The 72089-nt window shown below is 44.8% G+C and overlaps 1 protein-coding gene across 1 annotated transcript; it reads left to right on the forward strand.

Annotated features, from left to right (window-relative positions):
- The first annotated feature begins 2535 nt into the window (after positions 1 to 2535).
- On the forward strand, positions 2536 to 42069 carry shisa9a (shisa family member 9a). The gene is made up of 4 exons (XM_071905190.2): positions 2536 to 3050; positions 3932 to 4038; positions 34511 to 34666; positions 41168 to 42069. The coding sequence occupies exons 1-4, from the start codon at positions 2536 to 2538 to the stop codon at positions 42067 to 42069; spliced, it is 1680 nt and encodes a 559-aa protein (XP_071761291.1).
- The last annotated feature ends 30020 nt before the right edge of the window (positions 42070 to 72089 follow it).

Below are 72089 nucleotides of genomic sequence, written 5' to 3' on the forward strand. Positions count from 1 at the left end.
CCAAACTGGACGCCAGAGAATCCCAGGGGTCAGTGAAGGGGTTCCAGGAAATCCCCCAAAAAATGAATAATAGTTAAATTTCACTATTATTTCATTCACTAGACGTTAGCACAATCAGAGAATGTACATATAAGAACGACTATTCTGATCAGAAGTTTCACCTTCCCCACCCACATCACAGACAGACCACAAATTCCCTCTCAGATGGGTGTTCCTGGGATAAACCTTTATCAAATGGCCATCTGTGGTCTAAATCTTATCCACTTGTGGGTCCTTGAAAAGGTTTGGGAGTCCCTGTGATGGCCTACACTTCTTGGTTCACATAAATTAATGCAATAAAGGGCAGATGCATGATATCAGGACCTTGGACAGAGACAGGGGCTTTTCAGGACCATGGACAGGGCTATTAGAGATTTCAATGGTCCAGCCAGCCACTTTTTAGTTGATTGGAGAAACTATTAAGCTATTACTGTGTTGCTTTGGAATCAGCTGAAATGAATAGTATAGTCTATAGGCTGCCCTAATGTGATTTCCATTATTTTAATTAGGCTAAATTGTTAGTTGTGCTTATTGTACAGGCATGCACATTTAAAGACAGACTAAAAAATGTCTTATATGATGATTCAGGTCCCATGTGTTTTGTCTTCAAGTGTTTTTTTTTTTATCCTGGTCTGCTTTTTAACCACAAAGTCAATCATCCCAGGTTTTTGTTTTGAATTTGTTTTTCACAAGCAGGTTGTTGAAACTCAAACCGACATCCTTTCAATATGACATGTTTGTGTCTTCTCCTCTTTCCCTCCTCCTTTCCTCTTGCTGCTTAAGTGCCCCTCTCAGGTTCAGAAAGCTTTTCCTGAGGGAGGCACAGTCATCTGGCACAAAAACACATGAGGAAGGACAGTTCAGATGACTGCCTTGAAGGGATTGTAAAACCTGAAAAGGATTTTAATTGTTTTTCCTGCATAAGGGACGCCCTTAGAGGATATATTCACACATTATATGCTGTATGGGCACTGAGAGACCAATTTGACTGAAACTGCCATCCAGCTTGATGTTTTTCTAAACGACTGTCAATTTTGAGCTTTTTTTTTTAAAAGTGTCACTTGCAGGTGAAAAATCATCCTAAAAAATGTCATCCCATTATTACAAAAAACCGCAGTGCTTTCAATTCAGCTCAATTCAATTATTTGATTCAATTTTAAGTTTATTCCCTGGAGCATATGTTTGACAAGTAATGCAGCAGGAAATAATCACAATAATTGAAGAGTTTCATTCTAAAATGAGATATCCACCATTTTTTTTTTTTAAATGGCACCTACTCTTACAAAGTGATTGTTGGCATGAAAGTAAAGCCCTATATGAGTTACATTTAGCCTAAATGTATAAGCCATCTAAAGATCTTACAGAACAGCTGTCTCTCTGAGGATACAATCATCTCTTTTTTTTTAGAAGTTCGCTAATAAATTTCAGGTAGCAACATTTTCCCAAATGGATAGTGTTTGGAAATGAAACCCTTCACTTTTACAGCTTTAAATACATTTAAAACTCCTGATGGGCTGTCACCATTGTATCAGGGACAATGTCAGTCAGTTAGAGAATGAAAAATATCTCCTATCTCATGATTTGGTCTTGTGTAACATTTGGACTAAGGATTGGGCCTTTATTAGACTAATGCTTGAAAATCTTTACTAGTCCCCAGAAACGAATCAAATCTGGTGGCAGGGCGCATGTCCCCTGACCCGACAGACATTTTTGGTGAAAGGCCCTTTTTTCAAAATTTCTCCCTTTGGGTTTGAAAGGCTGTGCACGCCACTGCCTATGGCAACACAATAAGGTACTTGTGATTTCAGGATTTGTAAAACAAAGGCAACCTACGCCTGAAAATACATAAAGTACGATTTAAAAAAAAAAAAAAAAAAAAAAAGCTCCCACGCTTTTCCTCGACGGCAAAACAGAAATGTGATGTGCGTTTTCAGGGGCTTTATCATCATATTTCACAATACAGGCTCTCTCTCTCTCACTGTCCTCAGCCTTCGCAGTCTCATTCCCTCCCCCTGTTTTCCTCCTCCTATCCTCCTCTCCTTTTGCGCACCAGGCTCTCCCACCCTCGGCTCTTCTATTCGCTCACTGGCGCTCTCATCCTCGGTGCGGCTTAGTTGTGTCTCTGCCTACTCCTGTGCGTAAGAGCGCACCGATGGATATGTAAAGTGATGCACTCCCGACAACGCGGAATCTGAGCCTGCAAATGCCAATCTGAGAGGACCTATTGATGCCGTAGCAGGGGGAGTGCGTAATTGCGCGGAGGACAGTTAATTCGATTGAGTCAACAGTTTATTACACGAAGAATTCACTAAATGTTTTTTTCTGTACGTTTTTGGATGAGGACATATTAGTAAAGATGCTCATCAGCGCGGATGGCGGTGCGTTGTCGTTTGGATGTATGTTTCTGGACTTTTCACCATATCAAGACCGCGCGCCTTTCTTCCTCTCTCCAAGTCTTTTCGTTTTCGCGTGAAGTTGAACGGAGGAGAGAGCACAATGAGAGGGAAATACTTTCTCCTTGGCTACTTGTTGGTCAAAGTTATGGCTCTCGTGTGCAAGGCTGACGGGGAGCCCGGACTGCTCGGAGGATTCGTCATGATCGCCACCTCCAACGGCTCCAGAGAGGAGGAGAGCGTGTCGGACGAGACCCCGCACACGGAGGACAAATGCCGGGGTTACTACGACGTGATGGGCCAGTGGGACCCGCCGTTCATCTGCAAAACGGGCAATTATCTGTACTGCTGCGGCACCTGTGGCTTCCGCTTCTGCTGCTCTTACAAGCATTCGCGGCTGGATCAGAGCACCTGTAAAAATTATGACACCCCGGTGTGGATGAAGACCGGGCAGACTCCCTTCAAGAAAATGAACAAGATGCACGACAGCACCAAAGACAAGACGAACTTAATCGTCTACATCATATGTGGAGTAGTGGCCATCATGGCCCTTGTGGGGATTTTCACCAAGCTAGGGCTGGAAAAGGCGCACCGGCCCCAGAGAGAGAACATGTCCAGGTAAGTCAGTCAGTCAGTCAGTCAGTCTCAGTCTCTCTCTCTCTCTCTCTCTCTCTCTCTCTCTCTCTCCCCCTCTCTCTCCTGATCCTCCTCCTCCTCCTCTCTGCCCGTTCCTCTCCTCTCAGTGCGCTTGTTTACAACAGACTTGCAGTAGTAGCCTACGCACGCAGTGATCTGGAGCGCGCAAGGTGCTGTTCTTTTGTTCATCTGTCCCCGTGCACGTCAGAAGTGTATAGTGGGGAAACATAAACTGAGGCTCGCAGGAGAACAGAAAATCATAAAACCCACAACTTGTTTCAAACACATTAAACATGTTTCAAACCCACATCCTCGAGCAACTTATGTCATCCTCTCGGGTCATGAGAGCGGCGCTTTATGTGCAGAGTGGATGCTGCATGGTCTCTCCACTCCACTGTCTATACAGCAGGCTGCTTATCCTTTGAGGTATAGCATAACATTACGTGGGCTACACTTCACTCATCAGGCGGGGGCGGCTTCTTTCACTAAACTGAGTGAGGCAGCATTGCGCTTTATTGCCCCTCCGTCTGTTTGGAGATCATCATATATTGGAAATGCGTGGATTGTCATAGAATATACATCTTCATAGTGGGTTTTTTTGCTCCGTAATGCAATAGGCCAGAATATATCTGCGATGATGGCAGCAAAAAAACGAGACACCTGAAACCAAATCCTCCCATTCATCAGGGAATCCAAATATTTCCAGTTAGCTGGACCAGACACAGTTTAATGAAAAGATGCTGTGCAGCGGCGCAGCCCAACTGAATAATTAAATCAACCATGTTATGCACAATTCCTCATGTCTGCACCCCCCCCACCACCACCACCTCTCTCTCAGTCTCCCTCTCTCTCCTCTCCGGCAGGGCCGTCGCCAGCGTGCTGCAGGGCGGGTGTCCAGGTGAGCAGTATCGGGGGGAGGAGGCCCTCGGGATGCATTCGCAGCACTATGTTTCCAGGGCCACAAACCTGCGTGAGTTGTTCTGGGAGTTTTGGACAGCTCATTACTGCGTGTTGTGAATTGTGCGTGTAACTTAACAGCAGTGTATGGGAGTGTGGGTGTGGTGTGTGTCAGCAAAAAGCTGCTTATTTAAAAGCTGTTTGAATGTGTCCAGGTTGGTGAAAGAGGCTCTGGTGAAGCCATTTGGAGTGATGCTGATCATGAAGGCTTGGCGGCTCAGTTAAAAGCCAATTACACCATGAGGATGTAAAGTTTGGTTAGGAGTGAGAAGGAAGGGGATCAAGTCAGTCATCAAAACTGGCCTAAACTGATCTAAACCGAGCGAATACAGCTACTGGTTGCTGGCAGCTACGCAGCGAAGAAATAAGAGAAAAACCCATGAGCCGTCTTCTCTTCAAAGATATGGGCCTCGGAAGAACATGCCGTTCCCTGCAGGGTTTTCTCTGTTTTGATTCAAATGGCAGAATTGGGTTTTATTTTATCTCACGCCGGCCAGATATCCGTCCATTTCATAACGTCGAAGCGTTGGGAAAGAGGAGATCTGCCTTCTGCTTTTGATGAGCTTTTAAAATCCAGCGGTTATTCACTGCTTTATTTTGGTCCGTGCCCACATGATATAATGAGAGAGAGACAGAGGGAGAGAGGGGAGTGAGTATGTGTGTGTGTGTGTGTGTGTGGAGGGAGGGGGGGGGGGGTGTAGAGTACAGAGCTATGAAAGCCATCTATTTCTGCTGTGTCCCGTGGGCTGCTACAGTACCACAGTTCTGGTAAGCTTGGTGTTTTAACACAGAAGATCAAACACTCTCAGACACACACACACACACTCACTCCAACACATACAGACAAGAACATACCAACACACATGCACTGATGCATTGGGGAGGGTAGATGGTGGGGGGGGACTGAACATCTCAAGCAGTACAAAGCGTTCAGATTCCACCAAGGTTGCATCACCTCCCTCTTTTATGGCTTGTTTTACCCCCTACCCCCCCCACCCCCCCTCCAAAAAATGGCATGATAACACAAAGCAAACAGCAGATCTAAGCTCCACTAGAAAAGATGTATTTTGAGAGGCTGACTGAGTGTAGCTGACACTCGTCTTGTCAGAAGAATGTTTCTCCCTCATCTCCTGCGTTACTATCAAGCTATACATGAATGGCAGCCTGTACGATTCCATCTGACTGCAGCTGAAATCCCGCCACATCAAAAAGATTGCATTTTGTCTCTTTGGTGCGCTGCAAAAAAAAAAAAAAAAAAAAAATAGCCATCTGAAGAAGTCATTTGATCTGGTATTGAGTTTTACAGTCCTATGTGTAGGGGGAAAAAAAGTGAAGAAAATTGCCAGTGAGATGAGATCAATTCCGTTATTTCCTGCCTCAAGAATTTTCTTGAATCAAGTGAAATGATCTCAGTAAAATTCGTGAAACGTAAGAAAAAATGCAGTGAAATTATCTGACATCACTGGCAAGATTGTTTTCATTGTTTTCAGTCAGATTTTAAGACTGAACACAAGATGAAATGGCTTGCTGAGATGAATGTGTTGCAGTGGGGGGTTGAATAACTGCCTCTAATTGTGAGAGAGAGAGGAAAGCATGTAGTGGTGGATGCTACAATAGCTTCCCATACTGACTAAGGACAAGGTGACATAACCCCATTCAGCATGAAGCACTACGCCCACAGACGCCATCGCCACCGTCATGAGAGTGGATCTCATGGAAAAGCGAGTGAAAAAGGTCTCATTTATTAAAAAAAACGGTCTTGTTTAGCTTCAGAGGGGGTCCCAGTCTCAAAAGTGCTGCCAGGGAAAGAGATAAATATCACTTTTAGTAGGTGTTGGGGTCCGCTGTCTGTCTTTTTTTTTCCTCTCGTTCCTCACTGTGGAGGAGACAAGATAGCGGGGAGGCCTCTCACCTGAGCGGCCAGGAGGACACCGCTATGAAATAGCGATTATTATTTGCGATGTGGAACCCCCGCTCCCCCCCTCGAACCCTCTAATCCCCGGGCTTGTGGGTAATCATGTGGAATGTTATTAACCCCGGTGATCTGGCGGGATCCTCCCCAGACAGCCACCTGATTGGTTCGCGCGTCCCTCCACCCAGCCGAGGGAGACGATTTATCACAGGGACGTTTGGGTGGGGAAGGGAGGGGAGAGGAATTAGATATGGATTTGCTGGATGTGGACATGTTATTCTTGTTTTAAGTGATTAATGAAAGATAAATAGAGTGAAAAGGGCAAGATGATTTTTCATGGAGGGGAGCTGCTGTGTATGCAAAGGACGGACGAGGAAGGGGGAGGAGAGGAAGAGTGGGATTGCGATGTAAAGACGCGCGCTCAGGTGAAAGGGGCCGCTGCACACACACCCACACGGAGAGTTTGATCAGGTGTACAGCTGGACAATCTATTCTTAGTGCAAACCACATATTGATTATAGCTTATGGCCAGATTGCCCTGTTACTCGCATCAATGAATCTGGTGTGACAGGTCTCTCCTGGCTTATATAGGAGGAGAAAATTCCTCTGGGCCTCGTGCGACCGTCAGTCACAGAGCGCTATTTGTCTGTAAAGCAATCACTGATAACCACTGCTGCTATATCATTTATATGCTTCTCCCCTCAAGCACTTTATTCAATGCATTTGTCAACAGAGGCATAGCAGAACAGCAAGCGAAGCCCGTATTCCCAGTGTGTGGGCTGCCGTGTGTTGATAACCCTTAATCGTTATCACATGTACTGCACATGGAAAACAAGTGAGACGCACAATATCAATTAGAAATATAAAAGGCCTGAGATCTGTGCCGGTTCTGTCGGGGCCCCATGGGATATCCAGTGGGGGGCCCCTACGCCCCGCTGCATATTAAAAATGGACACTTTAGTCCTCGGTGCTATGTGAACCCGAACCAGCCGGCCCACCTATCCCCAACAAGGCCGGCTGGCAGACTTTCATGTCATCTCAAAACCCGGAGACTTTGTTTGAATTCTTAAAGCGCTGAAAATCCTGTGTCTCTTCGCTTTCAGCATCAAAGAGCACAAAGACACAAAGAAGGGAGGAATGGAGAGAGAGAGAGAGAGAGAGAGAGAGAGAGAGGGAGAAATTGAGAGAGGGAAAGAGAAAGAGAGGGATCAGTGCAATGTCAGGAGTCAAAAGATCTCTGTGGCAACGCCCAGACCTTTTTCAACGGTCCGAAGGACAGGGCTTTGACTTTTGACACAAGTTAAATTAAAGCACTACTCAAGCGCGATGCAAAGTCAAAGCTATGCTCTCGTCTTGGATGGATCGCCAAGAAAAGTCAACATCTGGAGGCATTTTCACTCAGTTAAGGGTGTTTCAGCGTCACTTTCTCACTAGGAACCAGAGGTCGTGAGAGTTTCTTAAGTCTAATTGACAAAACAGCAGCTAATCTTGGTGTTACTGCGCTTGCCGCATAATCTACTCATGCTCAAGTTACTCATGAAATTTTATTGGCGAATAGCTGTTATCCTTGGGAATTATTACAAGGAACACTTCCTCCAGACCAATATTGTACTTCTCAATTCTTTGTGTAATTGTGTCATTTTGCGTATTGCGCTGAAGAGCTTTAGGTGGGGAGCAGTATTAGTTTGCAGGCTTAATTACCTCCTGAGCAGTTATAATCTTTTCCTAAACATCCAGAGATGGGTAGGATGAAATTTTAATAGGTAATTGCTTCTGAGATTGCACCGGCATGAGAAAAGGCCTTGTCTGCAGAATACTGCTTCTCCGCCTTGTGTCTGTGCGTGTGTGTGTGTGTGTGTACTGGCTTGTGTGCATGCAGTGTGTAAATTTGCGTGTGTGCATACATGTACATGTAATGCACGCCTGTCAGTCGTCCCAGAGGAGCTGTGCATGTCCTTCGTTAAAACTAGGTGACTGTGTGACCTTGTCTTGTGAGCTGTCATCGGAGCCTCGGTGCGTCACGTCTGATTGCAGAGTGTCAGGGCAGATGGAGGAGCAGGAGCGGGCCGACCTGCACACCCAGGCACAGACCGCAGAAACAAGCAGAGACGGGCTGCCAAACAGAAAATGACAGCGTTGGGAGGTAGTTATCTGTGAGGCTTCACTCAGTCCTACCTCCATTTGAACCTCAGCTTCTATCTCCAGGTTCAAACAGGCAGGAAAAGCAGCTGTAGCTGAGGTTCGTCCCTCAGGGTGTCTTCAGGCTTTCAGCCCAGTGGAGCCACAGCAAGGGTCCCATCACACCTACAGTTTGTTTTCCTTGGTCCAAACCAGTGTGGAAAAGTTTATTTTGTTGCGTCTTTGTATTTGGTTCGTTTAGGTTCAATTACAGGCAAACCAGGGCTTGTAAACAAAAGTTACATGGACGCACAAGCAGCTTGTTTATTGGGTTTATTGAGTTTTGGTAACCTGCCATCCTGCCAGGTTAGAGATTTTGCTGGCAGGGGAGTCAAACCAAATCTGATAGCGAAACATGATGGATTTGTCTGCGCTCTTCTTCTCTGGTGTTCATATCAGTTAAGAACACATGAAGAAATAGCTGAATATGAGCATCAGTCGAGACTGCGGTTTGCCCTCACTTCATTTTGTTCTGCTAGGCTTTCCAAGCATGAGGAACTGCTGGATATCAGATGTCAACGTCCGTCTCAAATCGTGCGTTTTGAGGTTATTTCCTAGTCTGTAGTTGGTTACATCCCCCCTCCTAATGAACCACACCGCAGTTCTCTTGGAAGAGGACCGACATGGATTTTCAAGCTATTTGGTGCCACCCAAGCTCGAATGGCATTGTTCTCACCTGCCCAACTGAACCAAACTAAAGGAGTAAATTGGGCTACAACAAGCAGGGAGGCAAAGAGACAGTAAGTCACAGGCTCAGACGCTCAGAAAGAGCAGCAGCATCGCCTCCTCTCCTCCTGGGCCTCGTTCCTGCACCCTGTCTCTGCCTAATTATCTTAATGTGAGGCCCCTCGGCAGCCCGGGGATGCCATTAGACTCCTGTTTATTAGGGCTCTGGGGCCGTGCAGCCGGCTAGCATCGACCAACTGCAGACATCCGCTCAGTTTAGACACAGAGGGAAGCCGGCCAGGGAGGTGTCAACATTGCCTGAGGGGGGTGGGGGGGACCGGGAGCGAGGAGTGGGAAGAGAGGGGAGGGAGACTGAAAAAAGGAGAGAGGAGAAACAGAAGAAGTCAAGGAGATGGAGAATATAGTGCATTTGTGCAAACATGAGAAGGCGTGTTCTTTTTCCTCATCCCTGGGACCTACTGAAGGAAAAAAAACTAACACTGACAAAAACAGCCAGTGTTGGGGACGCTACTTTGAAAGCATGATACGAAATTATAACAAAATATAATACAAAAAACTCACATGCCAGCAAAAAATGCCACTCAATTGAGTTTATTGCAAAAAGTGCCCACTTGTTCATAGGTCATACATAAACCAAAAACTAAAATACCCCACTATTCATGGTAAAGTGGAAGGAATGTCAGCTTTGGTTTTGTATACAATGTCCATCAGTCAGACACCTGCCTTCCAGAAACTAGAGTCCAGGTGGGGGTGTTGCAGCAAGCAGGATTACTCAGTTAGCCAGGTAACTTCTAACATAGCATGCAACAACTTCTCTGAACATTTGTTAATAAATAGCAATAATCATTTATTGCCATGTGTAACAAGTACAATGGAATGCTTACTCCCCATTCGCTCCCGCAGTATAAATTCTAAACATAGATTCTCACAATAAGTAAAAAGTAATGTACACAATAATTACAGTAGAAAGTAACCAAGTAAGAATTATTAATACTATGGCACATTTTTGCACCACCCGCCAAAAATCATTCCTTTCCTTTTATGGCCCAAAATTGTTTGTAGTTTGTAGTTTCAGTAGTTAACTACACAAAAATGGCAAAAAAGTAATTTAACTGCTTGAATCACTATACAAATATGAATGTAGTTGAACTACCAGCAAGCTACTGCAAAATGTAGTTAAACTACTAGTTTAATTACATGTAGTTCACTGCTCCCCAACATTGAAAACAGCTACTGGTGATGTACGTTGCATTTCTGAGCCCATTTTGTTGTTTTGTAATGTATTTCTCCTATTCCAAGAAATAACTGGCCAAGCGTAGATGGCGTGACGTCATGGTGAAATATTTCCAGCGCAGCTACGATGGAGTTTGATAGGAGAAAATGTTTCAGCGATCTAAAACATCAGCGGTAAACGTCAGGTTTTGGTGTCAGTCCCTCAGAATCAAAGAGCGAGGGCTTCTTTCTAGAGCCGCCATTTTGCACCAAGAGACGTTCAACAATCATACAGGGAGAAATCCATCGGAGAAGAGGAGAGAGACCAGTTTCTCCACCCACAGGAGCAGGAAATAGACCAGAATGCAATGCAGCCAAGACATGTGTTGAGTAAGAACTGTGGATTATGAAAACACCCCAGTGTCCACAAACTAGTTGGCTAGCTAGCTATATTCATTTGCCCATACGCCATATGCCGACCTTTGATTGAAAGTAACAAGCCCAGGCCCCTTCACTGGGGGTTGTCAAAATGCATTCTGGGAAACGTAGGACATCAGTAACTTAAGTAGAGGTAGATGAGGAAGGTTGAGGGCAAGTTGGCACAAAAAAGTAAATGACCACACTTCATCACAAAATAACTCCTGGAAAGCATTCAACATCACAAACTGACGATATCTAACAGTATGAGAATATCCAAGGGCAGATTTTTCCCTTAACTTCTATAAAGTATTGACTCCTAAAGTGGTAGAAGACGTCCCTGAGCTGCACTGAGCGCCTATTACCCAGCATTTTCCTATTCCATCAGCTTCTTCGTGAAAGGTAATATAAATGGAAACAAGCGCCACCTTCAGCGTGCATTAAAAAAATCAAACAGTACTTTGATGGGTGGAGGGAACGGCCTAATGTATTCTGCCTGTCTTTCTATGTCCTTAGTGTTTTCCATCTCTTCCAGTGTGTAATTTTCCATCTTGTCATTCCGGTGTTGTAATAAAAGAAGCAATAGGGACGGTGAATATCTTAACTTCTAATCAGCCGAACGCCTTCCCTCCTCTCGCCCTCCTCACGAATATTAATCAGTTAATTTACTCCCAGGAAGTCACATCTTGCGGTTGACAGGTAATTACGTCTGTGGGCGTGTGTGTGTGTGTGTTTGCGGGCGTGCACATGCGTCCGAGCCCATGTGTTTGCCTGCGTGCTCATTCCCAACGTATGCATGTGTGTGTGCGTGCATGCGTATGTCAGCCGCATAACCTGTGGTGCACTTGAGTCAAATCCTGAGCAGGACGAGGAATATTACATCCATCTATCTCCATCTATTTCAGTCTCATTTACATTTGACTATCTGTAATGATACAGCACTCCCAGGCAGTCATGGGATAAGTAGACAGACTTCCCATCTGTATGTTTGAACAGGTGGTTATCACCACTGGTTTCTAATTAACTGCTACACTGACTCTTCTTAATCGACCATTCAAATTAATGAGTTAAGCCTTTTGCAAATATTAGGATTATTTTCTGTCATGTAAATTCTCACCAAAAGGGGAAATTATCTGCAAAAAAAGAAGACCGTAAACATTTAAGAGTCCAGGGTTTGTAATTCTCACTGTATTCAAGTTTTAAGATCATTGCATGCATATTTATATATTCCTCATTGCAGTAGAAGAGCTTTTGAGAAAATAGCAATGTTCCTTTTAACAATAACAACCTCACTGTCTGTCAGAAATACAGGGAAGCGAGCCAAATCTCATAGTGGCATTATAAGTCTATTTAGGCCTCCTAACATGTAGCTGTGTTATGCCGTGTGAAATCCTCTGTAATCCGCAGCTATTGTTACACAGTTTCCCTTTCATACTGTTTCTAATGGGAAAATAGAGGCCTAATCTTCTGTATTACATAGAATAACAGTATGTAGTCTTGCCATTTCCCAACAGTATTTCCAGCTGTGTTCCATAGCATCCACAGAGCAAACTCTCCTCTTATAGAGTGCGTCAAAGCAGACTTCTGTCAGAGTTGGAGTGGAGCTGTGTGCTGGGCAGTCTCCCCTCGGTGTGTGTGTGTGTGTGTGTGTGTGTGTGTGTGTGTGCGTGCTGAGAGGCTTGGCTTTGAAAGAGAACAGTCTGTTTTGGATGAACCGGCCAAAGCAACAGATCACTCCCCGTGTCCCAAGGCACTGAAGGCTCTTTTCTCCTTTCCCTCCCTCATGCATACGCATGCATATGGACACACGCGCTACCAAAAGACGCCCACACGTGTACACACCCTCCACACATACACACACACAGTCATACACACACACACACACTCTCCTTTCCCGGCCCGTGTTTCACGCGGCCTGGGGGCAGGCAGCAGATTTGCTTGGCTAGTTGACTGACGCCACCAGCGATGTCAAGTCACAGGCAGGGAGAGCTCATGCTGTGAGCACATTTGTGATAGCCCACCCCCAAACCCCCCTCACACACACACACACACACATCCACCCAACTCAGGGTGGTGGTCCTGAGCGAGCGAGCTCCGTCTCCCTCTCTCTCCCTCTCTCTCCCTCTCTGCCTGCGGGCTTCAGTATGGCCTGGCTCGCTCCCCACCCTGCCTTGGGGAGGTAAGGACATGTTGGCAGCGTTCCCGCCGCTCCCCCTCCCGTCCTCACACACACATATGGACACACACCAACACCGAAACACACAAACCCATGGACAGGCTTACAGCAGCCTCCCCCCCCCCCCCCCCCCCACCCCCCCCCACCCCACCCACCCTCTCCTGCTGGGCGCTGGCCCATGGATGGGGGACATGTGGCTGGGCGAAATGCGTCACGATGCTGGGCTCTCGCTCCGACAGATCTGCTGCCCGCCCGCCCGCCCGCCTGCCTGCCTGCTAACTACCAGCCTGGAACGACTCACAAAAACAGAGAAGGAGTTTTGTTTTCCACCCTTCTGATTGCTGCAATCGCCCTGCTCTCAATCCCCCCCCCCCCCCCCCCCTCCTCCTCCCCCCGGCTCCCGGCCACTCTCGCTGTTGCTGTTTCTCTTAGCCAGTAGTTGTGCATCTGGTCACGGAAGCTGTTCTACTTTCTACTCACTCCTGATGTTGTTGTTTTTGTTGTGTTCTAGTTGAGTTTTTCACCATTTTTCCCCTAGAGAGAAGCAGAAGTGTTTCTCTGTCTGTAGCCATTTGTTTGTGAGAAGCAGGGCTGTATGTAGGGCTGGGCGAAATATCATATAATGTAATTTATAATTTATCATATCGTGATATGAGACGCAATATTGTGATATAATATAAATCACTTCTTCCTGGTCTTAAAGGCTTCGTTACAGTAAAGTGACACAATTTTCTGAACTTATCAGCCTGTTCTAGCTGAGTAAAATGAACAATGATTGGCTTTACCTGCTCATCATATCCATATTACTTATTACTGATTACACATTACTGATTAGTAATGATCATTACTAATTTTTGAAATTTTCTTGTGTGTAAATATCTTATGAAAGCACAAATACTCATCCCCAAAATAACATCACATTATCGATATTAAGGTATTCACTCTGTGATATTTGATTTTGTCAGTATTGCCCAGCCCTAGATGTACTGTATGTCTTACATATGTTTTGTGCCGTGGGCTTGGTATTGAGCACAGTCATGGTCTACAGCTGAAAGACAAATCCTCTTCCTTGGGGGATTTAGAGGAGGAGATCAGAAATGTGTTTTGTTTCAGGGGGATTTCTCTCATGGAAAGGTCAGCCGCTGTCCTTCTGTATTTCGTCCACATATAACCTGCCATCTTAAGGGAAAGCATCACACAGGCAGAATCACTGCAGTGTCAAGGAGAAGACTCTTATTGAATACATAACATCATCAGGAAGACTTTCAACCATCCTTGCCTGTAAAAGTTTAAAGTCATGATGAGATGTTTAACTGCAGAGTCACTACTGATTGTCCGATCTGACAAAGGTCAATTGCTAAATGAGGAATTGGAGCTGCTGGTAGCCTAGGAGATACAGAAGCTTGTGACCAGAAAGTCGCCGGTCTGGCTGTTAGGGGAAAGTGAATGAGAAACACTCTTCCCCTCGTCTACAGTTACAGTCGATGTGCCCTTGAGCAAGGCACATAACCTCCGATATCTGCAGTGAGGCCGCAGTAGTTGGAGCAGTAGACTGAGGATGTACTGGGCAGCTCCAAAGTGTGAATGTTCTGTATGTAACCGTGTAAATGCAAAGCAGATGGCTGCTGAAAAATGCGTGTATGCTATCAATCCTCCCTGGATCAATAAGTAAGATTTATTTACATCAACACTTTCAAAACCACAATGTTGATACTGGATCTATTTGGATATTCTTTGTTGCCAAAAGCGCAGACTTGGTGGTTTAGTGAACCTGATGACTTATTATGGAAATTTAGATCGTTTCCCTGCCCTTTCATTGGCCGCTGTGTTTAGTCTCATGCATATATGCAAATGCACCATTTGAGTATCTTTTGGCCGGATCACAGGCAGCGGCATGGCACTGTGTCTGTGTACGTGCACACAGCAACTTAATGAGCTTCATAATCTCAACGGGCCGTACCTTATTGGAAAATCAGAGAGCGCATTAATTTAGGTTGCTGCCCAACAATGTATATCCTAATATAGCTGCGCCTGTGATGACGCATTCTCCTTTCATTTAGCTCTATTATCATTCGTAGAACTTGCGCATGCAGACTTAATGCTTCCCTCGCGTGTCTACCCGCAGCCTAAACTCATACGACGTCTTTGTACGAATGATAACCATCTGCAATCACACAAGAAAAGTACTATTTCACTATAGAGAGGTAGAAATTGCATAGAGTGCTGCAGTGGGTAGAGAAATAGGGATTGTAGAGATACATAAGAGACAGGCATCCAGAGGGAGAGGTACCTTTAGATGTCACTGTCAACCTCACCAGCAGGCAGCGATTGAATCTGTCCCCCCAGGAATCTTGGGAAATGGAAGCAGAGGGGATTTGAAAGTGCCTTTTTTTCCATTCTGCTATACGGAGCCTGACGGAGAGTAGTGGTACACGGAGAGAGAGAGAGAGAGAAATGAAGGGGAGAGAAAGAGAATGAGACAGAGAGTGCAAGCAGAAGAAGAAAGATGAGAAAAGAAAGATTGCGAAAAAAAAGACGAGAGCGAGAGGAGGCCGTTCAACGAAAGACGGAGCGAGGAAATCTATAGCGAGACCATCGATCTCGAAACCCTCTCAGCGTACCGAGCTCAGAAGGCGCGCAGCAGACGGGATTCAGCCAGAGTCCCCTGTTGCTTCTCGCCTCCGAGGACAATGGCGGTATTCCGCTGTTGTGGCGATGTGGCTTCGATGCTTTGACGTTCATTTAGCCCTAAAGTGGTCAATGGCTCCTCTGTGTACAATACCCCCCCCACCCCCTCCTCCTCCTCCTCCTCCTCCTCCTCCTCCTCCTCCTCCTCTTTAGCATCAGCAAGCCCGTTATGTGTCAAGTGTGAACATATTGACGTGTGAATGTAGCAGGTGCATCGGTCCTGCATAGTTTACTGGGAGGAGATGAGAGCCATCTGGATGACGCATCATTGATTGGGGATTTCTTCAGGGAGTTTTGGCTGGTGCTTAATAGACAGATAGCACAATGAGAGGGCAATGGATTGATACATGGAGGACAGATGTGTGTGTGTGTGTGTGTGTGTGCACGTGAATGTCGGTGTGTGAGTGCACCGTGTGTGTACAGGCATTTTTGTACGCACACTTGAGTATGGTTTCTCCCCGCATCCAAGTATGGTTTCTCCCCACCCTACTCTGTATGTTCATATGCATGCTCGTGTGTGTGTGTGTGTGTGTGTGTGTGTGTGTGTGTGTAGATGTGACATTTTGCATGCATGGCCTTGAGTGCAAACATTTCACTTAGAGCCCGTGTGCCTGTCTGCTCCTTGTTATTTCAGCATCATATTGAATTTCATCTTGCCTAACCTGTGTCATTTAGGCCAGCCATATGTTTGTATTGATTTTAATCTGCACCTATATACGATACATCGCCCGCTACCTTTCCGCCCATCACATACTTCTGTCTCTCTCTCCCTCATCCCTCTCTCTTTCATCCTCTCCCTCTCTCTGATTGTGTGTATTGTTCTACCAGTCTCCCTAAACACATTGCCCTAAGATCAACAGTTAACAGCCATAAATGATGTATAATTCATTCCATGCAGCACTGCCTGCGCAACAGATTAGATTTATGTATGGCTGCCTCCTCTGACCCACAATATCTATCTCCTGGCACCTTGCTAAATTGCAATGCATCTCACACCATTCCAGGCTCTTTTGTGGATGAGAAAAACAAGCTACTTTTTGGTCTATAATTTGTTGGTGAAAAGTTACAGCGGCTGAATTCTCCATGCAGCTCCGTCTGATTTAGGAAGTGGCAGACTTTGCTCCAAGCAGTTGCCACTATACGTTCAGCTTGAGTAACATTTTAAAGGTGCTACATATAGCATTTTTAAAAATCAATATATCATTGTCGAATTAATTGTGATGCCTTGATATAATTATTGTAAATAAATGAGACCATGGCCGAGATGATTGGTAAGCCGGTGGTATTGTTAGCGCTCGTGTTTCTCAAAATTAAGACCACATTTCCCATAAGCCCCATTGTTTTCTGTTGCTTTTTCAGTTAAATGTTTTCTCTTTGTCTTTACTGAAGAGGATAAACATGTTGTAAGTGATTTTTGCATCGGCCTTTCACTCCTTTCACCATCTTCCATTGCCGGAAACTGAAAGCTTTAGCTCCGTTTTCACTGGAAGAATCTCCTTCTGTGCCTGTGCCATAAATCAATCCAGGAAAAATCCAACTCGGTCACACATAATGCAAAATTGCAGTGTAGAGGCCAGTAGACTCTGCCAATCTTCCCAGCGATAGTCTTGTTTGTTTACGGTAATTAGAGACTAATGTCTCAAAATGAATGTGGTGATGATTTATTGATGTTCCTTTACTGTTGGTATTTATGATATCTATTTACCAGCAATTGTATGGATTGCAGCTATCAAACAAGCCGCTGTTTGGAAAGAGGATTACAGTCAGTATCTTCGGTTACACACATGTTTGCAGTTTGCATCATCTGCAAGCTGCCAGACAGGTATCAACACTGACACTCAGGAGAAAATCAAACAGTAGCAACAGTATCCCTCGCTGGCTACTATCCCAGCTGCAGCCCGCAACCCCGGAGTGAAAGTTTTAATATCTAATGGCTGACTTCTGATTAAATTTGCAACATGTGCATCTTAAAATTTTATGGAATACTATTGGTTTGAATATCAACATACAGTCATGAAACTCCAGCAGATGCCTGATCGGCCAACCACCAGCCTCGCCAGCACCACTATTACCATCGCAGCATTAGTTGAGCGCTAAATTATTTATTGTCTTCTGATTACATTTGCCGACTGATAATATCTCAGGTTTCTCCATTACCACATCCTGCCTCCAACACTGTCTGCCCGCCTGCACGCCTTGAGGGAATACCACCACGTCTTCATCCTCCACAGCCACGGCCGTCACTGTAACGTTTGTTTACCAGCCGCTTATTTATTTTCCAGGATGATTTGCTAACAGCAGGCGGAGGGCACACAGGTTGATCGAGGTAATAAGCAGAGGAGGGAGAAAGGAAGAGAGAGAGAAAGAAAGGAGGAAACAGAGGAAGAAAGATAGAGCGAGAGAGCGAGAGAGAGAGAGAGAGAGAGAGAGAGAGAGATGCTACCTAAACCATGTTTTTATGGCGGATAATTTTCTTCCCCAGAAGGCAGTGATTGGCATTAATTACCCAACAGGTGCTAACAGCAATGAATCTCATAATTAACCAGTTTAGATTTAGTTCATTTGGGAAAGACATGAGTATGAGGGGGTGGGTGGAGAAGTGTGTGTGTGTGTGTGTGTGTGTGTGTGTGTGTGTGTGTGTGTGTGTGTGTGCAAGAGAGAGAACACAAGTAAGAAAGAAAGTGAAAGATTATGACCGTGAGAGAGACTGTGTCTGCATGCATGCATGTGCTTGAGTGTGTGTGTTCTTGTCTTCTATCCTTATGACAAACCTTCAGAATGAGGACATTTTTGTACAAAATGGGGATATTTTGCCTGTCCTCACTTCTTCAAGGGGTTAGTATAGGGTTTGGATTTGGTTTAGGATCAAGATTAGAATTAGGATTAGGAGGGCGTCCTGGTGGCTCAGTCTAAAGTGTGTACCATGTAAACGCAACGTCCTAGGTTCAAATCCCAGGACCTGTCACGTCATCCCCCTCTCTCTCCCAATCTTTCCTGTCTATCTCTACTTTGAATTATCAAATAAAGGCAAAAATGTCCCCCAAAAATCATCAAAAAAAAAAAAAAGAATTACATTTAAATCAGAGTGACGGTTATGACTTGGTATGTAGTGGAAAGGCTTAAGGTTAGGGTTAGGGAATGAATGTAGTCAGTGAAAGGTACTCGCAAGTATAGGAAGACAAATGTGTGTGTGTGTGTGTAGGTGGGACTAGAGGCCGGAGCAAGGGTCATCAATTGCGGTCCTCGAGGGCCAGTGTCCAGCAGGTTTTTCTTCCTCTGTGGTGGTTTATGGTCTGTATCTGACACCAGGTGTGGCTCATTAACTGTCGGGGAGGAACAAAAACTTGCAGGACACCGGACCTCAAGGACAGGAATGGAGTACCTAAGGCCTAGAGGAAGCCTTTCTTACTAAGGTACCAGCCTCTTATGGCCTCAATCTCACAGTTTGGGTATGGTTGTCGGCTATTAGTGTTCATATGGCAGCCTGGTTGGTGGTACAAGGCGAAGCTGTTGGCAAGGTTTTGTTCTTCGTCAGCAATTATTGGCAGTTGCCATATATGGAGAAGATGCTGTTTATTGTACCCTATTGCCATTTGTTTTCTTGATGTGTGATATTGCTAGGTGTCCATGTTGAGGTCCAGGCATTGTTCTGTGTCCCTATTATTACATCAAGTTATTGTTTCCATGTGGATATAAATAGAAGAGACTTGAATGTGTGCGTGAAGTAGGGTTAGATCGATATATCGGGCCGTATTGACTTGTTATCGGATATCAGCTAGTCAGTGACATCCGCTGCCGATATGATGGAGCACAGCTACAGAAAAAGAGTCTGTAAATGTTTCTCATCATGTTTCTCATAAATCAATTCTTCATTTAAAGGCAGTAATGTATCTAGAGTTTCCCTACCATTGAATTACCCTAAAAGACTTTCATTAATCTGGGTTTCAGTGGAGAGTTTTAGTGTCCCATGATGGTCTAAATGCTGTTTCAGAGGCTTTTCCACCCTGACAAGAATAAAATTCTGGGGCAAATACGTCATTTTGGGGCATAGAAATGGTTAAAGATATTGAATATCGGCGCAAAATATCAGCTATCAGCAGTTTCATTCCCGAAAATATCAGTATCGGCCTTCTAAAACCCATATCGCTCGAACCTTAGCGTGAAGACCAGTGCGTTGCATCCGAGCTGTATGTGGCCAAGCGGGTGCGTATGGGCCACCCTTCCCCTCCATGTGGCACTCTTCTCGCTCGGGGCTCTGGGTTAGTTTTGGAGGGCCGGAGGCGGTGCAGGCAGGCACCACGGGGGGGATCTTCCATATGGGGATTTCCTTTTGACCCACTTCTATCCCCCCATGCTACTGCAGAGAAGCCATCTCCCGCCTGCCTGCCTGCCTGCCTGCCTGCCTGCCTCTCCGCTCTGCAGCATTCATCAAGCAGAAGGAGGTTTCTTTGTCTACTAGCACTGGTTCCCTCACACTCGCTGTTGCCAAGACACGGAGCGGTGCAGGAGACAGTTACACTGACAGTTACACTGCCACCCTGCAGGACCGGCGCCTCGCACCGATCCTCACACGGACGCCGCCGCGTAACATTCGTGTACTTGAAACAAAAGGCGTCCGGAGAAACAGGCGTACGCACATGCAACGCAGCTCTTAAACTGTTGCACACACGGGGCGTACACGCACGAGAGCAAACACACACATGAGAACACGCACGAGAGCAAACACACACATGAGAACACGCACGAGAGCAAACACACACATGAGAACGCGCACGAGAGCAAACACACACATGAGAACACGCACGAGAGCAAACACACACACGTGAGAACGCGCACGAGAGCAAACACACACAGACGCGCACACACGCATACACACACAGGCATCCATCTGTGCTACTCTTTGCTGTTGTTCTTTCTCGTACTTTTCTTTCATTCACTTTTTCACACAGACACACACAAAACTATGACACACACTCACACACACACACACACACACACACACACTGTACACTTTGCACCCTGCCAGCGCTTGTGTTCTCCTGCTCACAAATGGAGCGAGGCAGCCTGCCTTTCTTCGGTAACCTACTTTTTCTCTCCCCTCTCCTTTTTTTTTTTTTTCCGCTCGCATCCCTCTCTCTCTCTCTCTCTCTCTCTCTCTGTCTCTCCATGGGAGTATAGATGTCTTGCTTGAATCGATTCTCGGAGCGCGGGCCGTCGATAAGCGCCGTGTTTAGTTTATGCCACTAATAATAGAATGGCGTCGTCGCCGAAGCCGAAGCGTCCACGCGGGATGAGCGGTCGGGTCCCACGGTCGAGTGTCGGAGTGGAATCTGTCCCTCTCGTTGCGTCGATCCCAGGGGGGCACTCCCAGGTTCCTGAAATAATATCCCCCCCCCCCCCCCCCTTTAACTTTGCATCTTTCATGAGCTGGAGGAAAGGAGGGGAAAGGTATCAGATGCCCTTCTGTGTGTGTGTGTGTGTGTGTGTGTGTACTGTGCAAAAATGCAAACGATGGGTGCACTAGCGAATGTGTGCTGACCTGATCTTCTCTGTGCAGACAAGAAGAAGGCAGAGAGACAGACAGGCAGGCAGGCAGGTAGACAGACAGGCAGGCGGACAAATACTCAGGATGCTTTTCGACAACAGATGGACTGAGGGAGCAGAGGATGGAGAGAGACATGGAGAGAGAGGAGGAGGAGGAGGAGGTGGAGGAGGAGGGGGAGAAAAAGAGAAAGGCATGCAGGCAGATAAACAGGAACACAAATAAACAGGCACGCAGATAAGAGTATGTGGTGTGCCATGTGCCAATATCAGACAGGCATATGGCAATGAAAATGCAGAGAGAGGGAGAGAGAGAGAGGCAGAGAGAGAGAGAGAGAGAGAGATCACTCTAAACAGCGTGCCTCTCAGTCTGGCCCCGCGCTAGCCCTTCTCCCTCTTATTATTCCATTTCTCCGTGAAAGCATGAACCCATGTCACATCTACAATACAGCGCCTAATCACATTCAATTTAAGCAAATTATAGTTTCGCCGCCGCCGCTCTCCCCAGGCAGGAGGACACACACACATCCCAGAGGAGACAGTTGCAACACGGGCCGATTCTGGAAACCAGCAGCCTTCATACGGACGGATCTCCTGTCAGATCGCCCCCAGCGCGCGAGCAGAAGGCGAAATCACAGCGTTTTTTAAAGCTAAAAGAGGAGAGGAGAGGATGAGATAGATTATCTACCTAATAGATAGACAGATGGAGTGATGTGCAGGATGCGAGGCTATTCTACGGCTCACTTTGACTCACTTCATCATTAATGTGATTTCTTGTGGCTTTTAGGAGGGGTACGGGAGAGGTTTTTAGCTTTAACAGTTGAGAGAGAGACAGAGAGAGAGAGAGAGAGAGAGAGAGAGAGAGAGGAAGGGAATGTGGTTAGGATGTTGTTGTTGGGGAAACTTCTAAATGTCACAGAGTTATGAGTCTGCGAGAAAAACAAATTACGTCTGTAGATGATGATAAAGCGTCGCGTTATCGAGCTGTTGTGCTTCCAGCCAATTCTAGAAACCGTGTAACAAGGGGCCATTTGTAGCTCTCCATAGTCCTCGACATAAACCTAGGAGCCCTTTCTTTCTTCACCAAACAAAAAGCTTCTTAATTGCAGTCTGGGATTGATTAGATTGCGCGAAAGCCGTGTGAACCGTGCGCCGCTTAAGCCTGTTTTTGCCTGCACTTAGGTTTGCCTGAATTCAGCAATAATTGTCCTGCATTTCTCATCCCGCCGCTGCCGCCGCTGCCGCTGCTGGCCGGAGAGAGGGATGAGCTCGGGGAAATCTGGCAACCGCCCCGTCTCGTCCTCGCAGGCCAAGAAAAGCCCCTCAGAGCTGTGCTCCAACACTTAAACCTGCCAGGGTTTCAGCCCGAGGGCCAGGTGCAGCAGACTGAAGCTTTTAAACAGGAAGCTTCACCTGCGCGGAGCCAGAGAGAGGCAGAGTGGAGGTCAAACCCGAGCGGGACAAATTCAGAGGCAGTGCTTCATTAAATGCATCAAGTATCAGAAGTATCATGCATTCAGAACAGTCCGGCTATGTTATGACAGAGGCTGCTGGATTAGGTATTTGGGTCACACTGATATGTATATATGATGGTGGAAAAGAAAATTTCTTTGCAGCTTTTACAGACTTATTTATTCATTTTTGTTGTTTTGTAAAGTAATTCTTAATTTAAATGCAGTAATGTATCCCAGAGCTTCCCTACCATTCAATAGGTGTCATGGATCACTCTGCCTTAAAGAGCTGCTGACTATAAAATAATTTAGGGATTCAGTGGAGAGTTTTAGTGTCCCATGATGGTCTAAATGCTGTTTCAGAGGCTTTTCGACCCTGACAAGACTAACATTTTGGGGTGAAACACTGAATACTTGTCTTTTTTTTTGGCATGACAATGGAAAAATTTAAAGATTTTGAATATATCAGCTATCGTGAAAACAAAATATCTATCAGTATCAGCCTTTTATCAGTCAAATCCTATTAAGTATATCCTGCATTTGCGTTTTAATATATAGTATCGGTTTACTAATTAATATTAATATTACAAAGTAAGTTCCAGCATATTATCATCTAGACATTTCATCAATTCTCATCACATATAGGTTTTGCTCCATTTTTGTCAAAAACAACAGACATAAAAACCTCAGCAGTGTCCTCCTGTCTCTCTGCGGTGGTATGTGGGTCGACACGGCCGACATGTTGTCAGAGGTGTCAGCCCCCCGCGGAGACTCACATCATTATCATCACCGTCTCCCACTGCCTGCCCCCCCATCTATCTGTCTATCTGTCTCTATCTGTCTCTCCTTTGTCTCCGGCAACATGTGGCTCTCAGTTGATGGAGCGACAGTCCCACTGCTGACTCGTAACTCTGGATCAGGGAGGGAGGGGCTCTAGGTGGCGCGGCATAGGTAGCGTCCTGCCAGCCGGGAAGCTCAGAAACTAAGCAAAACAAAAAAACGCTCAAAGCATCACTTGAGAAGAGAGATTTCGAGGAAGGAGGAGAAAGAGGGAGGGAATAAATATAGGAAGGAGAGGATGACTTTCAAACGGGTGCCTTTTTACTTGCAGAAAGAGGTAAACAAGGGCCTGACATAAAAATTGAACTTTTTTTTTTTTTCTGTGTCAGAGAAGAAAGATCCTTGAGACAAACAATAGGCCCAGATGTTGTTGCGGATCCTCTGTTTTCCCCGAGTGGTGCTCCATCATCATGATGAATAAGGGCTCGTCTTTGTCAATCATGTGCTTTAGTGGAGCAGGTATTTATTTCTCTGTGTCGTTGTCTGCCTGTCTCTGTCTCTCACTGTGGCCCGGTGACTGATGAGGCCCGTCAGAGGGGAGGGAGGGAGGGAGGGACACCCGGCCACCAGCCGCCGGGGACGATACCGGCTGGACGGCCTCCGCTGCAATAAGGAGATGAAATCATGTGACACAAATCTGGATTCTGTACTGTATTTGTGAATGGGAAATGTCTTGTAGTCGACGAAGCGTGTGAAGAAACTCCTGCACGCTGTCTCTTACTTGCAATGAATATATTTTAATGAGGAAAGACAAAGCGTTTCAGTCCGTTCTCAGGTTTAAGTACCGCACATCGCTCTCTCCCCGCCGCATCATTAATACTCTCCCATATCTTCCTCCTGTACTTGCTCTAATATGCTTTATCTTCAAATTATCTTCTACTCTTGTTTCTCAGTTTAGCACTTTGCTGAATAATGCCAGAGCGGTTTGGCTCAGACTCTTAACTATTGGTTGCTTGTTATGTTGGTCAGTGATGGAAAGAGTACTAGAATATTCGACTCAAGTAGAATTAAGTAGTGAGTAGTAGAAGTAAAAGTAGTGAAAAAAAATCTACTTAAGTAAAACTAAAAGGTATCTAATTTCAAATGCACTCGGTGTAAAAGTTGCTGAGTTACTTGTTAGAAAAGAGAACGAGGACAAGAGTTCAAAGTTCAAACTGTATTTTTTTAATTGGAAAATTTGGAAATGACAAAATAAAGTGCACAAACAATGAATGTCTCCACGATTTGTCAGTTTACGATTGTCCAGTTTCTGATGCTTTTGCAGAGCCAAAAAATCTGTACAATAAAGTAAATATATAGAAAAGAAAAGAAAATACTCATAAAAAAAAGCTAAAAAACAAACAAACAAAAAACGACTCAATTCCAGTAACGTGAGTAAATGTAATTAGTTACTTCCACCCTTGATGTTGGTGATGTAGAAACTGAAGCTTGTTCTACTGTTGCACTGTTGTAAGCCACTTTGGATAGCAGCATCAGCTAAGCGCCTGAATTGTAAACAAACTATAAATGTATAACATTCTGCACAATGAGAGACCAAGACCAAAGTCGTTAACGTTTTCTCATTAAGATTAAATTGCAGTTAACAGTCAGTGTCTGGCAGGTAGGTTGCATACGTCTTGTTGGCTCCCTGGTCTTCTCCTGCACACCTGTCACCAACAATACTCAGCACTGCAAAGGACTTGGTGTTTTTCCGCTTCAGATAAACAGTCCTTGTTAGCCCGGAAGTGTCATTTTTCATTTCACTGGCTGGAGTGCCCTTCACGTGTGAGTTGTTTCCCTCCGCCCCCGCGGCGTGCCTTGAAGATGCCACAAGGTAGAGCTTTCTCATTTAAATGTGAGTGTGAAGTCAATTGCGATGACACATTATAATGCCGTTACAAATGGTTGCCCCCATCTGCTACAATTTAGGAGTTGGCTTCCACGCAAAAGTCGCAAGGAAACTACTCTAGGATACTGTACACGTCAAAAGCAGCGGGGAGGGAGGATAATGGAATGTGCTCAAAGGAAGTAGCTACAGAGCCTGACGGGGATGGTCATTATCACAATTGTTTTGATGCTGATATATTTAAAAAGAAAATCCCTACACAGATTACCTTTAAAACAGAACTGCTTTGGAATGAGATATTGGTACTTTGCAGCTTAAACACTACCAGTCAAAAGTTTGAATTTGACTATTTTCCACATTTTAGAATAATAGCAAAGACATCAAAACAATGAAATAACACAAATGGAATTATGCAGTGACCAAAAAAGTGTTAAATCAAAACTATCTTATATTTTAGATTCTTTAAAGTAGCCGCCCTTTGCCTTGATGGAAAGGCAAAGGCTTTGGAAAGAAATTAATACATAGGATCAACTTCACTATTTATATTTGTCTAAGAAACTAATTTCAAGCATTTAAGCAGAAGCCTTTAGATCAAAATGGCTTCAAGAGAATGAAAAACATTCAATCGGGTGCGTCCAAACTTTTGATTGGTAGTGTAGGTATCAAATATGTAGTGATATCATACTGTCGATGCGATGACTGGGTTTAACAATGTCCCGTGAGACTGGAGTCAATGCATTGTCCCGTGACAAGACAATGCAGGACGGTTTTTGAATTCCGCTGTGAATGGGACGGAAGAGAATAAGGAACAATAGAAATCGATAGCACTTCAAAATGAGGACGGGATGACAGAAGGCTCTAATCATAAAAGGGTGCAGCGGATGTCATTGTGGTTTGAAAGGCTCTGGGAGGAACAATTAAGGCTAGATAAGCTATTCTCTCCGCTATCATTTCGTTCCGCCATTTCCCACGACAGACTTCTCAATAATACGGTTCCTCCACAACGCACTCCTGTCTGTTTTATGGTCAGTCCTCCTGAGGATTACTTGGAGGTATGTGACTGGTTTCGGGAATCGACTTCGCTGCCTACATTCCTCTACAGAGCACTTCTCTGTATTTCCCCAGCATTTCCCCACAGCCTCTGTGTCGCGCCCCCCCTCTGGGCTCTCTCCCACTATCTCTTCCTAAATGGGAGTGTACTGATGCGCTAATGAGCGAAGACAAAGCTAGCAGCATATGGTGATGATAATGAGATGAACAATGTTTGGAAAACAAGGCCATATATAAGGCAGAGGATCTGACACATTGTTTTGGAGCAGACAGACGGAGCTGTGTGTTGAATTGCATACAGCCCGCCGGTATAAAGCGGCCCAAGGGCAAAGCGACATGGGAAATATTCTTTATGGCCATGCTGTGCCGGCCGCATACACGGGCAAATCCTTTAGGCGCTGTTTCGGGGCAAATGTACAACTGCATAGCGGTGCCAGTGACACGCCTTCTATGAAATAAGACCCTTTTATCATATTGCACATCGTTGCCTAGCTTTTGCCCCCAAGTGTCTGTGCAATTACTCATTTTCCTCCAAAGCAACCATCCACATTGGCTCTGAAAGTTGCCTCATTACCAACTGCCTTCCTTAATAGCAAAGCGCTGGGATCTACTACAGTACTGGGTGACTTTTGAAGCACCTCTAAAAGCTGTTTGCGGTTTGCTTGGCTCTCGCAAAGGCTGGCATTCATTCAGGGCGTAACGCCGTAGCCAAAGCCGCAGCATCAGTGTCAAATAGTCTCTTTATCTGCGAGCCCTCTTGGCCCTATCACTTCAAACCTGCCTCCCACTGCCGACAGCGCCAGCAGGTAGCCAGACCACGGAGCCTCGGACATCTGTTCTTCTCGCACTGTTTGTCTATCTGTCTCTCGCTCTCTTCTTCTCTCTCTCCACCGCCTCACTCATACATCACGAGGATCTGATGAATTTCCTCGCAGCGCCCGCCGATTCACACAGAGGCGCAGGCCCGACCCCGGCCGCCCCAAAACACGCGGAGGTGAAGCCGTCCTTGCTCAAGCAACCCGCTTCCGAACTTCCCCACCTAAACCGGCAGTCACACGCTGGGGGGATTTTACGCCGGTTGCTAAGAAATTCCCGTGAGCTGGACGGTCACACAGCGAGGCCTCTCCCTCGCTCTGTGATCCTCGCCGTCCTCCGTGTGTGGGAGAGAGATACGGAGGGAAGGGAAGAGGGCGATCTCATGCGCTGTACACAGACAGGAGGGCAAACAGAAGAGGAGGCTCGCTGCACTCGCCTCGCACAGCCTCACACATAACCTCCTTACCGTTTTCACCGTGACTAAATATGCATGTGCAGAGCAAAAAGCAAGGACACACTCCTACACACACACACACACACACACAAGCATCCGCGCATACATTACTATCACATAAGGGTGGATAATTTGGATCCTGGCACAGCTCATTCACTGCCGACATAATAAAAGCAGACTTTACACTTACACAGTCTCAGCAAGCGCGTGACGGATACAGGAGGTGGCCGAGTTCAATGCCAACCCAAACAAGCACAATATCTTCACAGTATGATATTATTGTAAAAAAAAAATATATATATATGGTAAATGGGGTAAATTACACCCAAGGATGACTCAGAAAACTGCCTTCTACCAAACTAGAACAAGTCCCTCAATAAAACATGCAAGCTATCTTGCCAATGCCTGACAATGCTGTTATGATGTGACCTAGAACAAGCTCAGAGGCGGCGAGCGGACACGTGACGAATAAGTAGAGAGATGAACAGACAGACCGACGGAGCAGCAGGCAGCATAACACAGGTTGCATAACAATGACTTTTGCAGTACAGTACAGCCGGCCTGCCTGTTGATATGTGGGCGCGGGTGACTGCAGGACAATGTGAACTCGCCTTGTGCTGCAGAGCAAATACTACATGGGAGAATGCTGTTGCCATGACAAGAGAGAGCGAGAGAGGGGGGGAGAGAGAGAGAGAGAGAGGGTTGAGAGGCGACAGAGAGGCAGTTTTGCAGCTGAAGAAAGGACGAGAAGAGGGGTTTATCCGATTGGAGAGAGTGAGGAGAAAGAGGGAATAACAGATGAGTCAGCTGCTTGCAATTTTCAGCGCCGAATCAAACAAGCGGTGAAATTACACTGTACAGCCAGCAGCGATGGAGCCGGGCCAAGCTTGGGATAGAAGCACTCCTACATACATGTGCTCCGGCTCTCTCTTCATCCCTCTCTCTCTCTCTTTATATCTCTTGTTTTCCTGCTCTCTCACACGCACACAATCACATCCAGTACAGGTGCTACATCCGTCTATGTTGTCCACCCCCCCCCTCCACCCAGAACAGGATATATATTCTTGTCTGGGACATGAGAAAAGCCCAGATATTGCCCCGGCCCCGGGAGGATTCCCCTGCGGCTCCATGCTAGATGTCTGGCTTCCCACATTCCCACGTGGGAGACGGCGAAGGCTTTGAAATCACTCTGTGTTTTTCGCATGACTCTGCCTCCGCGGCGTTATACAGTCCGCACTCGTGTTGTTGTGCGGTGCTTAGTGCGCTGTCTGTTGCCTGGCGGTCATAAGCTCATCATCCACACACTGTCTCATCAATGCGGTCACACACACACATACCGCTGCCGTTCCTGAGCCTCCGTCCCGCAGTCTACTTCTTTAATGTGAACATGAGAAAGAAACATAATCCCACACACTGGCTATACACTCGCATGATACTTTATTACGACATTCCTAACCAGGTAAACCGGTTTGGCTTGGTTCAGATTGGCGAGGCACAAAATAACCTGCAGACTCCCACTGTGTGCATTCATCATCCTGATGGGCACTTTGACAGCTGTCAGTCATCCCGGTGAATAGGTTCACAGTGTGATGATGTCACGGCCGTGCTGTGTTTGTTTACATCCCTGAGCTGTTGTGTGTGTGTGTGTGTGTGTGTGTGTGTGATATCCTTTTCACATAAATAAATATGCAGAGAGGCGAGGTTTTGACAGATTAATACATCCTGGAGCAAAGTAGGATCTATCTCTCACGCCAAATTACAACATGTTGCTCATTGCAGACTACCATGTATAGAATGTGGGTATGCTAGCATAAACCTGGCTGATAAAAATGCTTCTGTATGATAGATATGGCCTTCCTCTGAAGATAATCTAATCTATGATGACTCGGTTAGTTAGTTTTAGTGAAACTGTTGTTTTCATTTTATCTTTTTAGGCTGTAAATACGGAGCTGTAATGATTTCAGTGAGGCAAAATCAGGCACCATCCGGACATTTGGAGTTGGAGTTTTAGTTATAGAGGGCTTCAGGTGATGTAACACACACTCTGGCGGCCATATTGGAAGTCCTCAGCTCTTAATCAATTAATCATCTTAATTCAAGAGACATGGTTCATTTCTGTGCTGTTTCTGATGCATCTGATTGATTTTGTGATGAGATCATTTCAGCCATTAAGCTAGCTAACCATAGTATCTGGTCAGCTTGGTCTTGTTGATAACACATCTGATTAGCACACTAGCTAACATATCTAGTAGAAGCTAGCGCTACTAGTGGCTAGTAGTCACATTAACACACATCACATGTTAACATTAACATTGGTTGTTTTGCTAAATTTGCCTGGTGGCTAGTTAGCAAGAGCCAAAAGCTTAGATTTTTGTTTAGGCAAGGACTTGGGAAACATATTTCTGTCACATAATACGTTATTTGTATTATTTTTAAGACTTCATGCTCATTTCGCAAAACTTGATGAGACCAGATGCTTTTATCCAGACTTGCAATGAGTGCAACAGCAGAAAAAAACCTCAAAATCCTAGATCATCATTTTTACAAGCCACTGCACCCTTATAGGAGACGGAACAATGTATTCCCGTGAACTTAAAATGATCATATATTACCGAGGAGTGCACTGTGAGGAAATTGGAGCCAAGGAGAAAAGGTAGAAAGGATTATTTTCCACTTTGAGACAGAAACGTATTAGAGCAAATAGTGCAGGAAAATATGGGCGAGTGGGATGTGATTCATGGAGAGAGCAGTCATGCACAGCAGCAGCTCTTCTCATGTCAGGACGGTATGAGCAATTGAGTTGAGTTTTGTTCCAAAATGAGACATCCACCATTTGACAAATAGCGACACTCAGTCTCACAAAAAAAAAAAAATTGCTGGCAAAAAATGCTAACCATTATGTTACTTTTTAAAGGACAGTCAGCAGTGCAGGTGCTTGGTTGATAAAATAACATTTTTTACAGGCTGGATCACCTTTAGAGATTTTGAATGATGAACTGCAGGTAATATTTTCCCTAAAATGGATGTGTAGCATCTAATAAATCCACAAAAACAGGACAAAACCTAAACTCAGCTGTGCCATATTATTATTAATGGACACCAGGCTGATGCCTTCATTATGGATCAAAATATGGCATAACTGAGGTAGTCTTGTCCTGTTTTTGTAGTTTTTTGGAGTGCTGCCATATGTGCTGCCATCCCCATGTCTTTTCATATATTCATTGGAAGCCAAGTTTATACTTTTTGGCAGAGCGCCTAACAAGAAGAAGGTTATGCAAGGAGGCGCACCTGCTCTATGTTTTTCACTGGATATATTGCATTTTACAATTGTGCTCTTTAACTAGACAAAAGCCCTTATGAAATGAGAAAATGGCTGACCTCATACCATCCAATTTGGCCTCTCCGTGAAAAAACAGTGGAACTGCTTTGATCATAACTGGAGTGAATATTGTTTTTGAGGCACGCTATTAAAGCGTATGAGAGAGAGGGGGCTTGAGCATCGGCGTGACTCATTGCAATCAGCTCCATCTCTTCCTCTTTCCATTGCGTTTTCTCCTCCCCCTCTCTCCCTTTTCTTCGTTTCGTTTCTCTCTCGCTTTCTCTCTCCCTCTTACTGCTTCAATCTCACTTCAGTTCAAGTAGGCTTTATTGGCATGGATGGAAGAGAACCCACTATTGCCCGAGCATTTCAGTAAATCGCGAAGCAATTTGTACATTACATTTACCTTAAAAGTGCATCATGGAGACGCTGGGTGCAGGAAAGGAACACGTTTCAGCAAGAAAAGCTTAAATCAGAGCATTAAAGTCCCAGGATCCACTCATTTTAACCTCAATTATGGATGTGCTACTTCACTCTTTTTTGAGTAGTTGTATTACATCGTATTACATCGATATAAAAGTAAAGAAAAATGCAGTGAATACAAGACTTGAAGTGGTACGAACTGACGAAATCAAACAACAGCTTATACAGACACTAAGTTGGATTATGTTGCTTTTATCTAAAGAGACAATGAAAACTTGAAATCACACACACGTCTTCTTCTTCTTCTTCTTCACGACAATGGAGAGTTGTTTCTCTCTCTCTCTCCTACTCTCCAGTCTCTTTCTAAGTCTCTCACTCTCGCTCTGTGTCATGCTCTCTCTTCCTCTGTTTGTCTCCATCTCTCTCTGTCTCTCTCTACCTTGTCAGTCAGTGTGTGTGTGTGTGTGTGTGTGTGTGTGTGTGTGTGTGTGTTGGACAGAGTCAGTGTCAGGGCTAAGTGATTAATTAGTTACAACACGATTTGCCTTTCCTTGACAGGTGAGGCGTGCAGGCTGATGGCCTTTGAACGCCGCTCGCCGCTTGGCGACGTTCCGCCGAGATGAAGCGGGGAGAAAGCGGCAGTGGAAATCGATAGTGTCGGGTTGTGGCGACACAACTTCCCCGTCTCTGTTGCTGGAGAGACAAAAGGCCACCTTTAGGAGTAGATACAGTATGAGAAGGCTGAAAGGAGAGGGTGGAGGAGAGGAGAGGAGAGGAGAGGAGAGGAGAGGAGAGGAATGTATTTATAGGATAGGGCTAAATCCCTCCATCAGACAAACAAAAGCTCTTCCTCTGTCTTTCTTTCTCTCTCTCTCTCTCTCTCTCTCTCTCACACACACACACACACACACATACACACACACACACACAGAAGCACTTATGTTTTCTGCCTAACTGACTCTGTCTAGCTACCTCTGTGCTCCACACACACACCTCCACATTCCTTATTCCTCAGACTCTTTCTCTGCCAGCTATCCACTTCTTACTCTTCTCACTCTCTTCTTTATTTATGCATTTGGCCCCATACACACACACACACACACACACACACACACACACACACACTTTTTTCATCCTTGTCCCTTCCTCTCTGAGCCTTCCCCTTTGCTTTTGCTCTCTCTCTCTCTCTCTGTCTCTCTCTCCCTCCCCTAACTTTTTCTTACTTCTCAAATTATCAAGTGGTTATTTGGGCTTTTAAGAGAATGTATTCGCTTAGCAAGGATCCCCTTCGCCTTCAGTTACAGGAATTTGCAATTATCTCTCAGGCTCGGCACAGCGAGAGGACAACGCCGAGGAGAGCGGCCTCCGAATTCCCACACATATTTTAACATTCGGCTGTGCTTTAAAGTCACACTGCGCCGTTCTGCTAGACTTCCCCGCCACTCTCGTACAACTCTGCAGAGCTGCAGACTCCGTCCCTCTCTCCGTGTGTGTCGATGTGTTATCCTGCCATCTGGGTTCTGCCTGTTCCAGAGGAGGAACGGCTTTAGGCACCCGTTATATAACTGAGGTGTGGGAGAAGGCTGATGATCCATTGACGAATCGATTGGGGCCGCGGAGGGGAAGGTTACGTTCAGAGTGTGTTCTGGGGGAGAGGACTGATTACCTGCTGATGACGATCAGGACCGAGGTCTACTGGATTTCTTGCAAATCATCAACATAACATGAACTTATAGGCTGATGATGATTTACTATGGTGTAGAGACAGCTTTTATTTAAAGTTGTGTTGGCTACAATGATGTGTGTGTAGAATCATACAATCAACACGCCTTTTGTAATCTAATTATTGGTTATTTAATTAGTGCAATGCATTACCAATTTCTGCAACCAGGCTACAGTCATCATGTTGCATGTTTGTTACAACGTACTTCCCATCACTGATTATAGCATAAAGCATGTGGCAAAAAAAAGTGTTAACTCCTTTCAAAGCTGCACTAGGCAACTACATGTTGGTGGCTCCAAATAGATAACTGTTTCAGAAAATTGAACATAATTACTCACAAATTATGTAACGTGATGTCAGTAAGCTGCAACCAGCATGCTCAGGTGTGTGATGCTTAAAGGAAACCAAAGAGACGAGAGAGTTAAAGATCTAACGTTGAGTGAGTCCAGCTTTCTCTGGACTGGAGACAGTTCAGATTTCATTCTTATGTTTTGATTCATCACTTTCCATAGGGTGGATCTATTAGGCGGGGATCGGATGCTCTTCTTTAGCGCTGTCCCATTTTGTGGTTTAGGCTGATAAGTCAAGTGTATTTCAACATAAAAATCTTGCCTTTAATCAGAAACAGTGAAATAAATATGCAGGAATTTGTCTTAATGAGATGAGATTGGGACAGGAGCATTGAAACAGCTCAAATATTGACATAACATAAATGTACTGGCATGTTCAACAGAACGTGACATTCAGAGCCTATATCTATATCACTCTACATACTGTTTATACAAACTGGATTCTGTCAATATGTGTATTCAGGCGGCCTGACATACAGCAGGTTGCAGCTTTACAGAGTGATGGCAGGAGTCCAGCAGTGCCAGCAATACCATAAGGTAGTAGTACTGAGTAGGATGGACATGCATGCAATAAGTCCTGAGCCTTGTGGAGCATGGATATACATAATTCCTCAGGCATATTATATAAAGACTTGTGCAGACATCATTATCAGGCTGTGCAAACAATGCTAGGTAATAATAAGTAGGATGGACTCAGCGGTGAGAGTGGTGAGATTACAGTCCGTGTCAGTGGCCTTGTGCTCAGTGAAGACGTTATGTAAGTTAAAAGTTCCTGGTTCGAATCCCAGAAACTCTCGGTGGGGAAAGTGATTGAGAAACACTCTCCCCTTCCCTCAACTACTATACTGCCGCGGTGCCCTTAAGCACGGCACGTGACCAAGCTCTCAGGTGTGAATCTGTTTAATTTGGGCGGTGTGACGCAGGCCGATGCAGAAAAGAGCATTCGTCCTCGTCAACTTTCCCTGGGTGAGCAAAGTTTAAGGAGTTTAAGGAGGAAGGAATTCAGCTAGACCTGTGCCGATATGAAAGTCTCATATTATCTTGGCCAAATTATCTCGTTATATAATATTATCTTGATAATTACTAATAAGATGGAAGCGTTAGGAGGATTTGACAGGGATGATGACTGATTTATCGCTCGCAGCCTCTTCAGCCATGATTATGTGTTTACCGCAGACTCTTCCTCTATGACGCTGTTCACTTCCCAACAAGGGGTAGAGGATTAGAGGGCTCCTCCTTTCGGGGAAAATAAAACATCAATGGTGACAGATGAGAGAGACCAGGGGCTGTGCTGTGTGCTTGATTATGTGTGCTTTTATTAGACAATTCGACAAAGGCTTTAAACCATCGGTGCCGCCGCAGACTCATCCTAAACCTGTTGTAATGTATTCTAACCTCTCCTGTCTTGTCTCCTTGCCCACAGAAGGGGGTCAGATCAACAACAACGTGGGACCGGGGCCCAACATGGGCCAGCAGCACCCGTACCCCGCCCTCAGCCAGCTGGCTCACGTCTACGAACAGCAGCAGCAGCAGCAGCCGGGCAAGGAGCTCAACAAGTACGCCTCGCTCAAGGCTGTGGGTGAGTGTCTGGGGAGCGGGAGCAGGCCGGGTTGATGGCCGCCATTAACACATCCCCGTCTCAAGGCCGTAACCAACCTTCAAGGCGATGAAAGAAAGTGTCATTTATTTGGTTTCCTTACATTGTGTGAAATGTTTTGTGGTCCGAACAGACAGGGCAGCAGCGTTCAGAGTATTTCTCCAAGGCTGTGCTAGATGTCTGTGGGAGCTATAGGTGATCATCAAAGCCAAGTCGATACGTGTGGAAAATGTTCTTGGCAAGTTGTCTTGGAGAGACGGGCTGTGTGCTTGACTTTGTGCCGTCAATTAAGACACACAGGTGTTGATTTTCCCAGCTGTTTCTGTTGGCTCTATACTGCAGACCGCAGCGCTGTTCGGATGTGATGCGTCGCTCTCGCAATTAGTCTTCTACATTTGTTCTCATCGGCCAAGTCAACCTTCCTTCCGGGGAAGATCCTTCTGGGATCTTTGTCTGTCCTCCATCCTCAAGTGTTCTTTTGTGTTGGAGTTGTACTCCAGCCTTCAGGCATTATGTCAAACACATCATGGAGGACACAAGCATCCATATTGAGAAAGACCCAAGGTCCCAACAAACTTTCAGGGCAATGAAATAAAAAGTGTGGTATGAAAGGAGGACTGTGGCTCAAGTATTTGCTGGGTTTCCTTACAGTATGTGAGATGCTGTGTGGTCCAAACACAAAGGGTAGCAGCGGTCAGAGTGATTTTCCGAGGGTGTGCAGATGTCTGTGGGAACTATGTGACGAAGCGAGCAGGCTTGATTTGACAGGTGTTATTGATTGCACAACCGAAACTGGACGTGCTGTAAAACCTGCAGTAACAGCCTGCTTATCAAGCTGTTTGAGGGCTTAATGCACGCCATCAAATTCAATGAGCTCAGTTACTGGTACAACTGATTTGAATTTCTATCATCACGGCCATATGCTATTGGCAGAGGCATCGCTATTTCATAACCCGAACTTGTTTCAGACTGACTTGTGAATTTTACACGATGTGCCTGTCAGCTTGTTTATGCGGTGCAGGTAGGCCTGCCCAGTGCGCACCTGATTCAGTATGCAGCACACTTACTCCAGATATTACTCTACAAACACTACTAGATGTCTGTATAAACAGATACAAGATGCCATTTGTCTGCTTCTGTGCCTTTTATTAGAAAAATAATCATATAGTGCCTGTCTGTGAAAAGCCTGCTGCATGCCAAGCAGCAAGTGAAATATCTGATTCAGATGACAAATGTAGGTGTGAGCTTCTCCTAACTGTAAATGTAAACGCTCTTCCCTCCCCGACACGCAGCGTGTGGACGTCCCTGACTCATCCTCAGACTTGTGAACAGATTTCCATGCTTGTTTATGCCGGGCATCTCTTTTGTGCAGCAAGAAGACTGAATTTTTTTTTTCTGTTGTATAATTATGGCAACAGTTTATGTAACTGCTAGCAATTCAATTTGAAGGGAAATTGAAAAGGCAGTGATAAGTGATTTGGCCCCATCATTGTTTCACAGGCTTAAAGTGAGCCAAGTTTGTACATTTGGGTTTGCATAAGGCTCTCTGTGCACAAACTGAAGTGGGTCTATGTGATGTGGAAATTATATGCAAACCTTTTAGCGCGTGTCTGTCAATATTCTTCCCCCCCTTCCTCTTCCTCTCCTCTCACAACCTTCTTCTTCTTCTTCTGCTGCTGCTTTATATTCCTACTTTTAAGCTGGCCTTCATCTTCCTCCCACCGCTTCTCCCGTTCCCCACCATTTTCTTTGTTCCCCTTCATCCTGTTTGCTCCTCTACCCTTTAATTTCTCCCCTCATCTTTCTTTCCGCTCATCACCCTCCTCCCTCTCCTCCTCCCTGTCTCCTTCGTTTCCTCTCACCTTTTCTCCTGCTTCTTCCCGTCCTTTCCCCTCTCTTCTTTTCTTCTTCATACCATTACCTTATCATCCTCCTCATCCTACCTTTTCCCCTGCATTCTCCTCCTCCACCTTCTTTTCTTGCTTCTTCTCTCCTTTCTCTCCCCACCCCCCTCCAACACACTCTGCCTCCTCTTCACCCCCTGATCTCTCCCCCTCAATCCATCACGCTCCATCTCGCTCCTTAAAGAATCATTGGGCTGCTAATCTCCATCCTTCCAAACAGCGGCTCATATCTGATTCCATTTCTATAATTGAAGGGAGGCCTTCCCCCTCCTCTACCTTCCCATCTCCTCTCCTCTCCTCTCCTCTCCTCTCTCCCTGCACTCGCACTCACAGCTCACACTTGACTGACAGATTTCCATTCCACAAGTGTTTTTCAAAGAGGCTCCTGTGAAATGATTGGAAACCTATCTAGAGATAGAGAGCTCGGGATGCTGGGATTCCAGGAAGCAAGGTGCCATTACCGTGAGCCAGTGATGTGATGTGCACGTCACGCAGAGAGGAGCTGTGAAGAGTGTGTGTGTCTGTGTGTGTGAGTGTGTGTGTGTGTGTGTGTGGAGTGAGAGAGGGAGAGAGACCCTGACAGAGACAGAGAGAGGGAGAGAGAATAAATGACAGCAAACAAAACCGAAATGCCAGCCGCGCCTCCTTTTGAAGTCACCTTTGTGTGGGCTCCGCTAATCTTGAAGAACATAAATGGACTTTGCTTTTCTTTTCTTCTCCTCCTCTATACGGTCTGCTGTTGTTTCGCTGCCTTGCGACCCCATGAGGAATGGAACCCCTCCTATAAGCTCGATGTTATTTTCCCAACCATTCCCCCTGCTTTTTTTTCTTTTTTTTTTTTCTTTAATTGCCTCTGCCACTTTCCCCAACGGTCCAGCAGCCACAGGCTGAGCAGCTGATAAGCCACACTTCTGTCAATCAATAGCCATCTCCACTGTCCCCCATGCATCTATATAAGGTCACTTTATTGGATTCTAACTGCAGCCGCGGTAAAAACTAACTAATAAAGGGCCTCCGGAGCCAGACCTGTAACTCAACCCAGAAGAGGACACAGCGGGCGTATCAGTCTACTACAAGTACAAATGACCAATTATAGCCCGCGTCTAGCGCGCGTCTGCCCCGCTAAGCCTAACGACCGCCATAAAACCCTAAAGACACGTCGCGTTCCTATACACGCCTCTTAATAAGTTAGTCTTTCACTGACAGTCTGCAAAGTAAATCTTCAGTAATTGGGAACAGGATCACTCAGCCTTTTTTTTTTTTTTTTTTTTTTTTTCATCCTTTTTATCACGCTTGCTCATTTCCTGCAGTACCCCGCTTCTCATTCACACAGTTACACACACGTGGGAAAGTGGAAAAGTCTCTGAAACGGCATTTAGATGAAAATGGGACACGAAAACTCTCCATTGAAACCCAGACTAATGAAATTCTTTTACAGCTCTTTAAGGCAGAGTGACCCACTTCACATATTCAGTAGGGGAAACTCGGGGATGCATTACTGCCTTCAAATGAAGAATTAATTTATAGAAACATGCACTACCAGTCAAAAGTTTGGACACACCACATTTTTCTTTATTTTTACTATTTTCCACATTTTAGAATAATAGCAAAGACCTCAAAACTATGAAATAACACAAATGGAATTATGCAGCGACCAAAAAAAGTGTTAAACAAATCAAAACTATCTTATATTTTAGATTCTTTAAAGTAGCCGCCCTTTGCCTTGATGGAAAGGCAAAGGCTTTGGAAAGAAATTCATACATAGGATCAACTTCACTATTTATTGATTGTCTAATTGATTGTCTAAGAAACTAATTTCAAGTATTGAAGCAGAAGCCTTTAGATCAAAATGGCTTTAAGATAACAAAAACATTCAATCAGGTGTGTCCAAACTTTTGACTGGTAGTGTATTTTAATAATTAAATGAATAAATAAAATGGCAGTGGCAGTAGACAACATGATTGGCTGATATCCAATAGTTAATAAAAAAGCAGACCGATTTACTTAAAGTCAAACCCTAATAAAGTCTTTATGTTCCTGCGCTGTGGGACTGTGCAGAATCTGTACTTAATTCAGTGTTTTTGGGGGGTTTTGAGGATGCATAACGTGTGGCGGTCTCTGCGGGTCGCTGGCCTTTAGCAGGCGGCGGCACGCGGAGCCACAGCGTGCGACGGCGCCGTTTTCTGTTTCCACTCACGTCCGCCGCTGGATGTGCACGCCGCTGTGCCGACCGCCGCTGGATTGATTCACCTGTCGCCTGAGCGGGTTTGATCCCCGGGGTGGCGTGTAGCGGCGGCGGCGACGCGGCGGGTGAGGCTCCGCTCGCCCTCTGCCTCCCTTCCCTCCCCCCTCCCCCCCTCAAACCAACCAACCCCGCTCTCCGTTCACGGGCCCTCGCTCGTTTCTCTCCCGTTCACAGAGCGATAAACTAGATTTATAGTTACAGCGGCAAAGCAAACTCGCTGAGTGTGTTAACTTTATCTTCAAGGACGTGCAGGCGACAGGGGCTAAAGAGTAATGACTCGACTGTGAACGTGAATCAGACGGAAAAAAGGTCACATTTCTCCGTGATAAGAGAGACTGTAGCTGGGCGACAGTGACTGACAGAAAGAGGAATAAATGGGAGGCATTAAACATAACTGCTCCGAGGCTGGAGAAACACACCCACACACACACTAACACACACACACACACACACACACACAGGCATCCAGAAATCAGAAGGCTACAAGTCTTATTGGAAGGATAAAGGATAGTGCAGCTGATGCTCCTGTGTGTGTGTGTGTGTGTGTGTGTGTGTGTGTGTGTGTGTTTGCATGTGTGCCTGTGTGTGTGCATATGTGTGTATATATATATATACTGTATATCTATATGTGTACATGTTTCCTCTTTACTCTTAACCCCTTAAACAATATTAAACTCGTTCCCTCTCAACACCAAGGTCCAGTTCAGTGTGTCTTCAGGCTTTTTTTTTTTTTACAACTGTCTCGTCTGAAAGATAAATGTCAAGTGCTGCGTAAGTAACACCCGATCTATAGCTTTATATCAGAAGGCGCTCGGGCGTTCCTTAAGCGCGCTCCGAAAATAGCGCTGACCTTATTTTTCTCTGTAGGAATGTGGAGGCTAAGAGTCGACAGCAAGGTCTCCTCAGAAAAACCAGGAATAAAAGCAACGTGATTTCAATGAGCGAGGACGAAAGACATTTTCATATAACTTAACTGAAAAAAATAACTGAGATAAAGCAATTGAACTTGAAGAAATTAAAAGAATTTCATAAAAGTTATCTTTTAGTTTGGAGCTTTCAGTTTGGAGCTTTTTTCCCCCTTTAAAGTGATGTTGAGCTTTGGTAGTGTCCTGGGTTGTGTCTCTTCCTCCATGATAAAACCCCCAAATCAGTGATTCTCTGTGATCTGTTGCTCCAGTAGAGGCGATTGGAGAATTGTGTTTTTTTTCTCTCTCCATTCACTGCCATTGTATGGAGGAACAGTCTGAAAATCACACAAACAAAGCAGATTTTGACAATATACAGTATGTCATGCTGTTGAACTGTGGTCAAGTGAATCGCTTTCTTTATGTTTATTAAACCTTTCAGTTTGAACAAGTGTAACACCGACATCTGGTCGGAGGAAACTTATGCCTGATAGAACAAAGAAAATAATCTGTTTACCAATAATTGTAAATAGGCCAAGAATTTGCTTTGTTCACGTTCGTTTATGTGCTAGAAGATGATTTTCAGACTGTTCCTCCATACAATGACAGTGAATGGAGAGAGAAAAAAAACGCAATTCTCCAATCTCGTCTACCGGAGCAACAGATAACCGAGAATCACTGATTTTGGGGTTTTATCATGTCCAGGAAGCACAAAGTTCAACATCACTTTAATAGAACATCCTACCGCTACACAGAAATTAGGCATTCTCTGTGTTTTATCAGGGAGGAAGAGGCGACAACATTACAATCTTTCCTTCTTTTGTCACTCCTCCAAGATGATGGCATCTATATTCAGGTGTTTCCAGCCGCCCTGGATCCCTGCCTGGGTTAACAGTTATATGGGCAGAATGAAGGTAGCAGGGTTAGAGGATATGGATTTGTTATTGTTGCTGCTCGGCTGTGGGAAAATGAGAGGGTGGCAGCCGACTGCATGACCTTCTCAAAGTGTGAGAGGAAAAATAAAGAGTCACAGTATGGCATGTTTTCTATCCTTATGTTCTAATGAAAGACTGGCAACCTGCGAGACTGCGTGTGCGTGTGTGTGTGTTCTCATGTACGCATGTCTGAGTCCGTGTTCTTCAGCTGATCAATAGACAGACAGACAGATTGCTGCAAGTCCTATTTTATGAATCACACTCGCTAACCATTTTCTATTCTTTCTGTTCCACCGTGACAAAACAGAGGAGTTGATGACATTTTTTTTGACTGACACTGTACAAAAGAGAAAACAGCCCAATTATATGAAGAGAATTCACTTAGATTTCAACAATTAACCCAAGCTTTCAGCTGCGCTCTTTTTGCTCCTCTCTTTTCTCTACTTAACATTTTCATTAACCTTCTGTTTCTCTCGCTCTCCCTCTTCCCTCAGCGGCCAAGTACAACGGTGAACTCTACAACAAGCGCCGTCTCATGGTGGAGCTGCCAGCTAAAGGCGGCCTTCCTCTGCAGCCCATGGGCACCATGAGACCCTCCATGAGCAACATGTCCTCCATGAGTCCTCCGATGACCACCAACCCCATGGTCTCTAACCCCATGACCTCCAACCCCATGAACCCCAGCATGACCCAGATGACCACCATGACCCCCATGACCTCCATGGCGCCCATGACCTCCATGACGCCCATGACCTCCCTGGCGCCCATGACCTCCATGACTCCCATGACCTCCCTGGGCCCGCTGACCCCGGAGCCGGTGGCCACCTACGTCACGGAGATGCCCAGCATCTCGTCCGTCTCGACCCTCCCCACCGAGCGGCACGGAGCCGGCGGCGGGGGAGGAGGGGGACTCAAGCCGAACGGCCAGAAGCCCAAAGGCGGCCACGGCCACGCGGCCCACGGCGCCCACGGCGCTCACGGAGCTCACGGCGCTCACACTCACGCTCACGGCCACAGTAGCAAGGGGCCGGGACTGGGGGCCACCTCCATGGCACACATGACTGGGACCATGCCGGGCGGCTCGTCCATGGGCATGTCCAGGGCCGCCGAGGCCGCCATGGGCTCCGGTTCGGCTACCATGAGCCACCCGCTGGCGTACAGCTCCAACACCATCGCGGCGGGGCAGGGGATGGGGATGGGGATGGGGCTGGGGCTGAAGGGCTGGGACGGGACTGAGACGGTGGGGCGCCGGAAGGCCTACGGCCACAAGAGGCCCCAGTGCACCGTGCTGGAGCAGAACCAGCTGCATGGCACCAGGGGCCACAGCCACAGCCAGCACTTCCTCCCCACGCAGCCCTACTTTGTCACCAACAGCAAGACGGAGGTGACCGTGTGAGAGGAAGAGGGGGGCAGCGAGGGGGAAGGACGCGTGTGGAGTGGTGGCACAAGCGAGCTATGAAAGGAGACAGCAACTCCAGGTGCGGCCTAAGGTGCAGAGATGTGTGTGTGTTTATGTGAAGAAGTTTAGGTTTGTCGTTACTGGTGAATGATCGTCAACGCGGCGGTGCGGCAGTGACGCTGTGTCTGTTACCGTGTTGAGCGGTCCTCGTTTCACAAGGAGAGAGCCGACCAATCAAAACACTGAACAGACCTTTGTTGTCGAGAGTATGTGGACAGCGACCAAGTTGGTGGCATCTGTAACCATGACAACAAAGAGCCCACAGAGCAGGGAGGTTTGTTGTCTGTGCACTTGTGGTGATATTTGAGTGTTGTCTCACAGCTAATATCTACTGGGTAAAGATAACAACATCGAAGCGTTACAGTGCGACGATCACACAGCTGATACAAAAAAACGGGAAACTGCGGACATTTCCGTGGATTGACTTTGCGAACCAAACCTGACAAGCAATATAAAGGATCAAGCGAAAAGCACCGAAGCATCGTAGGAAAAGGGGGGGGAAATACGACGTGTTTGCGCCCATATGAGCCGCAAGCCTCACAACAAGAGTTCAGCTTAGCTAGCCAAACAAAGCGACGGACGGCTCGGAAAGAAATAACACACCCCTTACGATTCACCCCGACCGTCCCGAAGGCTTTGGAACAGACGCGTGATGAGGGCGCTGGGCTTTGGACCGCTGGCATGCGGGGGCTTTGTACTGTGTGCTATTCAGAAACGCCTCGGAAAAGCTCTGCGGCTGAAGGTTGCCCTTTTCCGCGAGGCTCCAGCACAGAGAATGGAGGCTGTCGCACCGGCATTGTTCTGTTCTGATCTCATCTGCTTGGTGACAGCTGGCCCAGGGGAGGGAGGAGGAGGCAGGGAGGCAGCATCTGGATGGTACCGCAGCATGCAGAGTCTCCTTGGAGGGAACATCATTCACACACATTCACACACACACACACACACACATGCACGCATCCAGAAACGTGCACACGCAAATACATGCCTTCACACAAATACCTGCAGGAACATACAGAAACACAGCACACAGCAGGGTTCGACCGATACGGGTTTTTGAAGGATGATATCAATACCAATATTTTTAGACTTAAGTTAAATAGCTTATATTTTGTGTCGGTATTCATTATCTTCCAATTTGACCATTTTCATGCCAGAAAGTTCCAAGTGTTTAGTGTTTTCCCTCAGAAACGGTGGAAAGGCCTCTGAAGTATTAAGTATTTATTCCTTAAGGCAGGGTGGGCCACTGCACCTATTCAATGGTAGGGGAAATTCTGGGATACAGTAAACCTTTAAATGAAGAATTAATTTACAAAAAAACATTATTGAACAGTAAAACGAATGAATCAAATGTGCAAAGAAAGTCAAATGTCATTGCAGGTTTTACAGACTGTTATTATGTAGCTGTGATCAGGGAAGAATCTCTATCACATCAACAGTGGACAGCATGACTGGTCTATATCCAATATTTATTAAAAGACCAATATCAGCCCAATATGTCGGTCTAAACCTAGAACAGAAGCACACATAGATGCCCATGGGTCAACTTTTATTAGGTGGAGCAAACCCTACATCTTATTTCTGCACAGTGTCTGCATAGCATGTTTCCACTGGGAACTCGCTCGAGTTTCTAGACCAGAGGAAGAAACTACTGTGTAAATGTGGATATAACAGGGCTAAAAATATCACAGTTATTATTGGTGATATAAGACACTGCCACGAGAAACTAGGCTTGATTAGATCGCTCCCTATACTCATGCTCTAGCTGAAATAAAACATCACAACCAGCAGATGATGAATATCTGGGTTGCTTGAATCTAGCATAGAAATAAATGCTCAAGTTTGACAAATTCCTAAGTAACGGGGTAAATCTTCCAAGTCTCCTAGCCTTCTTGCATCTTTTTGTGATGAAGTGAGAGGTTAAGAGGCTTATTAGAAAGTGGCTGCACCCTTGTTATCTAAACTGCCCTCTATCCACCTCCAAGACCCCCTCTTCACACGTGGCATTAACACACGTCTCGGGTGATCGGATTGTAATCGGAAAGCGCTTAACCGCTTAAAAATACAGGTGTACCACCCGAGATTCACCCAAGATGCATTGAGGACGGATTGTAATCTGATCGGCCAAACCAGCTCCGGAGGTAGTGAGGGACGCACCTGGCCACATTAGCACAAATGTGTAAAATATCTCCAATCCACATATAGGAGCTGTGTAAATGGAAATAATCTTTTGCGTGAATCCAACCAGGAAGCACAAGCAAAACAAACAGGCAGCAGGCAGTAACATATTACCATATTAAGTGCATGACAATCTAGTGAGGGAAAAAGAAATCAGATTTTGTGTACCGGAGATGCATTTTAACGCCAGGTGTAAACATAATCCAGCTACATTAGATCGGCCTCACAGCTTCAAAAATCAAAATTCAAATGAAACAACTAAGGCAGTTCACTGCAAAAAATGTCCATCTTAACAAATCATTTAACAATCAATTAACAATCAGTTTTCTAGAAATGAGTGTCAGTATCTTGAAACCAGTCAGAATAAGGCAGATCACTGCACTACTATCAAGAAAATGACTCTTGATTCTACAAAATTCTTGAAACAAATTGATTTGCATTGGAAACAAAGCAAATTATCAAACCCCACTGGCAGATTTTTTCACTTATTTGAAGAAAATTACAGGACTCAATAATAGACAAAATGACTTGTTAAGATTGAGATTTTTTTCAGTGTTGAGTGTTTGTGTAAACTCCTGTCTCGGCAGGTTTAAGATAAGGAGTTATTTCTGCAGCACAGCCTCATGCTGTGGATCCCCTGCTGTGTCGGGACGCATGGCAGCAAACCTGAGACCAATTTGAAGCCATGGAACTGGATTTGAGAGGTCATTAGAGCATAAAGATAAGGCACCTATACACCCTCAACACACACACACACACACACACACACACACCACATTAATACAGGGTGGACTCTGCTCTGTGGCCATACAGTGCTTTCCTCCTGCTCCCATAATGCACCACAGACAGATAAAGAGTCAGTAGTATTCTGTCACTGCGCCTGTTGTACATGAAAGACTGTAAAACTCCAGACCTTGGCCCTTTGTAGCGATAACCGATATTATGCTTTTTTTTATATATATACTGTATATGTATATGTATTGCCTTCTCTCTCTCTCTCTCTCTCTCTCTCTTTCGCTCTTTCTTTCTTTTCATCCTTCCTCTCTTCTCCGCTCCCTCCATGTCTGAATGGAAGACCTTCAGAGCGGGAATATCTGGGAGAAAGGAAGGTGGGGCTGTGATGAATCTTTTGTGTGATGTCGGAGTGCGGCGGTGATGAGGACGATGAGACAGTGAATAATGATTCACCCCCACCTTGGAAGACAAGATTGGTTTCCCCATGTGCGTTGTTCTAGCAAGAAATATAAGTGATTGATTCTGTGTGCCAAAAAATGTAATTCAGTTTGCAATTTTGTACCATTGTGTGTCCTCTTGAACACTGCACACATTTTCACTTTGACTTTGTGTGTGTGTGTGTGAGTGCGTGTGAAAACCAACATTGGCATTTGACTATTATCTCTGAAGAAGTCAAAACTCAAACGAGCAAACCAAACAAAGCAAACCGTACCGAACTGGAGTCCAAAAATCCTGTAAACCTGTTTGTATTCAATGAGAATCCTTTGTTTCCCTTCTTTTCCTCCTCCCCCTGTTTCTCTTGCCCTTTTCTTGACAGCGGGTAGTTTTGTCTGTGACAGCGAGAGTTGAGAAGCAGGTCAATGTTTGCTCAGGATGTGCATTATCGGACCCAATTGACTTAATCCAGCAATGCGGAAATCTGGAAATATGAACCCTCCTCGCCGCCCCGCACCGCTCGATCCTTAAAGCTCGCCCCGGCTCTGAAAAGCAGCGGCTGGAACAATCGGTAAGCAGGCGGAGCAGTGGAAACAGTCGGTAAACAAACACCCCCACCCCCCATAACAACCAAAATAAACCTGATGGAAGCTGGGAATTGGTTGCACCGGCTGGGTCGCGGTTGATAGGGTCAGGACACAGATGAGTGGGTTCAGGAAACAGTCACGTCTGACATTTTTCCTCTGACGAGTCTGTCAGACAAAAAATGTCAGAGCAGAGACAAAAGGACACAGTTAGAAAGTCAGCCGGCTCAAAGCAGTCAGTTCAATTAGACAGCCGGTCAGTCAGCGCTCCTGAGCGGCTCCCAGAGTGACCGCTCCTGTCTGCCGCTGCCCGTATCTGCATTCATTAAAGTGATAAATTTCATGATTTCGGCGACACCATTGTTTTGGTGATTTGCGCCCACTGGCCCAACATAACAATAAAGACACTCAGTGTAGACTGTGGCTAATAAACAACATTGAAACCTACCTACATCTGCATCACTCCTCATCGTCCCTCTCATCTTAAGGTTTTCATCTTTCATGGTGACGCCGATGTTCACTCTAGTTTTATTTATTTATTTATTTATTTATGGTTTATTTGATAGGGACAGATACAATATACATAGACAAACTGAGAACAGCTATCCGATGCAAGTATCCTAGTGTTTATAGCGGATGCTAATTTGCAACACCCGTCCCTAGAAGGGCTTTTGTGAAAATAAGAGATTAAAACAACAGTGAGGTAAAAAGAAGGTAAACCGAGTACAGCAAGCTACAATAGAGCACAAGGTAAAAAAAAAAAAAAGGTAAACTGAGTACAACAAGATACCATAAAACACGGAGACAGTCGCTTTCCCTTTTAGCAGCTCGCCTTCCTCTGATCCGTTTCGTTTTCCTTGGATTTTCTGTCGATGAAGTTTGAGTTTCTGTCTTTTCTTTGTCCTTTCGGCCATGGTGGCTCCCGCCGCTCATGCTAACTACCCAGTTCTTCTTCTTCTGTTTATTCCAAACAAACCGCTGTTGCTGCTGCTGGAATCTTAAAACGCATCGCTTCTTGTGCGGCAGAGAGTTTTTCCCGGGAAAGAGGGATCCCGTCACAGGTGTCTAGAACAGCGAATGTAAAGGCTTTCCTGATATAGGTTGAATCACAATTGCATGGTATTAATTGGCAATATAGAATAGCAAAACGGACATTTAGTTCTTTGAAAACTTTGCAGACTTTTACTTTAAAGAGCAGGAACACTGATTAGCGTTAAGTCAGAAAACAGTTGACCAAAAATTCACTCAGCCAGCTCTGTAGTAGCAGCCATCTTGGCATTAAGGCAGAAGCAGACAGGTAAACACTTCCTAATCTTTCACCACACCATAGTTACCTGCCTTCTTCTCCCTGTTTAGCAGGCCCTGATGCCTTTGTATCCGATACCACAGAGGAAGTAATATCCGGCGCCGACCCGGCCCCACCACCTCACGCGTCTCCACCGCGGCCAATTGCAAGTACAACTTTTAGAGATAACCACGCAGTGTGAACTCATTGCTCCGGCCCAGCCGGGTCCTGATTGCCCTGTGGGTGCACTGCCTGCCACAAATCAAAGGTTTTCTGTGTGGTTTTTTTTTTTTTCTGCCTGGCTGAATGGAAGCGAAATGAAGAGTGGAGGCGCAATTGGCCTAATTACCAGAATCAGACCCACTCATTCTCTCGACTCCCGAGTTACGAGGCGCCGCGGTTCACCGGTGCATTGATCAGGAACAGGAATCAGGCCAGCCAGCCATGCAGCCTGCAGCCGCGTGGTGTTAACGCTTCTGCTGAGTACGGTTTGGCCTTTTGACCTGGGGTGAAAAACGAGAATTACAGTGTAGGCCTACTCCTAAAGCTTTAAAGATTTTGATTTTAAAATACCCCTGTCTTTTAAGCTTAAATCACAAAGCGGGGCTGCATTAGAGAAGAGTGAGCCATCTCTCCTAACTGAGACCCCACAGATTCGCCCTGTTTAACCAAATGCAATTCTTAAAAACTTCTCTGTCCACATGAAGTGACGAATCAAAACTTAAGTCTCCAAACTGCCTCCTGAACAGCAGTGAGCAGCGCTTTGTCCAGAGAAATCTGGACTCGCCAACATTAGATCTTTTCCTCTCTCGTCTCTTTGCTTTCCTTTGGTATAAAGCATCACAGACCGGCCGGGTTACAGGATTTCTGGGTATTGAGGTTCAAATTTGAAACCAATTACCTCTTGCTGCCATTTGTAGCCGCCAACGTGTGAAGTTGCCTAGTATAGCTTCAACCCTCCATGATTTGCTATAAATGGATCTATAGACCCACTCCCATGAGAACAATTATCAAAAATAGAAACGCAACCAGCAATCATCACAGAGAGAAATCCTGAAATAAGTCTTGCCATCTAAGGGCACACGTTCTTGATGAATAGTATTTTGATTCTTCCACCTGGAGGTGAGAAGTTTGAGCATTTGTGAGTTAGTCGGTGGGCTTGAAGAGAGCTGAGGAGCAAGAGCAGGAGATGAGAAAGAGAGAGAGAGACTTTGACTTTTGCCGTCCTTTAATGAAGCATCTCACAACAAGACAGAGGGAAAACTAGAAGGGAAAAAAAACGCCTTAAAGACTCTCCCACACAGCGACACACACCCACACACACAAAACACACACAGACACAGACACCAGCAACAACACAACACACAAATCGACACTGCCAGTAGCCCACACAAGCACAACTGAGAGAGAGAGAGAGAGAGAGAGGCAGACAGAGAGGGAGTCAGAGGAGATGTAAATGGGATTCGAATGGGAATTGTGATCCAACTTCTTCTCACTTGGTTTGGCTGAGAGAGAGAGAGAGAGAAAGAGAGAGAGAGAAAGAGAGAGAGAGAGGAGAGGCCCATTAACACAAAAGGTGTCCTCATTAGAAGAAGTTGTGCTGAAATCAAGCTCTCTTGTTCGGCAGAGCAGCCCCAGCCGCCGGGAGAGAGCCGCACGGTGGAATATCTACATGGAATATTCAATAAGGGAGATGAGAACGGGAGCTGTAGTGGGACCGGTGGCCCGCGGGGGGGTTTCCCAGATCTCTTCTGTGGTCTTTAATCACAGAAACCCAGAGAAACACGGGGGGAAGGAGGGAAGGGAAGCCTCTCTCCGCGCTCGTGAGTGGGACTCGGTCCACAGCGGCGCGCGAGGCAGAGAGGGGAGCTAATGTCAACACTTGATGGGGAGAAAACCGACAGCTTTGAATTATTGATAGAGCAAAACGTTGGCGGTGCAACATGGCGCTCGAATGGTAATGGCTCTATTTGGGAAAAGCTGCGGATCTGGGGAAGGCTGTTTGTTGCTCAGACGCACAAACACTACCAATCAAAAGTTTGGACGCATCACTTTTTTCTTTATTTTTACTAGTTTCCACATTTTAGAATAATCGTTAAGTCATCAAAACTATGAAATAACACAAATGAATTATGCAGTGGCCAAAAAAAAAGTGTTAAACAAATCAAAACTATCTTATATTTTAGATTATTTAAAGCAGCCGCCCTTTGCCTTGATGGAAAGGCAAAGGCTTTGGAAATAAAATTCATACATAGGATCAACTTCACTATTTATATTTGTCTAAGAAACTAATTTGAAGCATTTAAGCAGAAGCCTTTAGATCAAAATGGCTTTAAGAGAATGAAAAACAGAGTACATTCAATCAGGTGGGTCCAAAGTTTTGACTGGTAGTGTACACACACACACACACACACACACACACACACACACACACACACACAAACTCCTATGTCTGGTTATTCTATGTCACTACAGTATTATTAGCCGATCCCAGACACACAGACTCTCAGCCATGTCTTGTATCGATCTTCAATGCAGGATTTCATCAGCAGCTTTGGGCTATAACAGTCAAGAGATTCCAAAATCAATCAGTTAATGTACGGCATTGATTCCTCCGGACGGATTGGCCGCTACTAATATGTACTGGAAGGTGTATTTGTCAGCTGCTGTCCGGCTGAGTGATTTGTTTGCAACCATGACCCGGCAGTTTGACGTCAGCCCCGGACAAAACTAGTTCCCTTAATGTATTCAAGATGAAGATATGAAGCATGGGTTGTTCTTGATGTCAGTCTTATGGTATTTCGCCAAATCAGGACAATGCAGTTGTCTGTAAATAATCATTTTAGGGAGGTGGAAAGTAGTCAAGAGTTTTGTTTATTTTTCCCGAATCACTAAAGACAGAATGCAGTATTTTCTTGTCGTTAAAGAAAAGAAAGAGCGACATTACCATGAGCTGGAAGAAGGGGAATATGTACAGTAGATTGGGGACGACACCAAAGGGCTTAAACACAAGTTACATTTGTACCAGACTTCCCTCCCACTGTCTTTTCTTTTCTATCCTTTGCCGTTGCTGTTAACTGGATGGCGCTGTCAACATTACAGCCTATGAAAAGGCAGCGTCTGTATGATCAAAAATCAATATATCACTATATTATCAAAGGGGTTTCTCGTCAGCTATGTTTACGACTTTGTATAGCATCAGTTTTTATGCGCAATGTTTTCACCAATCCGGAGCTGTCTACTTATGCACACAGAGACAGAGGAGATGCAGTGTTTGTTGTCCAGTAACGCTCAACATCTGTTCAAAGGGTTTGCTCCTATGGTGTGCTTTATATGTATAATTTTTATCATAAACCTATATTAAATATACTTGCTGTTAGAATTAACGGAAGGATATCAAATCTGTCACTATCCATGCGAAAAATACTCTGGTTATTGATCTCTGCTATGGTCCAGAGCCAAGGGATTTTCCGTTACCTTTGAAGAATCAATAAGCTATTTGCGATATGAATACTATCCATTAGCAAGCATATCCTTTTATAGAATAACTCATTGATTAACTCATTTTGGTGTTAATCATGCATTACACGCAAAGATATATGAGATCCGATTTTCTATTTTTGATGTCCAAACCAGTTTGTGGTATTTATGCATATGTGTATATGGATACATATGGCCCCAACACTGCATTTATGCGTGACTAGTAAAGCATATTTTCTATGGTAGAGCCCATTTCCCACTATTGTTTGCACCGTAGCTTATAATATGCACCGTGATGCCCCATCGTCCTTTTACTGTTTACTGACTTTATAATTTGTGAAATTAAGTTATGAAAAAGCTGTATTTTGGGTACTATTCAAATATTGTTAGAAAAAGAGATATAGCAGACGTTTTGTCCAAGAAATATATTACCATAGTGTTGCTATGAATTTGTCTGTTTTTCTTATTTTGGGGAGGGACGACAGGGATATTTTTTGTTCTTCTTTTGTTGTTGAAGAATGTTGATTTGCCATCTGACAGTATATCACCATTGTTCTATATACAACTTTCTTACGTGGCAATAAAAGATGACTTCTGTAAAGACGGTGCTCTCTTTGCCTTCATTTGGTTTCTCTTTGGTTTGTTTCTTTGTCCTCTGTCTCCTCTCTCCTCCTCTCCCTTCCTTTCCCTCCCCTCCTTCCCCCCGCTCTCTACTTCCCAGCAAACATTTTGATGTTAAATAGATGTTGACACGACAAAGCCTGTGTAAGCGTAGCACCAAAATGAAAGTTGAGACGGCGTCCCCAGTTGTCCGTAGCTGCTTCCTGCATCGTTTTGTTAAGCGGAGACCTAAATATCTCTCAGATATCAGTACAAAACAGTTTCCAGAGCAGAACAGCACAGAACAGTTTCCAGAGTTTTAATCACGCCGTCCGTGAAATGCTCGCTGGGTGAGCGCTTCTTCCTCTATTTCCTTCCCAGCAAGCCTTTGATGGGGTGGAGACACGCAGGAGGCGGCCAAGTTCAGCATCAACCCACAGGAGCATAAACTTTATAAAATATGATATTATGGCATGGCAAAAATGTGTATTAAAAAAGCCTTGGAAACTGTTTTACACTGATATCAGAAAGATATTTAGGTCCTGATTTCACAACGTTACAGGTAGCAGCTACGGACGACTACAAACGTCACTGGCGCTATATTTACTAGGGTTGTCAAAAGTATCGATACTTCGATAAGTATCGATACCAAAAATTTTAAACGGATACAATACTCATTTGCAATAGTATCGATACCAGCAGTGCTTTCTCCTAATGAAAAATCAAACATATTATTTCTCCGCCTCCACTAGCCACACACACACACACACACACACACCCTGCACCTTAAGGACCGACACGCCAATCTATATAAAGAATTTCGAGAGGTTAGCGAAAGCTCCCATTTCAACATCACTGAAGCATTAAACATTTATCACAAACGTTAACATACCCTGCACATCATCCGTTTTAGTTTAGCTAGCAAAACCAAACGTTAGCTACAGAGCTAGCTAACGTTAGCAAGTAGGTTTGCCAGATGCCCGGTTTTCGACCGGACTGTCCGGTTCTCAGATGCATTGTCCGGGCCCGGTCAGAAGGCTCGACCGGACGTTCAAATGTCCGATTAAAATCATTCTGTCGATAATAATCCACTAACTCTAGCCCTGCTGATTTTTCCCTATCATTGGTGGGTATCTGTTGCTTCAACAAGCTAAAAGTGTTCTGATGACTAGAGCAGGGTAATCTGCTGTGTAAGTGCAAAGTTTTGAATGAGTTTTATCGGGCCTACGTTATGGAGAAGCGTGCGTCTGTCTGTCTCGTTTGCACCGGGGTTTCCCCCTGCGTTGTCAGATATTAAGGGACTAGTTTGGGTCTCTGTGTTTTTTGCTTAGTTGCTTACAGTCTATGCTGCAGAGGCCAGGAGGCGATATGATGTTTCACATGCTTGTGCAGTATAAACTCACTCCCCTCAATAAAAAAGAGCAAATCATGACGGCGATCGACACCTGTCAATCAAAAATGTGTTGTTTGATCTCAGACAACTTTAAAATATTGTTTTCATGTTAAAATTATATTTTAACATGAAACATGTTAAAATGAAAATTCATTTTTTTCCCCCATGGTATCGAAAATGGTATCGCATATCGATATTTTCCTGGGTATTGTATCGAAGTTAGAAATTCTAGTATCGTGACAACCCTAATATTTACACACTCCTCTCTTTTCCTCTTCTCTCCTCTCCTCTCTCCTCTCCTCCCCCTTCTCCTCTCCTGTCCTCTCCTCTCCTCCTCTCCCCTCTCCTTTCCTCTCCTCCCCCTCTCCTCTTCTCCCCTCTCCTCTCTTCTCTCCTCTCTTCTCTTCTCTCCTCCTCTCCTCCTCTCCTCCTCTCCTCCTCTCCTCTCCTCCCCGCTGCCTCTCTTCATGCACGCTGAGCCGGTGCCAGAGAGTTAATGTGTCCTTGGGCTTCAAACAGAAGATCACTGCCAGACAAAATCAAACCTACTGTTTTGGTTGTAAATATTGTTTTTTACCTTCAAATGAACCGCACACTCAAGGTAAAAAAGAGAAGCCATCTTTTAACTACACACAAATGGCACACCCATACGAATACAAATACACACCACAGCAGACACACACACACACACACACACACACAGTGAGTTTACACTAATTACTCAGGCTGCCAGTGCTATTGGCAGAGGAAACAGTCCAGGGAATTTAACTCAATCTCAAAACAAAGCAAACCTGCTTTTCCTCCCGCTCCCCCGCCGCTCCGCTCTACCTTCTCAAATCCGGCTCAGCAGAGCGGAGCTGACTGGCTGTTTTATGCCATCTGGCACCGAACTTTACATCTACTATCAGGGGCATCATCATCATCATCATCATCATCACCATCATCACCATCATCACCATCATCATCATCATTATCATCATCGTCATCATGGTGGTTGTTGGCATCATCGTCATTTTTGTTGTCATCGGAATTATTGTCACTACCATGGGCATCATGATGAGGATGATGATGATCATCATCATCATCATCATCACCGTTGTCATCTTAGTGGATGTTGGCATCATCGTCATTTTCACCTCATTGTCACGGTTTTTGTTGTCAATATTGTCAACGCCGTCATTATCACCATCAACACATCATCATCATCACCATCATCATCACCATCATCACCACATCATCATCATCATCATCGTCATCATCATCAACACATCATCATCATCATCATCACCATCAACACATCATCATCATCATCATCGTCATCACCATCGACACATCATCACCATCAACACATCATCATCAACACATCATCATCATCATCATCACCATCAACACATCATCATCATCATCATCGTCATCACCATCAACACATCATCACCATCAACACATCATCATCATCAACACATCATCATCATCATCATCACCATCAATACATCATCACCATCAACACATCATCATCATCAACACATCATCATCATCGTCATCACCATCAACATCATCATCATCATCATCATCATCGTCATCGTCATCACCATCAACACATCATCACCATCAACACATCATCATCATCATCGTCATCACCATCACCACATCATCATCATCGTCATCACCATCAACACGTCATCATCATCATCATCATCACCATCACCATCTTTTCTTGTGGTCTTTGTTTATATAGATAATGGTTTAGTCTACTAAGTCCAGTTTGTTGTTGTTGTTGTATTTGTCATTATTTACTTTAGATGACGGTTTAGTCCACAAATTCAAGTTTTCTTTCCTTGTTGTCTTTGTTGTCGTCATCATCATCATCCTCTTCCTTACTGTCATCATCACATCTTCTTCGTTGCTGTCATTGTTGTCTTTGTTGTCGTCATCGTCACCATTGTCACACCACCATCATCATTAACATCATTATTCTTCACTGTCTTTCATCTTTTGTTTTCTCTTTAATAAGTCCGCTGAGGCGTAACATTTTACTGCACAGTACATCAATTACATAGCGATGGGAGAATACCGCTCAGCTCTTCAAAAATGGCATATGTTACTCTCATGGCCCACGGCGGCCGAATCAGTGTCTGTGAAAATGAACAACTCCCTCCCAAAGCTGCAGACCAGGAGGAGTGAAGCTGTAATCTGTGAAGGCGAAGCGACGTAGCCTGCAGCCTGTACCTCCGACAGCGACTCCGGAGCCGACTTTGTCGTCTCTTACCGTGTTTGTCTGAACTTTTAGATCCAAGGAGCTTTGTAATATGGAAATGTTATCGGTTTGAAATGAGAAAATGTGCCCTGATAGCCAGAATATCATCCTGGATTCTGGTCTTTTTTTTTTTTTGCCACTTCGTTCTCTATGGAGCCGAAACTGTGGCATCGCAGATTTTGGGGGCCGAGGCAAACTGTTCTGTCTTGTTTCTGAGACGGTCGTGACTGGAGAGGGAAAGGAAATATCATGATCGCAAAGTTTCTTAAAGGGTCTAAAGACTAAGAACATGAGGGTCTGCAAGGTTAACAAGTTGAACTTGATAGATAGATAGATAGATAGATAGATAGATAGATAAATAGATACTGTAGATAGATAGATAGATAGATAGATAGATAGATAGATAGATAGATAGATAGAGAAAGAAACAAAACAAACCAATAAAAAGAAAGGAAGAAACAAAGAAACAAACAAAGAACAAATCAATTTGATAAATAAATATATTAAATGGATAGACAGACAGATAGATAGATAGATAGATAGATAGATAGATAGATAGATAGATAGATAGAGAAAGAAACAAAACAAAACAATAAAAAGAAAGGAAGAAACAAAGAAGAAACAAAGAACAAATCAATTTGATAAATTAATATATTAAATGGATAGACAGTCAGATAGACAGATAGATAGATAGATAGATAGATAGATAGATAGATAGATAGATAGATAGATACTGTAGATAGATAGATAGATAGATAGATAGATAGATAGATAGATAGATAGATAGATAGATAGATACTGTAGATAGATAGATAGATAGATAGATAGATAGATAGATAGATAGATAGATACTGTAGATAGATAGATAGATAGATAGATAGATAGATAGATAGATAGATAGATACTGTAGATAGATAGATAGATAGATAGATAGATAGATAGATAGATAGATACTGTAGATAGATAGATAGATAGATAGATACTGTAGATAGAAAGATAGATAGATAGATAGATAGATAGATAGATAGATAGATAGATACTGTAGATAGATAGATAGATAGATAGATAGATAGATAGATAGATAGATACTGTAGATAGATAGATAGATAGATAGATAGATAGATACTGTTGATAGATAGATAGATAGATAGATAGATAGATAGATAGATAGATAGATAGATAGATAGATAGATAGATAGATAAAGAAACAAAACAAACCAATAAAAAGAAAGGAAGAAACAAAGAAACAAACAGAGAACAAATCAATTTGATAAATAAATATATTAAATGGATAGACAGACAGATAGATAGATAGATAGAGAAAGACACAAAACAATCCAATAAAAAGAAAGGAAGAAACAAAGAAACAAAGAAGAAACAAAGAACAAATCAATTTGATAAATGAATATATTAAATGGATAGACAGACAGACAGACAGACAGATAGATAGATAGAGAAAGAGATAACCAAATAACTAAACAATAAAAAAAATCAATGACTAAAAAGCTACAAAAGAAAATAACTAAACTGAATAACAAAACGACAAAACAAACAACCAAACAAAGAAATAAAGAAATAAATGAAGCTGCATTAATCGAGTGTCTGATGCACATTACAAGACAGACTGCTTACTAAATCATATTTTATGGCATGTGAATCAGATTTCCAGGCTGCAGAATAATCCCTCCTATCTTTTCCCCCGCAGCTCTTATTTCCTTTTCTCACATTTGTCACATGCATGATCATTCTGAGGTCACAGGAATTATTCTGTTGCATCTGCAGCTCTGACCCTTGACCTTTATCTTATTATTAGGCTTATTCTACTGTGAGCGTAAAGCCGAACTCCAGCAGCATCCTCCTTTTATTACAGTGGAGCCAAAGAAAGAAGAGGCAGGCTTGACATGTGGTGTGTACGCTGTATGTCAAAGTGTTTTTTTTTTTTTTGGTCTCTCATGATATGACCCCGCTACAGTTAATTATCTTATGAAGAAGACACTGTACTATGGGACTCCCCTCTGCACAGAGTTCATTGAGTCATCTTGTCAAAAGGATTGACCGGTCAATCTCCCTGGAGTCTCTCACCCTCTCTCTCTCTCTCTCTCTCTCTCTGTCAAGATAATACAGTCTTCAAAGGGAGAGAGAGAGAGAGAGAGAGAGAGAGAGAGAGAGAGAGAGGGGGCTCTTGGGGATATAATGCACTATGCTAAGTCGGGCTCCACTCCCTGCTCTTTTGAAGGGTATGTAATGTGGAGTAGTTGAATAAATAAGTTCTCCTTTTTTATACTCCTCTTCTTTTCTCAGACTCTCATTTAGCGGGCCGTTTGACTGAAGAAGTGCAGTGTGTGTGTGTGTGTGTGTGTGCAGTGTGTGTGCGTGTGTGCGTGTGTGTGTGTGTTTGTACTTCTATCCTTGTGAGAGCCAGTTTGAGTTTAAGACCTTCAGAGTGAGTGAAGACGTTTTTGCAAAGTGAGGACATTTTGTCCAGTCCTCACTTGTTCAATGGGTTCGTTTAGGATTAGGATTTGGGTTTAGTGTTAGGATTAGAATTAGGATTAGGATTAGATTAGAGTAAAGGTTAAGGCTAAGGTTAGTTGTGAGTTTAAGGTTAAAGGAAGTCATATAACAACATATAGTTACAATTTAGTAGCTCCATCCGACTCTGCTTGGATATTTTTGCTGTATTTCAGGATTTCCTACGTCAAAATTGCATCACAAACCACAGTGCAGTGATTTTGAAAGCTACAGCTGTTAGGGGACGGCGCTAACAATTTAGCCACTTAGCTAGCAAACTCTGCTTGTCTCCAAAAGCTGTAGAGGTACAGCTGCAGAGAGGAATGCCGCTGTCCAAAACGTCAACAACATTTTCCACCAGACGGTCTTGTTTGAACCAAAGTAGATTGCGGAGGAGATTTCGCAAAGGAGGCCAGAGTCAAGCAGCTTCCCCAGGGAAAGAGAGAGAGAGGGAGAGAGAGAGAGAGAGAGAGAGAGAGAGAGAGAGCTGCTGGAACAGTGATGCACCTGGACAGCAGATGGTCCATCAGCAGGTCTCTCTCTGTCCTCTCTGACAGGAAATGGATCGCTGAGGGCCAGACTCTTACCTAATTACTACAGGACCACACACACACATACACACACACACACATACATGGGTAGATTTGCACATTTGCACACACACAAACCCACACAAATGTATGTACACAAGCTTGTATACACACAGGGAGTGTTACGCCTGAGTGTGTATACACATAAACATAAAAACACATGCATTCATATAAATGTATACAAGTATGCTTACCCTACACACACACACACCCACTCACCCACATACACACACACACACACCCACACACACACACACACACACACACACACACACACACACACACAAGCAGTCCACCGGCTGTCAAATAGGCCACTCTGTTGCTTTCCTCTTTCTTTTTCCCAGAGTGCATTTCAGCACGGAGCTGTCAGATGGCTCTTTATTTCCGACTGTCCCAGAGTGCCCTGCCAGGCCTCCACACACACACTGTGACAGCACCGTTTACACACACACACACACACACACACACACACACACACACACACACTGTACACGCATATGCTGTACACACAAGGGTGCACCCGAGTTCTTATGCATACACACACACATACACACACACACACACACACAAATACAGGTACCTTTGCACATGTGCACATACACACACACAAACACAAATGTACTCTCACATGCTTGCACACACACACACACACAAAACTTTCTCTTCACTCTCAGAATTTTCTCTCTCTCTCTCTCTCTCTCTCACACACACACACACACAAACTTGTCTTTCTCTCTTCACCCTCAGCATTCTGTCTCTCTCTGTGTGTGTCTCTCTCTCTCACACACATACACACACAAACACACACATCCATAAAGACAGTCAGGAAATGTGTTTTACGCAGCAACCGCTAAACAGCGTCTTGCGGTGACGCCTCACCTGCCAGACGCAGCGGCAGCCAGTCACGTCCACCAGCTCCATGATCAGCCAATCAGCTTCCTGCTGCTGTGGGATGAGACTAATCACAGCAGTAAGGTCAGCTGATGGAGGGAGAGGAGAGGAGAGGAGAGGAGAGGAGAGGAGGAGAGAGGAGAGGAAGAGGAGGAGAGAGGAGGAGAGGAGAGGAGAGGAGAGGAAGAGGAGGAGAGAGGAGGAGAGGAGAGAGGAGAGGAAGAGGAGGAGGGGAGGGGAGATGACAGGAGAGAGGAGAGAGGAGAGGAAGAGGAGGAGAGAGGAGAGGAAGAGGAGGAGAGGAGAGGAAGAGGAGGGGGGACAGGAGAGGGGAGAGGAGGAAAGAGGAGAGGAAGAGGAGGAGAGAGGAGAGGAAGAGGAGAGGAGGAGAGAGGAGAGGAAGAGGAGGAGAGGAGAGGAAGAGGGGGGGGAGAGGACAGGAGAGAGGAGAGGAGAGGATGAAACGTTTAATGGCTAGAAAGGTCTAGGTTTCAAGAGGTTGAACTGCATGTAGAATAGAATAGAATAGAATAGAATAGATCTCCATAGCTTAAGTTCAACAGTTGGTGTCTAGCTTTCAAATGCAAGAAACTAAATGGTATCAAGCTTTTGTATTATCTTACAAAGAGCAGAATAGAATAGAATAGGTTCATGAATCTAAATGGAATCTAACTCTTGCATTATCTTACAAAGCAGAAAAGAACAGAACAAAACAGAATAGAACAGAACAGAATGGGACAGAGTTCTACAGTTAAATGGAATCTAGTTTTTGCATTTCCTAACAAAGAACAGAAAAGAACAAAACAGAACAGAACAGAAGAGTTCTACAGTTAAATGGAATCTAGTTTTTGCATTTCCTAACAAAGAACAGAACAGAACAGAACAGAACAGAACAGAACCAACAAGCTTCATCCCTAATGCACACACAGATTTAAAAAACTTTATTTGAACCACCCGCTTATTTACATAACAGCACAGGATTTAAATGTTTCAACATTCTCCAGTACACACACACACACACACACACACACACACACACACACACACACAGTCACAAAAGCCACAAAGTCACAAATCAGCATGCATAAACAAGCTGAGTTTCTCCTTGAGGCTTGCGGTGTGTGTGAGCCTTGGTGACACTGTGTGTTTTCACTGTGTCACCGTCTCCTTCGTCTGCATCCGTCCTTCTATTGTGACAGGAGCATTTCACAACTTTCATCCCCTGGATCGCTTGATGATGCAACCATAATAATGTGTGTGTGTGTGTGTGTGTGTGTCGGTATTTACAGGCAAACATGCACATTCTTCCACCAAACCACAGAGAATATGATAGGCAGCAAGCAAAGTCCTTGTCATTCCTCTTTGACAGGAGGGTTATAGAGAGCAGAGTGGAGGCAGTGTGTGTGTGTGTGTGTGTGTGTGTGTGTGTAGCGGGGGTGGGGCACTTTTGTCTCGAAGTCTCCATGCCAGAAGAGTAAACAAGCTGAAGGTGAAGTGTTACGAGCTTTATGGCAAACTCTAAAACAGTTTTCTCTTGCGCTGGATCTAAATAAAGCCGATTGATCCAAGTAATGTCTGCGTAAGTGACACACACACACACACACACACACACACACACACAACCCACCCTTACCCCTCCCTTACAGGCCCTTATTTGCCGTCTGGATGCCACATTAGAGAGCCTAAACTCAACTGTCAAAAAAAGACACTAGGGAGTCATTTATCCCCTAGATTTCTTAATTTGCACATGCAATGATCAGTGTTGGGGAAAGTTACTTTTACAAGTCATGACTTTATTTACTTAATTAACTACTTACCTTAAAAAGTAACAAGTCATATTACACAGTCATTATTAAAAGTAACTCATTAGAGTACTTTTGCATTACCCACTTCAAAAACATGTTGTTGCAACATGGCTTGTGCTGGAAAGTGTGTTGTCAGTTATTGTTTTAAAGTACAAAGTTGCTCTGGTTTTATAACAGTAAGCCAATCTCTTTTTTATCAAGCATATGTAGATTGCTTTTTTCAATTAGCAGCTTCCACTTTCTTTTGTTTTACAAGAATGAAACTATATGAAAGAAAAATAAAAGTAACAACATTCTAATTTTAAAACGTAACTAATAATGGTTTAAAAGAATTCAAAAATGAATGCCACAAGTTGCTAGTTACCACTAAAAAGTAATCTGAGTACTCAAACGCATTACAAAGTAACACGTTACCCCAAGACTGGCAATGATAGTGAGCTTTGCCTGTATAAGAACTTTGTTACATAACTTCTTTAATTGCTTTTATTGTGTGTCTTCATTTTAAAATCTGTCTACAGGCCAGATTTTCTCTTGCAGGACAGTAAAGTTTTGAACTGAATTGACTTGATTTTGTTGTCAGTGTGGCCTACAAGTCGCCATGACGATGAGGACAAGGAGGAGACACTAATCTGTGGACGGCTTTGCAAGAGGGCTTGATGTGAAACAGAGACAAAGTCATGCTGCATTTGGAAAGGAACTCAGTGACGCTCAAACAAAAGAAACTCAAAAAAAAAGGAAAAAGAAACATTGACACTCTTACACAAGCGCAGTCAGCCGCTTGAGCTTCGAAGCCAAGTTTTGGCCTGGTAAACGTATAAATTCCCCCACCCTGCCAAAGCCAGCCTGCCAAAACACCATCCCATTAGCATGACATCTCTAAAGTGCATTTTGCACGTTGGCACAATACATCCAAAATGTCAAGTCTCCTGTTGCTGTGGTAATATGCCTCTCAGTTGCCAACTGGCTGCCGTGCCCTGCGAGTGCCGTGCAGCTTCAGCACCAGCTGTGCAGCATTAGCGTCTGCAGCAATATCTGTGTACCACCAGCAGGGGTGGAGCTCGCAATTACGGGTCCTTTGCACAGGAAGGTGACTGTGCCCCCCCCCCCCCTCCATTTTCCTCTTGTCACCACACCGGCTATGACAAACATCTATGCCCACCCATCCACAGCTCACCTGCACACATTCATTTACCGATCAATTATCGGACACATCTCTAATTGAAATGATGGGGTTCGGGTGCTGCCTTGACAGCGCTAATTGGCTGTCATAACCAAACTTTCAGCATGTATTCCCCTGTTCAAAATCTGTCAGGGGAGGACAGCCTGCGCAGGAGAAAACGTGGCCAAATTGTGTTCCTGCTTGTTCCAGTTTGTCTCATAACACAACAGCTGCTGTATCATATTTTTGACAAAGTTTTATTTGTTTATTGTTTATTTGTTTGCGCAGATTCCATCCAAATCCTGTCTCAAAACCAGAGCAGTGTGAAATAAAAGTATAAAATATTTATAAATATGCACTTTATGCACTACAAAAGGCATTTTAGTCCAGATACTGTAGGGCCCCTCCCTCAGTCTGGGGCCCTGGACAGTCTGCACCCCTGTTCTGGAGCCAAAACCCAGAGTTCCCACCCTGTTCAGAGAGAGACGATCACAGCTATTGAACCGCCGGCAGTCTCCACAGCTACAGATCCTCCATCTTAACCGCATCTGAGCTCCCGAGCTCATCGACGGAGGCATCAGCGCTTTGCCGATTCCCAGCCGAGGGTCTGGATCAGCCGGCGGTCAGCGCAACCGGACCGGAGGGCGGCGCGCTTCCAACAGAACGGCTGGAAGGGGAAAAAAAAACCAAGCGTTGCCACGGTGACGGAACTGCGAGGAAAAATCTCTTTGTATTGTTTCCAAGGCAACAACTGTGGATAGGTGGGGAGGGATGGATGGAGAGAAGGGATAGAGAGAGAGAGAGAGGGACGGGGAGGGTTGGAGAAAGAGACGGAGCAGAATAGGGAGAGTAAAAATACCAGAGTGAGGAGGGAGGAGGGATGGAGGAGGGATGATGAGACATGAGGTCGGGCTTTATTATTCCCTCCATCTCTGCCTTGTTTATGCTGGATAATTCTCGACTGCGTGGGAGAATTTACAGTTTGCTGTAACCTCATCCCAAACAAAGTTACTCAGCAGATTCTATTGAGTCGGACGGCTGCAGCGGCGCTTCTTTGAGACGGCAGCTCAGGCAGGACACAATAAGTCAATGGCTCTTTTACTCATTCTCTGTGTCTCTTTTCTCTATCTGCCTTCTACCTCTCTTCCCCGCTCTTTCCCTCCCTCCCTTTCCCTCTTGCACCCATATTTCCTTGCCTTTCTACCTCCCTCCTCCCTCTTTTTTTATCTCTGTCTCCCCATTTCTCTCGCTATTTTTCTCCCCTCTTCTCACTTCTCACTCTCTGTTTCTCTCTCACATTATTCCTCTCTCTCTCTTTTCTCTCTCTTTTCTCTGCCTTCTACCTCTCTTCCCCCACTCTTTCCCTCCCTCCCTTTCCCTCTTGCACCCATATTTCCTTGCCTTTCTACCTCCCTCCTCCCTCTGTCTCCCCATTTCTCTCGCTATTTTTCTCCCCTCTTCTCACTTCTCACTCTCTGTTTCTCTCTCACATTATTCCTCTCTCTCTCTCTCTTTTCTCTCTCTTTTCTCTGCCTTCTACCTCTCTTCCCCGCTCTTTCCCTCCCTCCCTTTCCCTCTTGCACCCATATTTCCTTGCCTTTCTACCTCCCTCCTCCCTCTGTCTCCCCATTTCTCTCGCTATTTTTCTCTCCTCTTCTCACTTCTCACTCTCTGTTTCTCTCTCACATTATTCCTCTCTCTCTCTCTCTTTTCTCTCTCTTTTCTCTATCTGCCTTCTACCTCTCTTCCCCGCTCTTTCCCTCCCTCCCTTTCCCTCTGGCACCCATATTTCCTTGCCTTTCTACCTCCCTCCTCCCTCTGTCTCCCCATTTCTCTCGCTATTTTTCTCCCCTCTTCTCACTTCTCACTCTCTGTTTCTCTCTCACATTATTCCTCTCTCTCTCTCTCTTTTCTCTCTCTTTTCTCTGCCTTCTACCTCTCTTCCCCGCTCTTTCCCTCCCTCCCTTTCCCTCTTGCACCCATATTTCCTTGCCTTTCTACCTCCCTCCTCCCTCTGTCTCCCCATTTCTCTCGCTATTTTTCTCTCCTCTTCTCACTTCTCACTCTCTGTTTCTCTCTCACATTATTCCTCTCTCTCTCTCTCTTTTCTCTCTCTTTTCTCTGCCTTCTACCTCTCTTCCCCCACTCTTTCCCTCCCTCCCTTTCCCTCTTGCACCCATATTTCCTTGCCTTTCTACCTCCCTCCTCCCTCTTTTTTTATCTCTGTCTCCCCATTTCTCTCGCTATTTTACTCTCCTCTTCTCACTTCTCACTCTCTGTTTCTCTCTCACATTATTCCTCTCTCTCTCTCTCTTTTCTCTCTCTTTCCTATCCCCCCCCCACCCCCCCACCCCCCGGGAATTGAGAATAGAGTCCAAGATTTTCGAGTTTTGAATTTTGACTTCAAAACATGTATTGGAGTAATTTTGACAACTTTCTAACTGCCGTGCTCCAGGGCTTCGCTAATTCCCTCTGTGTGTTAATTGATTGCATAAATCTAGCAGTGAATAATAACAGTGTAGAAGTGTCTCTGCTTTAGTCCAGGCTGTGCATGTGAGCGTGTTGAGTGTGTGTGTGTGTGTGCGTGTGTGTGTGTGTGTGTGAGGCGAGCAACACTTAGAGTCTTCTAAGTGGCTCCATCTTAGCTGTATCTATAATAAATATAATGAATAATGTAATAATTTAACTTTCTTACAAGGCCAGAGAGCTGTAAGTTGACAGAGGGAGGATGAATGACTTTATTTCAATAATGCTCTTGGTTACATTTGGGTTATGTATGCAGATTTATGTAGCCCTCCCTTTTCAGGCTGCTCGTTACTCAAAGCAACTGGAAATTTCCCCATCAGTTTCCTCCCCAATTCTGCACTTCACACGCAGCTCCTCACATTCTAATGCGCGTGAGGGAGCGAGATTAGAGGAAAATTGAATCAAATCAAATCCCCTGAAATTGCAATGGAACTCGGCGGAAAGGGGATAGACGCAAAAGGCAAGGTGTCTATTATCCAACGCCGGCGCCGCATCTCATCTCGCCCGATAGCCCGGAGAGAACCGGCAACCCGGCGAGGGAGAACAGAAGACTTCGGCTCAGCACAAAACTTTTTCGCTGAAATCTCCCACGGCGGAGCAAATTTGCTTCTCCTCCCCGCCTCGTCCACTTGAAGGTGATTTTTTTTTTTTTTTTTTTTTTTCTTCTTCTTCTCTCGACACAATAAGGCCACCGGAGTGACTGGGAAAACGAGCGCAGCGGGAAAGGAGAGAGAAAGAGAAAGCAGCGAGCGCCGACTTGGTCTTAATTGATATTCGGAGCGAGGAGTCGGAATATTCAAATGTCAGTAAGCTCCGTTATCTCACTTGGGAGTCGGCAGAGATTAGCGGATAGGTGAGCGAGGGGCGGCGGGAGATACCACACTGCTTAAACTCCACACACACACACACACACACACACACATGCACGCGCACACACATGCACGCACACACATATGCAGTTTTGCACATGTGCACTCACGCATACATAATCACAAATACATGCAAGTATCTGCATGAATTTGTGTATATCTGGACACAGACACACACATGCAAACACACACACACACACACACACACACACACACTCACTCTCCTGCTCTCTCTCTCTCTATCTCACAAATAGACACACACAGAAACTCACTCTCTTTCTCTATCACTCTCTCTCTCTCTCTCACACACACACACACACACTCACTCTCTCTCACACACACACACACACACAAATACACACTCACCTCCACCACCTCTAGCTTCTCACTGCGTGGTTATTTGACTTCCAGGGAGGTTGATGAGTGAAGGCTATTAGCCCAGCAGAGTCTCTCGCTCCTGTCTGTCCAGGCTGAACTACAAAGACGGATCACTGTTTCAAATCAATATCGCCGCGGCTCGGATCCTGCCTGCCACACAGAAAATAGTGTGTATTAATCCTCACCTAATACCAAATCCTATCGGCTTCAACCTGTTCCCTCTCACTTTCCCTCTCTCACTCGAACACACACACAAGTTTGTCTTACTATACTTCATTCCCGGAAACCCCTGACTCTAGAAGTGAGGACCGGTCAAAATGACTTCGCAAAAATGTCCTTAAAACGGTCCATAAAGTTCAAACTGGCACACACACATACACACACACACACACACACACACACACACACACACACACACACACACACTGTGGCCCTCTGCTCTAGTGGAGGCCATGTAGCTGATCCAGAGAGCAGTTCAGCTTTGAGACAGTGGTAGATAGATGTTGTATTCTACTGAGACTCACTGCTTACCGGGAAAGACAATTAAGGCACACATCAAACACACACACATGCATGCACACACACACACACAGACTCCAGGCCTCCCACCCCCAGTACACCGCAAGCATCAGTGGTTTATTTCACAATCGACATTGTTTCCTCACTTCCCATCTTGGCCATGGGCAAAAACGTTCAATACAAAACAGCCCACACACACCAAACACATACACCCACACACACACACCCGCACACACACACACACACACACACCCCACAGATATCTTATCATGGATAAAAAACAAGGGATAGGGAATGTACAGAGGACTTATTTTATGAAAGCATGCAAATTCCCTCCTGCAAGCAATCGAAGCAGCGCCTTATTAAATGCACGCCAGGAGCTACAGTAGCACAATACAATTACATGTGTGTATAGTATAGGTCTGTCTCTGCTTCCCTCCTGCATATTTTAACATGCAATTTTCAGTTACAGTGAAGTGAAAGAGAAGCCAAGCAGGCGCAATAATCAGGCCCAGGAGAGACTAATATAAACTAAATACGTTTTGCTGGAGTTTGTAAAGTAATTTCAGCTTTTGCGGCGGTCATTTGGCTTCTCTCCTCTTCAAGTATTTGAGTTAATTGAATTTGGGATGCAAAATGGCATCCATCAAAACAAAATTATAGGGTAAGAAGTGTGGGGAGCTTCACACTTCGCTTCACACTGTGGTTTGTGAAGTAATTTCAGCATTTGCGGTGGTCATTTGGCATCTCTCCTCTTCAAATAATCAAGTTAATTGAACCTGGGATGCAAAATGGCACCCGTCAAAACAAAGTAAGAGACTTACTGTGGGGACCTTCATACTTCACCTCACATCGGGGTTTCTGAAGTAATTTCAGCTTTCGTGGTGGTCATTTGGTATCTCTATTCTTATGTGCTCATGTTAATTAAATTTGGGATGCCAAATGGCACCAGTCAATACAAAGTAAGAGGGTAGGAAGTGTGGGGAGCTTCACACTTTACTTCACAATGGGGTTTGTGAAGTAATTTCAGCATTCGTGGTGATCATTTGGCATCTCTCCTCTTCAAATAATCAAGTTAATTGAATTTGGGATGCCAAATGGCACCCCTCAACACAGAGTAAGAGGGTAAGAAGTGTGGGCAGCTTCACACTTCACTTCACACTGGGGTTTGTGAAGTAATTTAAGCTTTTGTGGTGGTCATTTGGCATCTCTATTCATGTTAATTGAATTTGGGATGCCAAATGGCACCAGTCAACACAAAGTAAGAGGGTAACAAGTGTGGGGAACTTCACACTTCACACGGGGGTTTGTGAAGTAATTTCAGCATTCGTGGTGGTCATTTGCCATCTATCCTCTTCAAATAATCAAGTTAATTGAATTTGGGATGCAAAATGGCACCTGTCAACACAAAGTAACAGGGTAAGAAGTGTGGGGAACTGTGTTGCTTGTTATGAAGGTGTGAAGATTTGAAGTGCCTAACAGTTACCAAGGCGAGGGGCTCAGCAGCTCCAAAATGCACCTCCCACCCTGACAGCACCCACGAGAGGTGCAAGAATCTGGTAAAAAAGGAAAAATGCCAGTGACATTCCTCGCACAGTCTGACATAGAAAGAGTTCCCGTTTGGTGTGAGGGAGTCAGGATGCGACTCCAGTGGTGGCCTATTTTAATGAGCTTTGCCAGTAGCCCGGGGTAAAAAGTGCGGTTGGATCCAGTGATAATGAGAAGCACAATGCTGCTCCCGCTGCCTCCTCATGCCCCCCGCTAAAATAGGACTTGATAGTTAGCTTCACTTGAAATTAGAGTTAAAAGAAGGGCCTGGGATCGCAACGGTTTCGTGAGAGGAAGGAAATTAAAAACGGTCTGTCGAGAGTTGTAGCAACACGGTCAGATGGCATTTCTTTGTATTTATTTGGAGCAGCTCATTTTAATAACTCTCCCCCAAGCGTGTCATTATCTTTAACCTTCCTCAGGCAAAGTCATTTGTCACTGTCTTCGTCTTTATCGTCATCATCATCATCCTCGCTGTTGTTTTAATCTTTGACAAAATTAGTTCAAACCTATCTTGTAGATTCACTTTCAGTCCTGACTGCCGGCCTTTCTCTCACACTCACACACTCAATCTCTCTCTCTCATCCTGCCAGGTTAGAGATTTTGGCAGCAGGGCAGGGAGTCAAAACAAATCTGATTCCAGTCCGTGTAACTTCAGCTAAGCATGATGGACTTGTTTGCACTATTTGTCATAATTTCCCTTCTCTGGTGTTCGCGCCAGGTAAGAACACATGAAGAAATAGCTGAATATGAGCATCAGTTCAGACTGCGGTTTGTCCTCGATTCATTTTCGTCTGCTCGGCTTTCCAAGCACGAGGAACTGCTGGCTATCAGATGTCAACATCCATCTCTTCATACCCATAAACCCTTGCGTTTCCTGTAGTTGTTTCAATTATGTTCTCACTCCTATCAAACCTCACTGCAGTTCTATTGGAAGAGGACTGAGACTCAGTGGTTATTTGGTGCCACCTGAGCTCAAATGGCATCATTCTCACCTGACCAAACAAACTGAACTAAAGGAGTAAAACGCTCCAGAGTCCTAATAAACAGCTCCAAACATGTTTGGTGTGAACATGCTCTCACTAACTCTGTCTTTCTCACTCTCACTCAATTTTCACTCACTCACTCACTCCGTCACTCACTCAGTCATTTTCTCAATTACTCACTTATTCTCTCTTCCTTACACACACACACACACACACACTCCGGGCCCCATCCAGTGCAGCCTGTTGGCCCCTCCCTGCTCGCCCGTCCTGCTCTGGGCGAGCTGCCAGGGCTCACAGATGGCATTAGTGGAAGATGAAGTGCCTGTCTCTGCAGCCAATGAAATGTGAATGCCAGTTTAGTCCCCTAACTGCTCTCTGATCAGCCTCACTGAGCCTCAAAGACTTGTTGACTGAGAGCGGAAGGCGCTACAGGTACGCTGTGGCATTTGAGCAAAACAGTAACAAAACGTCCCCGATGATGCTCTCTCAGTATTTCGAAAACGATGGAGATAACACAGCAGAGAGCGAGTGCTTCCTTGGTTTTATAACTGCTGGTTAATCGATGCGTAGCGGTCCAGCTCCCAGATGGAAAGTGGGCTGTTTGGGGTTACGGAGCTATGCGATAGGCTACTTCTCTCTTATTCCCTCCGTCTCTGCCTTGTTTATGCTCGATTATACTTGACTGCGTGGGAGAATTTACAGTTTGCTGTAACCTCATCCAAAACAAAGTTACTCAGCAGAATACTGAATCAGATAGATGCAGCAGCAGCGCATCTCTGAGGCAGAAGCTCAAACGGGGAACGGCGAGTCAATGGCTCGGCTTATTGAGTGAGAGATTCGGCGTATGTTTCCAGGCTGGACGGCGGGTTACGTGTGAGGTCTGTCCATAAACCTTGCTGTGCATTATTAGATGAGAAGTTGGACGTGTGTAGCTCGTTGCTCTGGAGGGGAAAGGTCTCTTTACGGAGCGAGGAAGAAAGGAAAATTGAATTCACCCTCGTGCCAGAAGAGCCTCCTGTGATTTTTAGTTTCCTCCGCGCCGTTGTAGAAGCTCATCGATCGCCAATAGAAGGAGCCTGATAGAAAAGCTCGCTGCATCAAATTACAGCAGCGCATGGATCCTGTCTGCTTCTGCTCCGACACACACATCTGTCGCTATGGCAACACATACACACACGAGCAGACACACACCTGGATCATTTCATGCTTAACAGCTTGGCAAAAGCTCCCAGAATGGCGTAATAAACCAATGAGGCAGGTGTGCCACAGAAGCCTTAGCCAATCAGATGCTATTGCTGCCCCCCCCCCCCCCCCCCCAACACACACATACACACACACACACACACACACACCTTCAGAGGATGAACTGGAAAGCTGAAAATCCAATTATACTACTCCTTCTCAATCATAGCCTGCTTCCTAATTTCAGCCTCTTGTAATGATCAGGCCTATAAGTGAATAGTCTGTAGATTCACTGAAAATTTATTGAGAAAAAAAAAAAAAAAATCTTTGTTTTTCCTTTTTCTCTTGCTCTCCTCTTCCATGTCTGAATTTTTATTGATCGTACGCGGTGCTGTTAGGGTTTGGAGGTGATGGCCCGCCAAACTGTGGGAGGGAGAAGTGCGCTCTTCACTTTGGAGGAAATGGTGTTGAAATTACTCGTCTGAACTTTGGTCCGACTGCGATTCTTCTGTTGCCCGGCTCTCCCGCTGGGTCCAAACAGCCTCGGTCTCAGAGCTGATTGAAAACACAGGTCATCCAGTCGCAGGTCAAACCCATCTGCCAATCCACCTGTCCGTCTACGCCACACGAGGATCATCGGTAATGTGAACTTTACATGCGCTCTAAATGGTTTACAACACGTCCATAAATCAAAGAGCTTCATAACAGCGTGGCACATTCATAAGCACTCACTCAGTCCTTGTGTCAGCTTTGAGTAAGTGTCCATTCAGCACGTCTGTTGTGGCAGAGCAGCTGATCAGTGTGTCAAGTAAAACTCCCCCGGGAGGCTCGGCATTTTTGTCAGAACAACATCAAAATGTGTTCTTGAATTTCCTCTTAAGTAGCTTCAAAGTTAGAAAAAAAAATAAAAAATCCAAACTGTACGACCATATCACCTCCATATTGTGTATCTGCTCGTTCCAACGCTTCACTGAAGCTATAGCTGCTTATATTGAAAGAAATATTCAAACCCAAGGTGTCATTTTTGATGGCTGCACCCTTACATCAAATGGAAAAATTCGAGATGTGTTGTGCATCATTTTATACACATTCCCCTGCAATTCAGCCTGACATGTTTGGCATCTTTGGAAACCTGGGGATCTCGACTATAATTTAAAATAAAGTTCTGTTGGTTTGAACAAAGCTTGACTGAGAAACATGAGTTTGTAATGACTCATGCAGGACTTGCTTACAAGTTCAACTGATTTGCTACTGGTTGACTAGGTGTTTCTTGTAATAGTTATATTTAGCTACTTACTATTCTGCCTACGCTTCCTTCCAGCTATCATTTGTTTACTTTTTACAGTCGTTTGGCTAATGCTAGCTTGCTCATGTTAAAATCATTAAGCTAGCTAACTTAGCTATAGTCTTTCAAATGAGTCACACAGTTACCTGGTCAGCTAACAGTATGGTTGTCTTTAGTTGCATGTTACAAAGCCATTTTTATGTCCATATAATAAGGTTTTGCCTTTTTCTCTCTGTTTTTTTTTACACATTTTAAAATGCATTTTGAATGACTTGATAGAATATCTGTTTTTGCAGCCATAAAAAGGAAGCAGAGGCACTGACAGCACAAATTTTCATGAATATTCCCAAGGCATGTTTTTCAGTTAAAAACAACAACAGCCAGGAAGACTGTTATTTTATAATTTTCACCCAGTGAAAGTTGGCTTGGGCGCTATATTTATGAATATACCATGTAGCTGTTTTGAAGCTCTCACAAAGCCTTATGAATGTGTTGTAAACCTACAGATCATATTATGGCCTAACCAAGCTGTGTGTGTGTGTGTGTGTGTGTGTGTGTGTGTGTGTGTGTGTGTGTAGGATGTGTGTTTGTGTTTGCGTTCACATATGTTGATCTCATCATCAGCATAACTCCAAAGTAATCAACGTTTCACACATGTAATGCCATCAGTATTAACCAAGTCAACATCAGAAGATTACTATGCATCTTTTCACACTATTTCTGTCAAACGCCTTAATAAGGACTGGATTTATTCTGAGTAATTAGTT

The sequence above is a fragment of the Centroberyx gerrardi genome, chromosome 20 (genome assembly GCF_048128805.1).
Source record: "Centroberyx gerrardi isolate f3 chromosome 20, fCenGer3.hap1.cur.20231027, whole genome shotgun sequence".
NCBI classification, from domain to species: Eukaryota; Metazoa; Chordata; class Actinopteri; order Beryciformes; family Berycidae; genus Centroberyx; species Centroberyx gerrardi.

Coding starts and splice junctions, on each gene's coding strand:
- shisa9a (XM_071905190.2), top strand. CDS start 2,536: ATGAGAGGGAAATACTTTCTCCTTGGCTACTTGTTGGTCAAAGTTATG. Junction 4,039..34,510: donor TTCCAGGGCCACAAACCTGC/GTGAGTTGTTCT, acceptor CCTTGCCCACAG/AAGGGGGTCAGATCAACAAC. Junction 34,667..41,167: donor CGCCTCGCTCAAGGCTGTGG/GTGAGTGTCTGG, acceptor CTCTTCCCTCAG/CGGCCAAGTACAACGGTGAA.